This window comes from Stenella coeruleoalba (genome assembly GCF_951394435.1).
Source record: "Stenella coeruleoalba genome assembly, chromosome: 2".
NCBI lineage: Eukaryota > Metazoa > Chordata > Mammalia > Artiodactyla > Delphinidae > Stenella > Stenella coeruleoalba.
Genome location: NC_137147.1, coordinates 117,172,060 through 117,244,148, shown reverse-complemented (window position 1 = coordinate 117,244,148; position 72,089 = coordinate 117,172,060). Strand labels below are relative to the sequence as shown.

The window sequence follows — 72,089 nt, the reverse complement described above, 5'->3', positions numbered from 1 at the left end:
ATTTGAATAAACTCTAAATAAATAAAGAAGGCAGCAGTTTGAGGTAGAAACCCTTGATGAGCCAGGAGAACAGGTTACGGTTCTGAATCTGTTACTAACACTGCGTAGACTTGGGCAAGTTCCCTAACTTCTCTAGACTTTAGTTTTCTCATCTGTAAAATGGGAAAGGGGTGGGGATACGCTATATGACTTTTCTAACGTTTCTAGTTCTAGAGCAAAACCCTCGGTTTTAAAACCAAAGCGTTTTCAATTATGCAAGCCTGCTGCATCAGGGGAAAAAAAAATCTCCTGAAACAGTTTCCTTATAAATTTTCTATAGGTTTCTGATTTTGACGACTCACCAAGAATTCCCTCCTTTGGTTTTACTGCAATTCCCAGCTGTAGTCAGCAAAGATGCTTTGATTCTGCCCATTCCAAGCTTGAGGAGAATTTCTATCTCTCATGTGTCTCCACTATTCCTGTCTCTGGGAGACACCCTGAGCTGAGCCCATGGTAGGGAGCCCCAAGCAAGGAACTACTGCACATGCAGAAGGCAGAAGCCAGGACGTGGCCATCAGACGACGAAGTCCATGACCAAAGGACTCAAGAAAATGCAGAGAAGCAAGCCTAGCCCATGGACAAGAAAGGCCTTCATGAGTCTGCAGGCACTGGGCATGCAGTCAGATGCCCCTGCTTCCTTAACAGCACACAACTCTAAAACTCACTACTGGCCAAAGCCAGCGTAACAAAGAAGACATGCTAGCGGAGAGATCTTGCGTTTTTTAATGCCTTACCAGGAAGGGTCATATGGGCTTATATTTAGGATATTTTCAGTAAGAAGGACCAGACAATACCACCCAAATTGGCCTTTTATTTATTTATTTTTTTTTTTTGTGGTACATGGGCCTCTCACTGTTGTGGCCTCTCCCGTTGCGGAGCACAGGCTCCGGACGCGCAGGCTCAGCAGCCATGGCTCACGGGCCCAGCCACTCCACGGCATGTGGGATCTTCCTGGACCAGGGCACGACCCCGCATCCCCTGCATCGGCAGGTGGACTCTCAACCACTGCGCCACCAGGGAAGCCCCAAATTGGCCTTTTTTTAAAAAAGGAAATTTAATAACACAATGAACTAGAAGTCTAGAGGTAGGGCAAGTCCCTCTGTTGGTTACTTTAGATCTGAATTGTCCATATTGGACCATTGAGCACTTAAAATATGGCCAGTGAGAACTGAGATAAGTTTTAAGCATACAATACCCACTGGATTTCAGAGACTTTGTCTAAAAAAAAAGAATGTAAAATATGTTATAATAACTTTATATTGATTATATATTGAAATTCTATTTTGAATAAGCTAGGTTAAATAAAAGATATTCTTTAAATTAATTTTACCTCTTTCTTTTTCTGTTTTTAACGTGGTTCCAAGAAAATTTTACAGACATATGTGATTCACGTTATATTTCTACTAGACAGTCCTGCTTTAGAGCAGTTTTGCCCCCCAAGGAGATACTTGGCCATGTCTGGACACAGTTTTGAATGTCATGACTGGAGCTGGGGATATTACTGGCATCTACTGGATTGAGGCCAGAGATGATACAATGCTCAGGACTGTGCAAAAAAGAATGATCTGACCTAAAATGTCAACAGTGTCCAGGTTGAGAAACTCTGCTGCCCAGGATTCTCCTCTCTGCTGTCGATAGGACTGGCTTCCTTTTAAGACCAATTTCCCTTGTGGTGAAAAAATGGCTACCAAGAGTCATCTTCCTTGTTGGTGTCTATGGAGAAAAAGGCTGGCTCCCCTTTGCTCTCTCTTAAGATCAAGGAACTTTCTCCCTGACAGAAGAATCAAAATTTCAGGGATTTATTTCTGAGATCAATGAATAAAGTACTATTTTCATTAACAAATTAACTACATAGTAGAAAATAGACTTCTATTATATAAGTGGTCCGGTCTTATTCTCTGAAATAAACATGACATGAACTTAATTGTTGCAAGGAGAAATGGCTGTAGATCTCATGCAGTTACTTCAACAGACTGCTTTAAGCGATCCTCAGTATCTTCCATTATTGAATAAAGATGTATTCATTCCCACCACTGCAATGGCAAAACAGTGTTCTCATTAAGTGATGTTTAAACAATTAGTTTTATTTCTCTCCCAAACTGAATATCCAACTATATATTTGTTAGGATATAGGACCAAATAATTTTTCTTATCATTTATTCTTTAGAGGAAATTCAATAAACCATACGTGGCATGTTTAATTCCATTGATTTTCAGAAAATATAATAGAAGTTACGTGGAGACCTGGAGGGAGGATGAACTGCACTATTTAAGCAGAGAGACATTCTCCATTCTTAACAGAATCAATATTCAGTCACCTCAGTGCCAGAAAAGCACATCCTTACAAGGAAGGGGAGAGATTTGAGGTTTATGTTATGGAGGGGGAAAAAAATGTGCTCCTAATCCTTTTCTTTACAGAGGAGAACCCAAGGCTTTTGAAAACAGAAAGACAAATATACCTTGTCCAGGAAGTGTGACCAGACATCAAGTTAAACCCTTTCAAAAAGTCATGCATTCAGGGTACCCCTGCTCCCTCATTTTAGAGACATCGACTTGAGTTTGCTTTTCTCTTGATCTGAAGTTATCTCCTATTTGTCTCCTTGGAGTCTCATATAATTGAAAATGTGCTGAAGGGGCCACAGAGAAAAGAGGAAAATCTGGACCTCACTGCCCCTAGACTCAGGCCTCCCCTCAACCCCCACGGACCCTTTCTGCATCACCTCTCCTCCCAGGCTCATAGTCAAAATAAGTCTGGCCATTAACACAGCTCTTCTTAACTAGAAAACTGGAAAATCCTTTGGGGAAGTGAAGATGCACATCACCCCTCTTCCCAGCTGTTCTGACAACTTCACTGCAGTTAACACTGTACCCTTAACTCCTGAAAGAAACTCAGAGAGAAGTATATTTCTTGTTAGGGTATGTTAGTTAACTGCTGTAGCAAAGAACACCCCAAATAGTGATGGCTTGACAATGGAAAGGTAGTCCTCACTCACTGAACACTTCAATATCTCTGACACTGGTTGGGGTGGACCAGAGAGGCCTGTGCAGGGACCGAGTAGGTGGCTCCTACATGTTCTTTCCAAGCCTGCCTGGGGACACCTTCCAACGGGTAGGTAGGAGGCATAAATACTGCTTAAACACATCACTGCCACCTTGGTGCCACTAACATCTTTCCCACTCATAGGGGAACTAAGCAACATCCCTGCCTGGGAAGTCACTCCCCAGGGAGAATTTTGTACTGTTGACAGGCCTATGAATTTGTGGGGGACAATTGCTCTCTTTGCCACAAACACTATACCTCACACAGGACAGAGGACAGTTCTCAAACTTCCAGTTATTCTAGAAGTCTGGTGTCTCTTCCTTAAGCGGCACATTTGTCCCTTGCAGCATGATACAGATTTTCCAAAGATTGTTCACTGTAATTTGGGGAAGTGACAGGAGCTAATGGACTTTGGACTCCTACAAGCCAGTTATAAATCCAAGCTCTGCTACTACTGTCTCAATGAAGTTGGGCAAGTTACTTAACCTCTCAGGCTGACTCCCTATGTCTAAAAAGAGGATATTCATATCTACTTATTCAGCTTATTGGGACTATGAAATGAAACCATGCATTTGAAGTGCTTAGCCAGTGTCTAGCCCATAGTAATGCCAAGTAAATGCTAGCAGTTGCTAGCAAATGTTTCAGCTTTTGTGATGGAAATTGTTATTTTAATCAGCAGAATACTTTTTCAACCCTGTTTCAAATAAATAATAAATCCAGTCTCTTTAAAGATCCATGGAACTATTAAGATTATAACAAGGCTTAAATTAAAACTTTTAGAAAAGACTTGTCTTTGAAAACATTTTAAACATCCTCTCTTCCTTTTAATTCTACAAATCTCAAGTTGAAAGAACTTCAAGTTTTGAAATAAAACACATTTGTTTGGCTTGGTTTACTTTGTTGATATTATTTTTTATGTATGTCTTTGGGGAGAGGGTATTTATGTAAATTACCATCTTCTTATGTGGAGTTATACAGATATATTTGCAATGGATCCAGAGAAATCAATCATTTATGAGATTTTTTATAATCTTTGAATCTGAAGAAATGATAATAGATGATGTTAGTATAAATGAGGTCAGATTCACATCCTTCAATGTTCCAGAGGGGTTCCATCAGCTCCTGGACATTCTCAGCCTGATTGGATGCAAAACCATTGCCTCCTTTAGAGACAAATACCAAAGTGGGGCGTTCCAACCCATAACACAGAACAACTCTATAGCCATTTATTAGTTTTAACCTTGGGATAGTCTTCCATGTTGATATTATGTTAGGTCACCATTCAAATAAAGCAACTTAATAAGATTAAGGGGTTTTTTGTCATGACAAAGAAGGAAAAAAATTAATATAATAAAGAGAAATAAAACAGAGCTGAGTCCAGAGCACACAGCAGCCCTTGCCTTCTCTTGTGTCTGCATCCCTCCTCTTCCCTTGGTTAAGCCACTTAACACGGTGACCTGTGGACTTTGCCCCTACACAATCCCTCGCCAAGTCCCAGAGGTCAGGGCACAGGGAGGGATGGGGAATTGGATGAGGTGAGGGGCAGAGGATGGAGCTCGTGTCCTGCTGCAGGAGGCCCCAAATGAGCTGGGGCCAGATGGCAAGTCACTGGTGAGGGCCATGACCTAAACAAGAATTAGCAACCCAGGCTAGGAGTTTCAAAAAAACTTAAAGCAAGAGCTGGTGGAAACTGAGGCAAAATGGAAGTTGGGTGAGGTTCAGAGGGAGGGTCCTGATTGACTGCCATACCTAGCTCCACAGCTTAACTTGGTGGACCATCCATCAGCTGCATAGCAAGCTGGCACATTGGGAAGGCTTCAGGGTCAAGGCTATGTCAGTCACCACAAGTCTTCTGTGATGTGAACAAATGACTGTGCCTCATGACCCCTTTCTCCATTTGTCCAGTTGAGCACCAACTTTCTGCTCTAGACCCTGGGAATATTAAGCTGAAAGGGAGGCAGTCCTTGCCTTTGAGGTGTTCAGACCAAGGAGAGAAATGGACAAGCAAACGAATGCAATATAGTGAGTGATGGGCACAGAGCATTCTGGGAGCACAGAGAGGAGCATATGAATCATCACAAACAAAGAGGGAGCTGACAAGGGAGAGGGTGGCAGAGGCCTGGGCTGATCACCTCTAACATCAATTTCTTTATTAAAAAAACCACCCAAAACAGTCATTTTTGCTCCCAATATTGTGGGTTGGCAACTTGAGTTGAGCTCAGCAGAGCCATTCTTTTGTGATCTTTCCTGGGGTTGTTCATGTCTGCAGACATTTAGTGGCCCAGCTGGGTTGGGATGGTCTAGTACAGCCAGACTGTGGATGCTGATTCCTGGGATTCTCTTTCTGTATCATCTCAGAGTACCAAAAGGGCAAGTCCCAAACACAAGGACTTATCAAACTTCTGCTTATGTCATGTTTACTAGTGTCCAATTGACCATGGCAAGTCATTTGGCCAAGCCCAAAGCAACATGGGAAGACATGGATACACATGGGTTGGTACCTACACAGGGCATGGATATCATAGATACGTGTTCATAGGGGTTATTATTGTAGCAATCTGCATAGCTCTCTTCTCTGCTTTATCCCAGATCTGACTGGGATAAAGAATTTAGATTCTGTTGAGTTCCTCCCCCTCCACCTGTCTCCATCTTTCACTGAGGAACCACATTTAGTTAGGGGCCTGGGGCAGGAGTTATCTCTGCTAACAGCCAAAGCCTCCAAAGCTACCCCAGCTCCTGGAACAAGGATCTGTCAGGTCAAGATAGAGCCTGAGCCCATCTCACAGGCTGCCTTTGTAGAGTGTCAGGAAGCAGGTACTTGGGTCAGGTCACCTAGTCATTCACAGCCCAGATACCAGGAGAACAAAGGAAAAGAGAAGGTGCTGAGGAAGACAGATCCATGGGGACTTGGTGGATATTTGGGAGAGCAAAAGGGGACTTGACTGCTTTGTGGTACTTACAAATTCCAGAGATCTAACTCCTAGGGGTCACAAGCACCCAGCATGTTCATGTCTGAAAAAGACCCTATATAGTGACCCCCACCCAAAATATGTCTCCTCTTCCAACGCAACTAGACATACACACTTAAGAACTCTTCACAAGAGCATAAAATCTCAGTGTCATGAGGAACTAGGGAGGTTGCTTGTCTGACCCCTAATCTTTCCGACGGGCAAACTGAGGCCTAACATGGTTAAATGATCAATAAAGTCATAAGTGCAGAACTCTCAGGGGTGTAGCAAGAGGATTAAGAATACAGACTCTTAATTTGACCTAGATACTCAAGATTTGCAATCTCCTGGACAGTATGATAACTGTGGGTTTTATTCCCATACCTGATTAAATCAAAATGAGATTTTTTTTTCCAGTTAATCCAATGATTAGAAAAGATGTGAAGAAACTGAATAATCTTATTTGAAATAAGTCTTATTCCTGGAACTCATTTGGCCATAACTTTTCACTTAGGAAAGAGTCAGACAAATCATAAGTCTCCATTGAGCACCATCACTTTTCTATTAGACTTTTTTTTCACATTAGATATTTTTTTCAATAGACTTTATTTTTAGAGCAGTTTTAGGTTAAAATACATTTAACACACTCTACCTCTGCTTTCTTCACCTTCTATTACAAGTTGCAGAAATAATTAGAGCTACATTTGCTGATGACTTCTACATGCCAGGTAAGTGTTTGCCGTTACACAATTTAATCCTCATGACAGTTCTCTAACTTAGGTTTATTATTACTAAGATCTTTGATGGGGATTCAAGACTGGATGAGAGAAGGAAGGACTATTATAGACCTATGGAAATTTGAATAAAGTGAGATGAAAGTCTATCAGACTCCTGAGTGGAACAATGCAAATGTTATATATCAGATCTTGATATTTAATTCAAGGTTGGTCTTTTGCTTTAAAATCTAGATCACAGATTTTCTTCACACATTTCTTCCTCAATATAAGTCCTTCATTTATTTTACAAAGACTCGGGCCCAACAACAGTGATAACAGCTCGATTTCAAGCAAATAAGGATATAATCCAAACTCATTTATTTATGTAAAATGTGCCAAGTCCCTAAACTACTGGTTTCAATGAGTTTTCTATCCCAAAATTAAACAGACTCTCGCTGGTGGTAGTGGTGGGGTGCTTTATGCGTTTAGCAAGCTTGTTCTTTCAAAGAAAATAGAGGAACTCAAATTGCTTAGGACTTCAGACATAGCAGATACCATACTAGAAACAGCGTTCATCATCTTCACCTAGTCCTTTCGACACCACTGTGACGGGGGTATTATTATTATTTTCAGTTTTCTGATGTGACAGCTGAGGCTCTGAGAGCTTTAGCCTCATAGCTCTGTGGTGGCAGAGCTCACATTTGAACTTAGGTCTGTGCAATAACAACACAGATGCTGTTGAGATTTTAGCGCTTTTCCTAGAATTCTGGCTACACCAACCCGTGAGGAGTACTGACTAAGGGGGAAAATGCATGCCACTTAAATGAGAGGGAAATTTTAAATTAAATATAGTTGAGAACATTTGATCTTCCAAATGGCACTGGAGGTAGACACGTATGTCTGGAAATATCTTGTGTTTGAGATTTTGAGTAGAAGTGAAGTGGGTTGAGGGATTTAAATGTAAAGACCATAACTCAGTCAGCAAGAGGAATATGTCTCCATGAAGAAGCAGGAATTATAGATGAAGTGAGAGGGAAGAATTGAGTTTGGAAAGTAGCTTGGGCAAATCTGAGTCTCTTTCTCTGAAGAAGGTCTGAACTGGAAAAAAAAGAGCTTCCATTGAGCTTTCTTGCTCAAGATTTCCTGGCAAGGTGCCTTTCTCCCTGTGGTTTCCCGGTGACCCCAGTAAGTCAACTGGGTGTCCAAGAGTCCACGAGGGCCCTGCTTTCCTACTCTTCACGTCGTTGCATGGAAGGAAACCTCAGGGGGGGAGGCAATACCAATTGCGTTTTCGTCCCAGCTCTCTGGATTGTCAGAGATTTAGGGAGTGCACACGTGGGCAAGCTACTCTTCCCAAGTCCACGAACATCCTCCATTTGTTGTTAAGAGACTTAGCAGTCATCACCAGACATGTAGGTTTCCTTGACAAGCCTACAACAGGAGCATGCTATATCTGACCTTAGATGCTCGGTGGTATTGGCTGGGTGGCAGGGGGGCGCCCTCCAGCTTCAATATCTTTGCTCCAAGTCTCTGAGTGAAGTAAGAAGGGCAAAGCAAACCTACAGCCGGGTAGACTGAGTCCCCTACTAGGAAGCCAGGTGGTCACACAACCACCCCCTGTGTCTGAGGAAGGAGGGTCTACAGCACCTAGGGAGTTGGGGCAGGGCAGGAGCCTCACAAAACTGTCCTCTGGAAACTGGACATCGGGACAGAAGCATCTGAGGCAGCCGTCATGCTAAATGGTTGCCAAAGGGTTCTTGAGCCCCTTCTGTGAGGCGGCTCAGGTCTGATGATAATTCAAATGCTTTCTTTTCATCCCTACATCTGCTGCTTGTCAGCTCTACCTGTCTATTTCCAGGTCTTTGGGGACATACGCACCATCTGCACAGAAGCATCCATTTTAATCAAAAATCTGGTAGAAAAGCTCATTTGTAGTCCTAAAACCAAAATAGATATATTAAGAAATAAAATACCAGACTCACAAGGATTTCTTTTTAATAACAATAAATATTTAATAAATATTTATTAAATTTATTAAATTATTATTTATTTTTATTTATTTATTAAATTTATTAAATATCTATTTAATAAAAATAAAAAACAATTTTAATTGAACCACGTCAAAGAGAGCCCCCTCCTCAGATCCGGAGGTGGAGTGGAGATGAAATGGTTGCTTGTTTGGGGTGTCCAGAGTACTTCTGGGGAAACTGGAAGAACCCCACACATGAATCTGGACCTCTGAGTCCACACTGGACTGGCCATGGGGCCTGAGAGGGGGAGGCTTCGAAAATAGTCTTACTGTTTTCAGGGGTGTTGGAGTTCAGCTGCTAGTTACCGATCCAACCGGGAAGATCGTTCCCAAACTCCTCTTATTCCCTTGAAGGCAGGCCCCCTTCGTGGGATCAAAATCCAAAGCCCGCAAATCAAAGACGCAGGAAGCAAAGGAGGAATCAAGACTGAAAAAGCAGAACAGCAAATCACAACTTAAGACCCCTTTATTTCTTCCCAGAAGCTCGACTTCTGGTAACAATGGATTACAAACACAGCCCTCCACTTCTTCCACGCTGATCCCGTGCATAAGGTCAGCAGGAGGCAACCATTTCCAGTTGGACATTCTCACTTGGGTTTTATTTCAACCCTGTAAGGGTGTGTGTGTGTGTGTGTGTGTGTGTGTGTGTGTGTGTGTGTGTGTGTGTGTGTGTGTGTGTGTGTGTGTTTGATTTGGGGTTTTTTGTGTGTGTTTTTGTTTTTTGTCTGGGGAGGCAGATGGAGAATCTTAAAGAAGACCATTCAAAGGTTTGGGAGTTTCTGGGGTTTGGGTTTTTTTTTTTTTTTTGAACTTTTGTTTTGACAAGCGATTACAGGTGTTCCCATTTGGAACATAAACTATATTTTTAAAAAAATAATAAATTCCTGAAAGTCCCTTTGGCCCAAAAAAGGAAAAAAAGCAGACAGACAACCTTTGGGGAGATGATCCCTTTTTGGCAGGCATTGAATTGTCCAGAATAACACTGTCCAGATTCCAGCCTGGAAAGATGCACGAGGGGCCTGTGGGAGATCTGGGATGTATTAACTTCGAGAGCAACCCTCCACACTTTTCAGTTCTGGTCGCAGCTGCAAGAGAGGATTCTGAAGGCAGGATGCAAGGTGCCATCGTTAGCAGAAGTCCTTTTTTCTGCTGTGAATTTTGTGCAGCCGGTGACTCCCCTCCAGCCCCCACCAGCCAAGTACAGGTGTTTTTTTTAAGGGAATGCAAGCAACAGCTCCTAAAGCAGGAAAGGGAAACACCCTTCTAATCAGAAGGTGTTTCTAATTACAGCGGTGAATTACCAAACCTCCACTACAGTTAATTGCCACAAAGGAAATCACAAAAGAACAATTAACAAGCAAAAGCAGGTGTTATCAATTGAGTCTAGAAAGAAAGGAAAGAAGTAGAGGGAGGGAGGGAGAGAGGAAGGAAGGAAGGGAGGAAGGAAGGAAGGAAGGGAAGAAGGGAAGGGAAGGAGGAAGGAAGAAAAGGAAGCAGGGAAGGAGGGAGGCAGGAGACTAAGTCCTCTATAATTTGTCAGGAGCATGTATGCAGTTATTTTAAATCATGTTTATGCTTCTCAGTCATCCTGTGAATGTTCACTTGTGAAATCTCAGGGCCTTAAGTCTGCCAAAAGCATCAGGAGTGAATTAGACAGTGAAAGTAGACAGCAAGTAAAAAAACAACCCAGAGCCATTATTTATGTATTGTTCACCTGCATTTCCCAAGCTTCCCCTTGGCTCACATGGATCTCCAGTTGGCTAGAGACAACAGTTTTTCCAGTTTTGTCAACATCTCCAGAGTTCCTTTGCGTAAGTTATGATTTTGCCCAAAACTTAGAAACTGGTGTGTTGATTTCACAGCAAAAAAATTGGTTTATCTCTAAAGTGGAGAAACAAAACTTCCTGAAATCCAAGTCCTTGTGCACGACACAGTTCACACAAGAATTTTTATATTACAGTTATAGGTTAAATTGGGCCTCCCACTACCCAAAAAATCCACATGTTGAAATCCTAATCTCCAGTGTCTGAGAATATGATCTTATTTGGAAATAGGGTTGTAGCAGATGTAGTTAGTTAAGATGAAGTTATGCTGGAGTAGGATGGGCCCCCAATCCAATATGATTCATGTCCTTATAAAATGGGTAAATATGGACCCAGACACACACCTGGAGAGAACACCATGTGAATATGAAGGCAGAGATTGACAGAGCAATGATCTACAAGCCAAGGAACACCAAGGATGGCCAGAGATCCACCAGAAGCTAGAAGAAAAGCATGGAACAAATTCTTCCTCACACCTCAGAAGGAACCAACCTTGCCTACACCTTGATCTTGGACTTGTAGTCCCCAGAACCATGAGACAATACATTTCTGTTGTTTATTTACAGTTACTCAGCAAAGTAACACACCTCCTATTCTACCTTATGATGTCCTTCCCAACGGGCCCCTTCCCTGTGTCTGCATTTGCCACCACACTTATTTAGTCATTCGTCACCTCCTACCTGGACCATCGCAGCAGCCTAGCTACCCTGCCTGCCTCCCAACTTTCCCTGCCTCAAATGTCCACTGCACCAGAGTGAGATTTCCTCACCACAGCCCTGACCATAGACCCTCAGGATCAGAAGAAGAATAAAAACAATGAACATAATAATAAACTCTCAAGTACGTTTTATATGCCAGGCATTGTGGGAGACACATGGAAGACAAAGAAAATTACTGTAAAGCAATTTCTACTCTCTAGGAGCTCCCAGCTTAATGATGTGGGTGAGGACAGACACATCATAGATCATTAGACAGAGAGATAGTGCAGGCTTGCACAGGGCATTGTGGGAATTCTGAGGAGGGGCTCCTGACCCATCCTTGGGGGAGGGGATGTATTATGAAGGGCTTCCAGGAGGGAGAGACACCTGGGCTGAGCCCTAAAGCACTGGCTCTCAATTCTGACTGCACACTGCAGTCACTTGAGAAGTTTCACAGATGTGAAGGCCTATGTCCCATGGACCCCCAGACCCTGGGGCTTAACTGGTCTGGGGGTGGCTTGGTTTAGGAAGTTGCACAAAATATCCAGGTGAGTGCAACATGTAGCCAATTTTGAGAACCTCTGTCCTAAGGCACTGATTCTCTGCACATTGAAATCACCTGTAGCATTTTAATAAACTCCAATATCTGGTTCTACCCACTAAAGATTTGATTTAATTGGTCTGGGTGTGGCCAGAATTTTTTTAATGCCCCCCAAGTGATTGTTATATGCAGACAAGTTCAAGAACCACTAGCTTGTAAGAATGCATCTCAAAATTGAATGTGCAGACGAGATCAGGTGCATTCAGGGTGGTATGGCCGTAGAATTTTTTCTGGGGGCGGGGGGGTGGGCAGTGAAGTAGAAAAGTATAGCTTTATTACTTTGCCAGGCAAAGGGGTACACACTGGGTTTCTGCCTCAAAAAACGATGTGAAGTGAAAGAGTAGCATTGACATATATACACTACCAAATGCAAAATGGATGGCTAGTGGGAAGCTGCTGCATAGCACAGGGAGATCAGCTCGGTGCTTTGTGACCACCTAGAGGGGTGGGATAGGGAGGGTGGGAGGGAGACGCAAGAGGGAGGGGACATGGGGTTATATGTATGCATACAGCTGATTCACTTTGTTGTACAGCAGAAACTAACACAACATTGTCAAGCAATTATACTCCAATAAAGATATAAAAAAAAAAAACATTGAATGTGCATAGAAATCTTCTCGAGATCTTGTTCATCTGCAGATTCCTAATTGGTGGGTCTAGGGTGGGGCCTGAGATCTTACCTGTCTAAGAAAGACTCCAGATGCTAATGTTGCCAGTCTGGAAGCCACACTTTGAGAAGCAAGGCCTTAAAGAATGAGACAAGTTCTCCGGGTGGAGAGAATGTGGTCCTGAATCAGGATGGTGTAGAGGGGAGAAGAACAGGGCATGGACTAGAGGGGTTCTTGGGGATGATTCAGTGGATTTGGTGTTTGGTATGGATGCGGGACATGAGACAGGCAAGGGCACCAGTCAGGTTTCTAGCATGGAAGCCTTAGCCTCCGAACTGACCATAGGAACATCCCAAGCAACGTCAAAGTCTTGCTAACTTCATGGTCCCTTTCATTTTTCCCAAGTACCATTTTCCAAGCTCATTAAACATCTTCTCATTGCTCATCTTCCCAGACACTTCACAGAATTAACCATGCCTTCCTTGCTTTTCTTTATTCTTTCTCCAACACCAAGGGTACAAAGTCTCATGCTTCCAGTGGCCAATTTGGTATGGACTCCAGTGAAGCAGCCTGGATGGGTGTGAAGAGAAAAGTAAAAGTTCCCTTCTGCTACCAGTCCACCAACATATATTATTAATATTAATTAATTATATCTTAATAATATATCATGATGTTTAATATTCCTAACTTCATAGTAATTAATACAAGAAAAAGGGGACATTCAAGGGGAATAATGATTTAAAGCCTGCCGATTTTGCACCAGAAAAATGAATAAAAGCTAGAAGACAATAAAATATTTTTAAAACACTGAAATGTTTAAACATTTTAATATCAAAATACCGTTTAAAAATGATGTTAACATAAATTTTTGATAAATTAACATTTTAAAATGCTGAAAGAAAAAAATCTGCTAATCCAGATTGTAAATCTAGAAACACTATCTTTTAAAAATGAGGACAGGGGGCTTCCCTGGTGGCACAGTGGTTGGGAGTCCGCCTGCCGATGCAGGGGACACGGGTTTGTGCCCCGGTCCGGGAAGATCCCACATGCCGCGGAGCGGCTGGGCCCGTGAGCCATGGCCGCTGAGCCTGCGCGTCCAGAGCCTGTGCTCCGCAACGGTAGAGGCCACAACAGTGAGAGGCCCGCGTACTGCAAAAAAAAAAAAAAAAAAAAACTGAGGACAGAATAAAGGCTTTTTAGGTTTTAAAAAAAAAAAAAAAAAACTGAAAGAACCCATTGCCAGTTAACCTACACCTTAGGAAACTCTTCAAATTGCAGGGAAATGATTCTAAATGGGCACTCAGATCTACAGGAAGGAGTGAAGAGCCCCAGAAACTGTAAACACATGGGTTAATATAACATAGTGTTTTTAACTTTCTTTAAGAGACAACTGACCACTTTAAGCAACATAATAATAGTGTATTGTGGAATTTTTTAAATATGTAGAATTAAAATATAAGATAGCAATAACACAAAGAATGGGGAGAAGTTACCTTATCCCACTGTAAAGTTCTTACATTTTATCTGAAGTGGTACAGTATAAATTCCAAGGTGACTGTGATAAATGAAAGACGTGTAATATAATCCCCAGAGTAAGTAATACAAAACATGATACAAAGAGAGGATAACTAAAAAGCTAATAGAGGAAATAAGATGAAATAGTATTTCATATGAATATTTATTGATGTATAAAAAAGGAGCAAAACTCAATGATAGTGTTTTAGAATGAATGTCTAGTAGGTAAAACTATTTTTAAATGCAAGGAAGCAATTACCACAAAAGTCAGAGTAATGGTTACCTTCGGCCTAAGGAAGGGGGTGATGAAAGGGAAGGGGCATGAGAAGGATTTTGGAAATGCTGGAATGTTCTATTTCTTGACCCCATGGATGTTTGCTTTCACATCTTTGTTTTGTGCCCTTTTCTGTATGTAGGTTATAGTTCAGAATTATTCTTTTTAAGTTTTAAAAAATCAGTGAAAGACAAAATTAAATGTATTGGCTCCCAACTACCACTAGGACTTAGGAAACGTTATCTCCCCAACTCTCAGTTTTCCAAACCCTCATGAAGGGATTCTTGCTAATGATTGGGTCCCTTTAGCTGCCTCTGCTGAACCAAGCCCACAGTTGTCCCAAATGTGGGTTCCATAGAAGCAGAGGCAATGATCAAGAGTCCCAGACTTAGAGACGCTGACTCTAGCTGCATCAGAATATGGCAGAAAAGCTCACATATCACCAGGAGACCAATCCCTCCCAGGGTGAGGCTTGGGACCTTTTTTAAGTAAGCCAGGTTTCTGCAAAGCAAGATGCATTTTCAAGTACAGCCGAAGAACTGCCTTGTATCTCTCTTCATGCAGGGAAAACCTCTAACCCACGTTCCTCACTCACACGCTCATTCAATCCCCCCTCTTCCCTCCTTTTTCTCTACCCCGATCCCTGCTGAGCCCAGATGCTATGATCAAGAACTAGATGTAAATGTGATGCTATCACTTCCTGAGTAAACTTTGTCAAATCACTCGACCTCTCTAAACCTCAAATTCCTATTCTTGCAATGGTAGTTTTATCCCCACCTTCACAGGCTTGAGAGAACAGACAGGACTGTGCTGGGCTGGGCTGTGAGCCTGAGCTGTGGGTGTCCAGAGCCTGCTGACCCAACGCTCTACTGCAGCAGCATCATGCCCTGCAGTGCCTATGGATCAGGGTAAGCCACTCTCTGACACTGGTTGGAGAGGCTCACCCGTCAAGTGTGTACACTGCCCAGTCTGGTCAGCTACCATTCAGCTCCTCTTGTCTTGTCCCAGCCCCTCTCCACCCAGCAGTGATGGGTGACCCAAGAACTGTTGCTGTGTCCACTGGACACCCAACCATTAAAACAGCCATCCCCAACATTTTTGGCACCAAGGACCAGTTTCAAGGAAGACAGTTTTTCCACAGACCAGCAGGGGAATGGTTTTGGGATTTCAAGCACATTACGTTTATTGTGCACTTTATTTCTATTATTATTACATTGTAATATATAATGAAATAATTATACAACTCACCATAATGCAGAATCAGTGGGAGCCCTGAGCTTGTTTTCCTGCAACTAGATGGTCCCACCTGGGGGTGATGGGAGACAGTGACACCTGAAGTGTGTTGCTTATGTCCAGTCTATTATGTAAGATGCAGCTTAATTGTCACTTGCCACTCACTGATAGGGTTTTGATATGAGTCAGCAAGCAATTGATTTATTATGGTCTCTGTGCAGTCAAACCTCTCTGCTAATGATAATCCGTATTTGCAGCCACTCCCCGGCACTAGCATCACCGCCTCAGCTCCACTCAGATCATCAGGCATTAGATTCTCATAAGGAGCGCGCAAGCTAGATCCCTCGCATGCACAGTTCACAGGAGGGTCGTGCTCCTATGAGAATCTAATGCCGCCGCGGATCTGACAGGAGGCAGAGCTCAGGTAGTAATGTGAGCGATGGGGAGTGGCTATAAATACAGACGAAGCTTCGCTCTCTCTCTCTCACCTGCCTGCTGTGTGGCCAGGGTCCTGACAGGCCATGGCCTGGGGGTTGGGGACCCCTGCATTAAAAGAACAGAATGTATCAGAAAGGTGAAGATAAACAGCGACGCAGCTCATCATATAAAGCAGAGGGAGAGATGGCTCCACCCCGAGCTCCAGATGACTTATTTTAACCTCACTAGCAGCAGCCCCCATCGTGAATGCCTGTGAGCCCAGCCCCGCCCCCAGCCCCGAGTTCCTGCTGGCATACCTGTGGCCAAGGTCGGGTAGACTCTGGGCAAGGTATTTGCTCACTGGAGTCCTGTGTATTTTGTGGGCAGTGAGCATGTCACAGTTAGACTTACACTTCAGTATGAAGATGTTCATGCTTCACCAGGGTGCAGCCAGAGGGTGGTCAGGATAGGAGGGGCAATGGGGGGGAGGGCGCCTCTTCACTCAGCTCTAAGAATGAGCAATGGTGCCCACCTCCAGCTTCAGAACACACATCTTGGGATTTTAAGTTAAACACTCGCAAGATCACTTCTCACATATCTAATTGTAGTTTCCCATGGTCTAGATAATCTTTTTCAAGGAAAATACATTTTCTGTGGTTTACTCAGTTGAAGATCAAAGAAATAAGAAAAATGTTGGTAAACTGGGGAGACAGGGCTGACAGTTCATGTAATGGTGCTTGATTTCAGGTCCTCATTTATCCAGACTCTCTTGCATGCAAGTACCAGGCAACATTATTCTATGGGCCAGCAGCTTGGGCCCCTCAGTTCTCAGGGGCCATTCAGGACTCTTTGATTCTTTCACTCCACTGAGTTTTACATAATGATTTAGACCCAATTTTTCTCCTCTGTAACCTGCCTGCCTTTTAGCTACTTGGGCAAAGAGTGCGGTCTTTCAGTGCCTGGAGTCCGGCTGCCTGAATTCAGTCTTGCCTCCATGTGGCTCAGTTTCCTCATCTGTAAAATGGGCGACAGCACCTTCCTTATAAGGCTGTCCTGAGGATAAGTGGACAATCCCCAGATAAAGTGCTGAGGCCAGCACCTGGCACACAGGGAGCCCTCAGCAGCGCCATCTCTTATTATGACTCAGGGAACCTCAACTCCTCCAGTTTCACATTCTCTGCTGCGTTTTCCTAGAAACATAAGCCAAGGGAATTTCTGCCTCAGACAAATTAAGATTTTTTTCAGTCTTGTACCAAAGGAGCCCTGCCCCCTGGTTAAATAGTTCTAGTTATGAGTGGTCATAATATTGCCTCACTGGCTATACATTTTCATAACTTACTAGATCCACTTAAAGTGATTTTAATTACAAATGCTCTAGTTTCACTATGTACAAAATGGAATGCAGGCAAGTAATTGTATTTTCTCCATCTATTATGTTCAGAAGGAAATTAGAGTAGCCTAGTGCACCCTTACTGTCAAAAGGTTTCTCATGATTCTGTAAGAAAGGAGCTTCCCATGATTTGCTGAAGATGTCAGCCACTAGTGAGACCAGGAGGACTGGGTAGGGAGTGGATCTGATGCCATCAATCTAGCTGGGATGACAGACAGCAAACATTTGTCTCCCCAGTTTGTGATTCGACCTTAAGGAACACTAGTCTCTCCTCTGACTCAGCTCTTGAATTTTCTTAGGACTTTCCTGTCAAGCCGCCTCCACGCCTATCCCACATCACTTAACTGCTTCCCTTAGCAGCTCAGCTGGAGAAACAGGAGAAATACAAAGGATGGTTCTGGTATCCGCTGGGTTTAAGGGACCCTGGGTATGAGTTTGTCTATAGTAGATGCCATGGCGGGGGAAGACAAACTTATTAGGGCATAGGAGATCATTTAAGGGAAAGAATTTTGATATCGGGTAAGTGTCACACAAATGGAATATTGTAAAATGAGCCCAGTCAGTCTGTAAGCTTTCCAAAGTCAGAGAACATTTCTTGCATGAGCACTTTCTTAACTTAGTAATAGAATGTTGAATAAAACCACAGGCTGGTGGAATGATTTGACTTATTCTCACTCTTCATTATTTTCCAATAAATTTGGGGTCTGAAAGCAGAAGTTCTGGAAAGAGAACCATGTACATGTACATATGGTGTTTTTAGCCCCTTTGACAAATTAGGGTTACAGAAATTTGTAGCCATGGGCACGTGGCTACAAAGTGACAAAGCCAACACCAGACCAGGTCTGTCTGCTACCCAAGGCTCACAGTCAGAGGGAGGCCTGTGTATCCCTTTATGTGGCCAAATGTAAGGATTAGGTCAGATCCTAAGCTTCACCTCAGCCAGGATACTTCCCTCTCATATGGACAAACATGGCATTTTGCTATAACGGCTGATGGCTCTCCTGTCGGGATTTCCCGTGTCATCTCAGAAAGTCTCCGTCTTCCCTGCCCCCCACCTCTGCCTCCTGGCTGGGGCACCCAGGGAGGGCAGAGGTAGAGGTCCCGGTCAGGTGGGCTCCAGCATCTGGTGCATCTGGTCAGGCCCTACTAACTGCAGGTTTATGCCCTGTGCTGCTCCGGGGGAGCTCTGGGAAGTTCACCATGTGCGTCCTTTGGAAGAGCTAGGCTGTGCTTGAAGCAAGCCTGTGTGATCTGCCCCAAGGAGAGTTCTAGAACGCAGTCTGTGCGCACACACACTGCCCAGGCTCTAAAGTTAATATCTCGCTTCCCCAAGTGTGTCATGCATGAGATGATTTGGGATGGTACAAATGGAAACATTTTCTCTGGCAGTTATGTATTTATTGTAATATGTATTAGCTCAGCATGTCCTGGCTCACCTGTCATTTCACCAATATTGTTTAGGACAAGACTAGTTCTATAGCAATCTCTAACACATCACCTGATCTGATGTATCCACCACCTCTGCATCCCCAATTAGATGCACACTTCCCAAGAATATAAATAGATGACCCTCCCATGTATGAGAGAGTGGGGGAAGAAATAACAGTTTGGAGTAATCATAGCGTGTTGGATGGAAACATAGCAGAGAAGTGAAGAACAGGTGTTCTGGAGTCAAGCTGCCTGCACTGTAAATGTTAGCATTTTAATTTCCTAGCTGTGAGACCTTGAGAAGTTACTAAACTTCTCTGTCTTACTTTAAGTGTTAAGCCACTAAAATCTATGGTGTCCTTTGTTATTGCAGCTCACACACCCTCATACAGCCCATATGCCAAGCTGCAGCAAAGCATTTTCTTCTCAACTCATTTGAAAAGATACCAAGTTATCAAAACTAAAAGCATGAATTTACAACATTTAATAACTTACTATCATCAAAAATAATAAAGTAAGGTAACATGTTCAAGCCCGGACAGTTTTGAAAGAATTATCTTCCTAATCGAAATCAACAGAGTTATCAAAGATGCCACTGGTGGGCTGGGAAGTTAGCTCTCTCAGCAGGCCCAGGACTGCTGCCCTCAGGGCTGAGCTGCTCTCCCAGACATTGATTGGATCTGCACCAGGAAGCAAAGATTTCACCTGCAGGCAGACAAAGTGTAACTTCAGGCAATGAGAATATCATCTTAAAATTAACAAAGCCTCAGGCTTCCCTGGTGGCACAGTGGTTGAGAGTCTGCCTGCGGATATAGGGGACACAGGTTCGTGCCCCGGTCCGGGAAGATCCCACATGCCGCGGAGCAGCTGGGCCCGTGAGCCTATGGCCACCGAGCCTGCGCGTCCAGAGCCTGTGCTCCGCAACGGGAGAGGCCACAGCAGTGAGAGGCCTGTGTACCACAGAAAAAAAAAAAAAATTAACAAGGCCTCTACTAGTCTACCTTAAGCAAAGGACATTTTATGTCAACAAATATTTTGTTTTGTTCCTTTAAGCTAGGAAATGTTTAACAATAATTTTTCAAGTTAATAACCTACAAGTCTCCTTTTAAGAAAATGAGTGAAAATGAAAGGACTCTGCCCAACCTGCACTTTCCTCACTCCATCCATTTGCCATGTTTCTCTGGCTCATCCTTCAGACCACAGTTCAAACATCATTGGCTGTTATAGAAATCTTCCCCCATCCCTGGATGAGGTCCGGTGCCACAGAGCCACCCTCTCTTCCTATCCCATCATTTTCCATCATGGCACTGGCCATGATTTCTGATTCATGTTTATTGCTGAATTATCTGACTACATCTTCAAGCTTCCTTAGGGCAGGGACCACGTCTGTTTTGCTCCCTGTTGATCTCCAGCAGTCAGCACCGGGCCGGTATACAGCTATAGGAAGAATGAATGAAAAATGAACAGTTTGTTGATCAGTATAAAAAAGCCATAATGTATTTGACCAATCTTACGTCTGGTCATTTCGACTTTTTCCATTGTTTCAGAAATATACCAACACTATGATGGATCACAGAGGTATCTTTGAGCAAATATCCAATGATTTCCCTAGGACAAATTATGGAAAGAAACTGATTGCTCCAAGACTTTAAAGCTCTAGCTAATTGTTTAGAATTTCTTCAAGTGGGAAGGGTATTAACCAGAAACATATTAAAAAAGAGAGAGGGAAGGAAGGAGGGAGAGAAAAAGAGAAAGAGAAAAAGAGAGGAAGGAAGGAAGGAAGGGAAGGGGGGAGGGAGGGGGGAAGGAAAGGAGGGAGGGAGGGAGAGAGGGAGGACAGAGAGAAAGAAAAAGAGAAAGGAAAAAAAGAGAGAACGATGGAAAAAAGAGAAAGACCAACACCTAAATTAAAGAGTCCTTGTCTCCGTGAGAAGTCCCCTCTTCGGAGACTGCCATCCAACCAGTTTCCTGGACACACTCTCTCTGTATCCCTGCCAGACCATCCCTGGGAAAGGCAAAGTCAGACACTCTCAAATCCCAAGGTTTAAGATGATAAAGACCCTCAGACCCTCCTTCTCGGGGGCGAAGCAGTTCAGGGCTTTTTGTTCTCCCGCTTCTTTGTTCCAGTGACCTTTCCCATCTCAAAGGATTTTCAACAACACCAAGAGCCTGACACTTTGCCCATCCTGGTTCTCACAGACTTCTCCAACGAAAGACAAAGCCAGGCTGGCACGGAGGAGGGCCTGAAATAAAGGGAGACTGAGAAAGAAGAAAAGCACCAGGGAATCTGGCCGCTCGCATATTCAGTTGCTGCAGCAACTAGAAGTTAAACAATGAAGCGGGGAAGGGACCACCATCTTCCTCCCTCGGTCCAGTTGTCATGGATACTGGGATTTTAGAAGTGAGGGGGTGAAGGGTTTTCTTTACACTTTACAAGTGGTGCTTTTTTCACTCACTTGGCCTGTGTCCTTGTTCCACCCGGGTTGGGGACGTTCCGTTCTGAGTCTTCCTGCAAGGAGGCTGGGGAAGGGGAGTCAGGGAAGGATGCTTTCTGTAAAGGACCCATCGGCCAGTAGCTCTAAAGTCCGTTCCCATCCCACACCAGGCAGAAAGGCCTGAGCATTCGTGGAAATTTCCATGCACTGAAATCTTCCCATCCACATTGCTGAAGGCTAGCTCTCTCCTTGAACTCTTCCTCCCATCCTTCTGATTCTCCCAGGAGCGCTCACACACAGGCTGTCTCCTAAGGTCCCAGCTTCGTGCCCTCCCCGACCCCCCAGAGACCCCTCGTAGCTTGCTGCCCCTGCTTCCTCCTCCAGGATTTAGCAGGAGGAATACAGCTCAGTCCTCCTCTGAGGTTGTCTCCCAGCTTCTTTTCCCTGAAGCCACATCAGGCCCTGCACAGTCTTGCTGAGCTGTCCAGCAACGTATGGTGAGAGGTTACCAGCTTTAGTGACCGCAGGTCAAGACTCAGCTCTGCCACTCTCCAGCATGACCTTGGGCAGGGTACTTACTCTCTCTGAATCTTGCTTCCACATCTGGTCAATGCAGATTGTAGTATCCACCACGTAGCCTTGTAGAGGTTGTGCAGTGAGAAAAAGTAGACCATGTTTGAGTTACACCAGGCACCCCAGCAGCAAGAGCGCCCTTGGCCGCCTCTCCATCACCCACCCCCTCCCCGGCCACACACTCACACTCTTTTACACACTCTCACACAGAGACATTCACACTCTCTCATACTCATTCACTCTCACACACATACACACACACACGTCACGGGCATTCACACAGACACACACACTCACTCTTGTATACTCTCGTGCACATCCTCACACTCAGCATTCACACACTCACACTCACGCACTCACACACAAAGACACTCAAAGCCACACTCACATATATGTACACACAATCACACGTACTTAGGCAGGCACACACATTCACACGTATGCACACACACTCTCTCACATATATACTCATACTCTCTCCCACTGTCACATATTCCACACACTTATTTGCACACACTCAGCTTTCCTTTTTCTTAAAATTTTTATTGGAGTATAATTGACTTACAGTGTTGTGTTAGTTTCAGGTGTACAGCAAAGTGGATCGATTATACATATACATATATCCACTCTCAGTTTTCCATCTTTGACTTAAAATGATAGACTGCGAATGTCTTATTTTAGTCTTTATCAAGCAGGAGGGAGTCCAGCTGCTTGCTATAAGCAACACCGTCTCTCCATCCATCCATCCAACCAACAACATTGGCTGAGGATCTAATATGGGCCAAACACTGACATCGTGAAGAGCCACCAGGCAAGGCCACCAGCCATGGGCTCGTGTCTGCCAGGCTGCTCAGCTGCTTGAACTCGGAGGGGCCCCGAGACCCTCCCCTGGCCTCCACGTGCCTTCATTGCCCAACACTTGGCCATGCAGCCTGAACGCCAGGACACGGCGCAAAGACTGTTTGCATTTGGACAACCAGGGCAAGGTTGGGCTCACGGCGCCATGCTCGCTCTGCGCTGCCTATGGGTTGGAGCTCCCCGGCTCGCTGGTCTTACAGACATTTGGAACAAATGCCATAAACCCTTCCAGGTGATGATCTGACCTCCAAGGATGGTCCAGTTTTCCCTCAGCCTGTCCTGCACTTAGTAGGGGCAGCAAGTGCCCAGGGGCCGCTGGGGTGGTAAGAGAGGGTTGGGTGTGAGCCATCAGTCACGTCGATGCAGCTTCCCAGCCTGGCCAGCCCTGTCTAATACAGTGGAGAGGAAAGGCTCAAATACAGGCTCACAGGGTGTGTGACTTGGAGTGAGTCAACCTCCTTCATACTTAGTTTCCTCATCTATAAAATGGGCATAATCATACATCCATCTGCCAGGATTGGCGTGAGGATTCAAAAATACATGTGAACCATTTTGCCTGGCAAATATTAAGTACTCATAAACAATGGCTTTACTGTCTAATTAGATGACTACTCTTGGCTCTGTTAGGGCTCTAACTATGCAAAAATCACAGATGTGTATGTTAAAAGAAACTGGAATGAATCACAGAAAGTTAAAAAATGTTGATTTGTTTAGAGTAATGGGACTAGATGTTTTTTACCTTAATTTCCATTTTAACATTGTTCCAATATTTCTGCAAGACATAAAAATTAAAACGATAAACACAGGTATTTAGAGGGTGATTTATAGTAGCCACATAAACAAAATATTTAACTTAAAATTCTCTTGTTTGTTTGCACTACACACAGGATTAATTTCTCCTAAAAGAACAGAAGGAAGTATCTGGAAGCATCCATTGAATACACAACTAGATCTCAGACAAGAACATCAAAATTTCATGATACTTTTTCTTGATTCATATTGCTGTTGTCATTTCCTCACCTTCTTAAATATATTTATCATGCTTATTTTTTTAAAAAAATTGAACATCAGAAACTTACCCAGACTCCTGAATCCAAATCGTTAATTCCATGTAATGGAAAGTTCATCCACACACGTAGCAATAATTTCACCTATATGCCTCACTATGTCCTGAATGGAGGCCACCTGATAGTAGACAGTAAACATCATATTGGATACAAGGATAGGTGATTGCCAGGACTGTTCAAGAGACAAAAGACATTTGACCTTCAGGGAGCTGGAAGTGTAGCAGGAAAAGAGAAACTACCATGAAACAGGTAGGCTCTGAATTGGGTAGTTCTAACTCTGAGCTGTATGAGCAAGGCAGATAGTTGGAGAGAGCTATTGGGGAAGAAGCAAACTTTTGTTCAGTCTTGAAGGTTGAACACAAGCCATTATTCTCGTCCTGGAGGCGGAGGACGAGAATTCGAGCATTCATGTTTAACCTCCAGCCAGCGTAATCATTCACACAATGCACTGAGAACTGAAGAAGACACAAAATAAATACTGATGAAAATAAACTGAATTGTCAGATTCTTTCCCCAGGATTCCAGAATGAAATAGATCTGCACGGCCTTTGCCTACCTGCGTCCGTTTAGAAAAAATATACCTGCATCTATTGACCAATAAAGACAGAGGTAGATCTTCTTTTTAAAAAAAGTTTCAGGGATTTCCATGATGCTCCAGTGATAAAGAATCTGCCTTCCAATGCAGGGGACATGGGTTCGATCCGTGGTCGGGGAACTAAGATCCCACATGCCGGGGGGCAACAAAGCTTACGCGCCACAATTACTGAGGGCACACACCTCGAGAGAGCTGGCGTGTCGCAACTAGAGAAGGAAAACTCGCATGCCACAACTAGAGAGAAGCCCACACACCACAACTAGAGAGAATCCCGCATGCCACAACGAAGAACCCACATGCCCCAACGATGAGACCCAAAGCAGCCAAAGAAAGAAAGAAAATAAATAATTTTTTTAAAAAAAGAAAAGCTTTAAAAATAAATAAATAAATTTTAAAAGTTTCAGAGATATTGGGAGTCACTTTTAACGCATACAGGTGTTTACTGTGAGCCAGACACATCCTGAGTGTTTTTCATGGATTACCAGACTGAATCACCATTATAAATATGATACGTAGATGAGGGACAGAGACACAAAGAAGTAAAAAAGGAAATATTAGGCATTATTATGAGGACAACAGTTAGAATTAGTTTCGCCTGACAGGGTGATTGTATTGAAGAGAAATAAGAAATGGAGCTGGGAGAGTAGTTTGGGCCAAAGTCAGGAGGCTGTGGATATTGGCATTTGATATTCTTTAGGGAGTAATAGGGGTCTCAGAGCAGGTGGTCAGAGGAATATGTTAAGACTTCTTTCAGGTTTTAAGAAATAAAGTAGAACTAGAAATGAAGAATGTAGAACCCCTTTAAGGGGACTCTAAGGAAAGAGCCCCATCAGTATCACCATCTTCACTCTACCAGATCCGCTGCCCTTTGACCCCTCACAACATCCCACACAGTAGGAATTATTGTCTCCGTTTGATGCCTTACTATCTTTCATGGGGATATTTTTGAACTAGCACCCCAAAGGATCTTAAATTATTACCCCAGGTAATCCTGACTCAGAGGGCTCCTGGTATTGAGAAACGCCAACTGTCAAAGAGATGATGGCTACCATATCCCCCAGCTGGACCTCCCTGTTCTTTCTGTCTCCTTGTTCAGTCGCCCCTGCCCTCAGAGCCTCAGAAGAGCTCTTCTATTTCAATCCAGGCAGTAGTTCCCATGGCAATCACCACGATCCCTTCCATACCTCCAGGTGGGTGACACTCTGGGATATACATGATTGACCCAAGTTTATAGACAGAAAAACTGAGACTTAGGTGAAATGTTTTAACCAAAATCCCAACTTTCTTAAGGAAATTTCCCGGCTCAGCGCCACTCCTGCTTTTGCACAGCAGCGCGTCACATCTACCTGGCTGACGGCTTGACAAAATCCCACCCCTCAGAGCATCTGATTGTGGTCTCAGGGTCCCAGCAACTGGCCTCCAGTTAAAGCGGAACAATAGGCAGGGCATGTGGGGCTCAGTCCTCAGGGCTGATCCTCAGCACCAACTCCAAAGACCCCCCCCCCCCATTAGTCACAGAACGCCCGCTGCTGCGCACAGTAATCCAAATTGGGTTCAAGGCCCCAGCCTCCGTGTCCCATTGTCATGCTGTATTTTTTATTCAACACAAGATCAGAGATCTGCTAAGACCTCGTGTTGCCAACATAAAAGAAGAAGAAAGATTTCGTTAATCCCAATGAAAATGAATCCTTCTTATTTTTTCCTGAAAAAAAAAAAGGAAAACATGAAGGTATTACATCAGCCTCTCAAAAAGGCAGAAAAATCCCTGCCATGCTGAGACGGTTAAAACATGTGGCTTTAAGAGTCGACACAAAGAAAAACAATTACACACCCCTGCACCTTTTACTGGTTTGTTTTATTATCCTGGATATTCCAACTGTTTTTTCCTGGGATGCTTTTGGGTATGACAATCCCACCAGTCTTGAAATAGAGTATTAGAGAGGAAGCAGGGTCAAAGCGGGGAGGATGTTCACAGGATTGGAGAGAAGAGGGCAAGGGGGAAAGAGAGTGGGCAGGGAAAAACCTGCTGCAAAAATCTGAAATGTCTTTATGAAATCTGAGCATTTCATAGCCAGAGGGGATCTTGAAGATAACTAGTCAGACCTTCTCATTACACACACACACACACACACACACACACACACACACAGAGCAAGTGAGGGCAAAAGGGGGATGATTTGTCCAAGGAAATGGATGCTTCATTCAGGCCTATAGGTTAAAAGGAGTGGAAAACAACAAGACACTAACCTGTCAGAAAAGAGCCTTGTGTGAATTTCAGCAAAAGTCTCCTCAGAAAAAAAAGACCATAATGACCCCTCTTTATCTTGTCAATACTTGTCACTCATCTGTCCTCGTTAAAGCTCTCTTGTTGACTCATTTGTTCACTTACAAAAGTCTGATTAACTGAATGGTGTAGTGGAGGGGTCCACACAGTACAGTCTGTGGGCCAGATACAACCCGCTGCCTGGTTTTGTATGGCCCACAAGCTAAGAATGGATTTTACATTTTTTAAGAGTTGAAAAAATTTTTCCAGTTAAAACAAGTTTTCAAGAATAATACTTTGTAACATGTGAAAATTATATAAAACTCAAACGTTGGTGTCCACAAGTAAAGTCTGGCTGGAACACGGCCACGCCATGCGTCTACAAATTGTCTGAGGCTGCTTTTGCCCTACAGCAGCAGAGCTAAGCAGGTACAACAGACATGGTATCATCTGCAAAGCCTAAAACATTTACTATCTGGCCCTTTACAAAAGAAAGCCTTCCATTTTACTGACATGAAAATTGGAGCACCCCAGCCCAGGACCACCACTTAGGGGCTGTGTGACCTGGGCCAATTCATGAGTGTGTCCATGCTTTGGCTCCCTCATCCGTAAAATGGAGATCATGTGTATTGAAACGGTATAATTGAAACTCAACTTGATGTCCACTGAGGTCACCCTACCCTCTGAGACTTAAACAGCATTGCTTTAAGTTCAATGTCATGTCCTGGCAAAGTCCCATGTCCTCTTCAACATTCCCAGAGCCTTGCATCCTCTTGGTCCTTTTGGTTTCAAATTCCAGCTCTTTCCCAACTGTGATCTCACTCATCTCCCCAATCCTCGGCTGGTCTTTCTGCTCGGTACCAACAAGGACTTTGTAACTCAGCTATCTCTCCCTCTAAACAAAGTCACAGGAGGCATTGTGTGGGAAGCAGGTTTTGCTGGTGGTTTGGGGCCTTGAGCAGGGGATGATGTGGCTAAAATTCGAACAATTTAAAAATGGGCAGCCAGCTTCTCTCATTCCAGCACTCTCATGGCTGTCCAGCCACCAGCAATTTCCCACTGGCCACACTTCCCTGAAGGTTCCAGCCGTCTGCCATGCCTCTCAGCCTTCTGCCATGTCAACCCACTTCTCCATTTGTAGCCATCCTTTCTTGGAATTCCCCTCACATCTTCCATCTTCTCTGTTTCCTGGAGCCCTCTATCCTCAAGACACCCCCAGAAGCTCAATTTTCACTTCCATCTGATACAGGACACCCTAGTTCATCACCCTGATGCCTACATTTCCATGGTTATAGACTTCAAGGTTTTGTTAAACAAAAGGCCCCTCACTCCATATCTCACTCTTAGAAGCCCAGAACAACTGTCAGAGCTTCAGACACACTTTCTCCTTGTCCCAGAAAATTATATATTCAGTGTCCAACTGATAGAAATTATGTCACCACCTCCCCCTTAGAAGACAGAAACACTTTCAGTAGCTTTGGGGTTGACTTGCTTTTTCTCTCCACTAAAATATATAAAGCATCAATCATACTGCTTGACATTAAAAAATAACCAATACACGCTTTCCTTTCCATGACTTTTCCCCAAAAGAAACACAGACAAAATATCAACATGTATAACAATATATATTGCACATGTGGTTCCTGAACACACACCTGCCCACAGTGAAGTTCTCCACCTGGAGCATGTATGGGAGAAGAGGGGACAGAATTGGGTTGGGGAACACCACCTAGGACAAGGTGATAAAAATAACAGATTGCTTTTTCTCCACCATCTAAATGTACCAGGAGCTGAATAAAAGTCACCAGATGCAACTCCTTTGGGGATTTCCATATTGTTTTGTTTGCCAGACAAGAAGGGTTCCAAGACTTTTTATCTATGGTGTCTATTGCTGCATAACGAAATATCCCCAAAACTCAGCAGTTAAAGCAACAAACATGTGGTACCTCACACAGTTTTCTGAGTATCGGGAATTCAGAAAGGCTTAGCTAGGTAGTTTTGGCCTAGCGTCTCTCATGAGGTTACAGTCAAGAAGTTGGCCTGAGCAGCAGTCACATGAAGGCTTGACGGGGACTGAAGAGTTTGCTTCCAAGATGGCGCACTCATATGGCTGTTGGCAGGAGGCCTCAGCTCCTCACACAGGCTTCTCCAGAGGGCTGCTGGTGGCATGGCTTACCCCAGAGTGAGTGATTCAAGAGAGAGAGAGAGATTTTATAACCTAATCTTGGAATGACATGCCACCGCTTCTACCCTATTCCACAGATCTCACAGACCCACCCTGTATGGGAGGGTACTACACAAGGATGTAAGAGATAGACTGACCACCTGCCTTTGGCACTCTTGAGATTCTTTGTGTCATTCCAATACATTCCCCTTTCTTACTTAAGCTAGTTTGCATGTTTTACTATGACTTGCAACCAAAAGAGCCTGGAATAAGATGGATTTCTGAGACTAATGCTCTATATTTCTACCTCTGAGGAAAAGAAGAAATCCATTCCACATAACAGTACAAATCAAAAGCAAGACAAAACAAAACAATGAACAACTTGGTATTGTTATAATATCAAATTATCGTAAAACTTAGTAGCTTAAAACAGCCATTATATTTTGCTCACAATTTGTGGAATTCAGGAAAAACTCAGGCAGTTCTCATGTGGGAGTCTCTCGTGCTATTGCATCTAGATGTGCACTGGGGCCACAGTCACCTGACTTCAGTCCAGCTTCACTGGGCTGGACATGCAAGATGGCTCACCCACCTGGCTGGCAATTGAGGCAGGCTGTGTGCTCGGAGCTCAGCTAGAGCCATCAAACAAAACACCTGTGCATGATTTGTCCGGCATGGTCACCTCAGGTAACTGGCCTTCTTATATGACAGCTGCTTCCCTCAATGCAAGCATCCCAAGAAACAGTGGAAGCTGCATAACATTTTCTGCCTAACCTCAGAAGTTATAAAGCATCACTTCCACTGCATTCAGTTGATGAAAACCAAGCCATTAAACTCAACCCAGGTTCAAAGAGAGGGAACAGAGCCTCCATCTCTCAATGGAAGGCTTGAAAATGGCCAGAGGCAACTGGTTTTCCCAAACAATGAACCTATCCATGCCAAGCTCTGGTGGGAGAAACAGTGCCTCCCACTTAAAAGTGATAGAGAGGGATCCTCTCAGTTAGAATGTAAATAACTTTGACTACAAGAAATGGTCCATCTGGCCCAAGATATCTCTCCTTCTGGGAACTTAAAGGTATCTGCCAAACCACATTTATCAGGAAACATTTTCATGTAACAAAAAACTCAAGTCAAACTGCCATAAACAATAAAGAAATTTGACTCATATACCTGGAAGATCCTCAGTCTTTAGAGTTGGCTTAATTCAGAGGCTCTGCATACATTTCACAACCATCTTCTGGCCTATCCCCCTTTCATCGCAGCTGGATAGCAAGAAAGTTGCAGCTGGTCTGGCCCTTCAATTGGTGCATGACCATTTCCAGACGAAAGCAGAGCGAGTTGCTTCTAGACACTGTCCTAGAAGAATGCAGATAAATTTTTCAATTGCCCATAGCTAGTCTTTCTTCATATTTTATTAGATCAAATTGAGTTATATGGCCAACCCAGCCAATCACTGGGGAGAGGAATAGAATGACTCTTAAACCAACTAGGCTCACTCCTGAACCCTATGAATGGGATTAGCTCCCATGCATGAAGGAAGAGAGGATACCCGAACAAAATCAGGATTTTGTTAGAAGTAAGGAAATGAGAAATGGATGCTAAGGAAACAATCAACAATGTCTTCGATGCTGCACTACAGAAAAAGAATTCCTAACACACCTAAATCAAGTATAATCTGTCTTTTGCTGCCTTTTCCCCAACATGCAAATACAGAATTAGTTCTCTGAAACTCTGTCTCCAGATAATTCTGAGAATGTCCAGGAAGCAACTCACGAGTTTATAGGCAAGTCCAGTGAGTTACCAGTGGCATCTGCAGCTCTTTCCTGCTAGGTTCCAGGGGTCTGCTGTCCACTGCTGCCAGTCCTGCCAGGTAATTCTGTACCTGACAGCCATGTCCACTTTCCTCCAGAGCCCATGTTCAGTGGCCAGTTGCAACATGGGGAGAATGTTGCCTGTTCTCTTTGGAAGACAACAAAGCAGTACAGCTTGACCCACAGTGTAACATCAGGATTTGTTAAGAGACATAACTTTCATATTTTATTTATCACATCCCCTGCCCCCTGGCTTAACCCAGGTGCTACATGTCCATAGAACACAGATATTATTCCTTGCAGGTCTAGCCAGGAGATCATCTGAGTGACAAACTCTACACTGTGCTCATAATCACTTCCTCCTGAATTCAATAACCAGTTCTTTTCCTAATCACATTTGTCATTTCCGACTCCCTCTTCCCTTAAGGTAAACTCTCCCGTAGGAGGCGCCTTAATCCTCTTGCAAATATACTTCTAAGGCATCTCCTCACCAGCTTGTCAGGCATCCCAGGCATCTGTGGGCCCCAGTGATCCAGCTTCATTTTGTGCAGAGGCTCCCAAATTGAAACCTAGCCAAGAGCATCAACTAAGGGTAATTCCTTCTCTCCTCACCCCTCCTCTTGCAACCCAGTCATACTGGATCGCACCATCCACGAGGACAGGGAATGCCATCTCCACATGTACCACCTACCCTCATACCATATATCGCCAAATTCTGAACTTCTCATATGCTGCTTTCTTTACTAGAACTCTCCTTTGCTGCCCAATTGTCTCACCTTGCAAATTCCTGCACATCAATCCAGATTCAGCTCTGTACCTCCCATAATTGACATGAGAAATAGACCTGCAGTGTTTGCCAACTTTAATTCAGTGGCTCTCAAGGCATTCAGTCTGGAAGATATCAGGCTACTAAGAGTCAAGGGGAACAAAAAAAGCAATGCCCTAAGGTCTACTCTACAACAGGCTTCCTGGGCACTTCCCAGCACAGACCACATCTCCAGGGTACTGACACTGGCCAGCATCTGCCAACTATAGTCAAAAGGCTACCCTTCCACATCTCTTAGCATCCTCAGGGTCCTACTGTCTGAGTTATCCAGCTCACCCTCCATTCCCAGAGCTGCCAAGCAGTCTCTCCACTGGCTCAGTGCATGGAATCAGATTGGGAGTATCTCTTAAATGAATTGGGCTTTTGTTCCTTCCAACCTGTGTTGAAATTTACAAGACTAAAACAAAGGCCCTCACTGTGCCCTGGTCCTGGCTCTGCTGGGACGCTAATTACCCAGCAACAGCACATGTGGGAGAAAGTGGCCAACTCTGATTAAGGAGCCCCATGGGAGGGCACTGAAAACAATCTTTTCTTTTTCTTTCTAAAGTTGCCTTTGTTCCTATCACCAGCGGCCACTCTGCCTCCATGCTGCTGGGCATTTGTAGATACAAATGAGTTACCAGATGGACACCATGCTGGAGCAGGAGACCCTGGTGCACTGGGTGCCTGCCACGTGCTGAGACCGTGCAAGATGCTCTTTGTACATGAGCACTGTTCCTGCAACATCTCTGCAAAATAAGCATCCTTATCCCCACATGAAAGACGAAGGATCTAGAGCCCAGAGCTGCAAAATCCCAGCGAGCCTCAGCTGGATTAAAACCCAGTTCTGGCTCAAAAGTCATGGCCTATGACTTCCAGAATAAACTAGAAAGGGTGGCTCTCCCCAATTCCTAGATCACAGCATTTTACTGCTGGGAAGGACCTTTCTAGAGATCAATATGTTTGGTCAAGGCCCGAAACAGTGAGAGGGCTTGACCGAGAACACCCACCCATCGGACAGGTTGACTGGCACAGACATAGTCTTGAAATTTGAAGCTTCGCTTGCACTTTCCCATCTACTGTGCTCACCCATCATTGTCCTAAACTTCTTAAGAGCCTCTCGTCACTGACAGCTGACCAGACTGATGATGAACAGGCAGGTTTAATTAATTCTGGGGTAGCTCACATCTCAGTGAATGCAGCCAAAAAACAAATATCAATTCTCCAGCTGCAGAAGAAAGAATCTATGAATGAGTTTCAACTAGGGACATATGTAAGATCATACGTATGGGGGGACAATAGCCATCATTTTTTTCCAGCGGGAGTCACTTCAGAGTAAGCCCTGGAGATCCTAACATACTCCCACTGAATATAAGGGACTGAACAATGCACAGCTGGAGTTAAGAAGGTTTGGTGTCCGAGGTCTCGTGGTCACAGCAAGGGCCTGCTTAGGTTCTCACCATCAGCCCAGCAGTGTGGTGAGTTGGGGTCTGACACAGAGAGTTCAGGTATATAGAAACACAATTAAGACCCTTGCAGTCCAAAGGGGAAAGCCTGGAGGGAAGACCTGAACCACAATAAAGTAAACAAGGACTAGCCCTTTTCCCCAAGACTAAGGAAATCAGGTTGAATGGATGGAAATCTGGCAGTAAGCCAAATTAACTGTGCCTTGAGTGTGGAATCTCTCCCTGTTACATTTTCACGGAAAGGGTACCCAAGGTACCAAGCAAGCAGATTCCATAGGGGCAGCTCTTTCTTCTCCCCCAGTGATGAACATTGGGGAGGTAGGCAAGGTGGCTCTGAGTGGGGGAGGGTGACCCTTCCCAAGACTCGTGGCAGAGAATTAAACCATCTGTACTAGAGGTTAGAAATGCTGAGGTCAAATTTTAGTAAACTCTCCACGGGAATAAAATATGGCATAGGTGGGTTTTTTTTTTAATCCATTAAGGGCAAGATAAATGGACTTTTCTTTTATGCATTAAGGGCAAGATAAGTGATAAAGGTCTTAAGTTGTCTTAAACAACGCTGAGCTTAAATATCGATCAGAATGGAAAGAGTGACAACATTTAAATCTGTTCAATTCAGTTAAGCTTTGGGACTTAAAGTTCACGCAGTGTCAAACTGTTCGGGCTTAAATTTTGATTCAAAGCACTTACAAGAGTCCCGCCTTTAGGTCGGGGCCTAAGACCTCAGAGTCTCAGGCTTCAGCCACCACATAAGTCACAGCATATCATTGGAGTGAGGTACCAGGACCGGCAGTGTTTAGGGCACTGCGGTTGCTACTCTAAACATTCTCCACGTTCATCTCATTTAAGCTTCATGACAACTCTATGAGTTAGTGACTCCTGTCTCACACACACACACACACACACACACACACACACACACACACACACACTGCACAGGAAAGGAGACAGAGACATGCCATGCCCACCATCACCCAATGGCAAACAGTAGAGCCAGGATTTGAACCCAGGCATATTAACCACAAATCCTGTGTCTCACCACCATCCCATTTTGTCATTCATGTAAATGTTTACCCCAGTGCCTGGCACCTACCAAGCCCTCCGGAGCCTTCAGCTCCTGTGCTGTTCTGATAGTCCCAGAGATGTTAGAAATCATTGTCAAGCAAGGCCTCTCTACAAATTTTACTGGGACACTAAGAGCAGGGCTGTCCAGAGACCATCGGACTCACTGGATGGCAGCTGGGGGCCCCATCCAGCCATCAGATTTGGGGTCGTTGCTCTTCAAGCCAAGCCTCTGCAGCATGGAAGACACGACACATAGAATGTGGAGGCCAACCAGAGCTACCAAGGTGATTCTTTGAAGGCTTGGCTTGAGCTTGCAATCTTCATCTTAAAAATCAAGTTAGATTCCACCCAAAGAGTTGTCTTCCCGTGTTCCTAGGAAAGTGACATGTCTTCCGGCTGGGCCCCAGCTGGGCCCTCCCATAGACTCTCCCTTCTTTAAAATTCATAGGATCTCAGCTGGTGGCAATGACTTAGACGGGCATGTGCCATGACCTGTGACTTTTGTACCCCTGGGTAGCCTCAGATGGTTTCAAGCGCTGACTCAGGCCTGGCAAGGAAGGGCAGACCGTGCGTGCATACCACAGCCGTGACTTCTTACACAGTGCCCACCACCAACACGCGCTTACACAATAAGCATGTTTCACCAGGAGGCCCAGGTGCCTGCCAGCATTGTTACAAAAACCCATGGGAACCTGGCTTCCCTGCCAGCCAACCAGGCCTGGACCCTGCTCTTCTAGACCTTCCAACTGAATGTCACATCAGGGCTTTCCAAGCAGAATTTCTAAACCCACGAGACTGCGGAGAGAGACAAGGGGGAAATGCTCACATTCTCAGACTCATCCCTTTTCAGCAGCACTTCTGCCTCACAGGTACCAAGACACTGAGTAAGTATTCATTATAGGAATCTAAAATACAACACAAATGAACCTATCTGTGAAAGCGAAACAGACTCATAGACATAGAAAACAGACTTGCCGTTGCCAAGGAGGTGGGGGGTTGGGGGAGGAAAGACTGGGAGTTTGGGATTAGCAGATGCAAACTAGTATGTATAGGATGGATTAAAAACAAGGTCCTCCTGTATAGCACAGGGAACTATATTCAATATCCTGTGATAAACCATAATGGAAAAGAATATGAAAAAGAATATATATATGTAGGGACTTCCCTGGCAGTCTAGTGGTTAAGACTTCACCTTCCAATGCAGGGGGTAAGGGTTCAATCCTTGGTCAGGGAGCTAAGATCCCACATGCCTCACAGCCAAAAAACCAAAATATAAAACAGAAGCAATATTGTAACAAATTCAATAAAGACTTTAAAAATGGTCCCCATCAAAAAACAAATTAAAAAAAAAAAGAATATATATGTATAACTGAGTCACTTTGCTGTACGGCAGAAATTAACACAACATTGTAAATCAACTATACTTCAATAAAAAAATTTTTTAAGTATTTATTATAATTTCTACTAGACTCACCTACCCTGTCCCCTGGAGTCACCCTCCTTTGCTCAGAGCTATCTGTGTAGGATGAGAGGAAACTCTTACCTGTGACTATCTGAAAGGCAACCCGGGGCCCAGGACTGAGGCCACGTGTCGCGAGACAAGACCTCCCACATTCACGATAGAGAGAATCAACTCAGTCTCAAAGAACCCATGACTCCTCCCTCCCCAAAAATGACTAGAACGAGCATGTTGCCTTATTCTCCGTGTGATGTCTAAGTAACCAGGAGAAACCTTATGGCTGACATGCACTGGGCTTTCTCTAGTACCACTCTCTTATCATTTGACAGTGATTATTCATCTTCACAACAACCCTATGAGAGAGACTGGAAGTTTGGAGTCGATCAGTAACCCATTATAACTTTTTCCATTTAAAATAATGAGAAATATATTTCTGATTAGCATGTTTGTGCAGAACTTTAGATTTTAACTAAGAGATAACTGAAGTTTAGTGTGAGATGTCTGTATGTATTGTCAAATTGTGGGGAAAAAGAGTTTAAAAAGAAGTGTGTTCACCATTACCTTATGTTGTTTTTTGAAAAGCACACGTGGAATTGCACAGAGTACAAACATGAAAAGTGGTAACATGACTTATAGATAGGTGGCTGGATTCCAAGTGGTTTTTATTTTCTTCCTTTTGTTTATCTGTGTTTTCTACAGGATAAAGGTTATAATATGGAAAAGGAAAGGGATAAAGTTTATTTTGTGGGTTTTCAGAGGGCAGGACTGTTGTATGGAGATAGCAGGGAGTAGTTCAGCTCATGTGAGAAAGAATTTTTACCATTAGGGCTGTAGGATAACGGGATGGGAAGAAGTGAGTCCACTTTCAAAAGACATGGCCGAGTAGAGGGTGGATGTCCACATATTGGAGATATTTTTGATTCTTACCAAGGAGAAACCCAGTGGGGTTTTTAACTCCAGTTTCCATCTTTAAAAACTCAGGAACCCAGTTTTTAAAAAGATGTTAAAAGATATTTATCTTGGGCTTCCCTGGTGACGCAGTGGTTGAGAGTCAGCCTGCCGATGCAGGGGACACGGGTTCGTGCCCTGGTCCGGGAAGATCCCACATGCCGCGGAGCGGCTGGGCCCGTAAGCCGTGACCGCTGGTCCTGTGCTTCCAGAGCCTGTGCTCTGCAACGGAAGAGGCCACAACGGTGAGAGGCCCGCATACCAAAAAAAAAAAAAAAAAAAGATATTTATCTTTTAAAGATGCAGTAGTTGAAGCCTAGTGATGATGATGATGTGGGAAAGAAGGGGAGAGGTGGAGGAAGGGGAGGTGAGGAAGTGGGAAGATGCAGGAGGGAGAGGGGCTGGGGCTTCTTCTGCATCCTTGTTCCCCCGGTGTAAAACCCACTGAACCGCTAAGGTTTCAGAAAGCCCTTTTGGAAAGCACTGGTCCATTCACTTTGCAATACATTTGTTTTCATAAAATTGAGCATAAAATGTGTTCAGCTTTTCGTTATCACCTAATATTATGTTGTAAACGGTTGTCGTATCAGTAAATATTTTTTGAAGATATAGTACTTCCATGTAGTTTAATATGTACTTTTTGATTTCTGATAACATCTTTTTCTTATGTTCATTAAATATTTTTATTTTTTCTACCATTATCTGTTAATATAATCTGACCATTTTCTATTTAAAGATGAGTTGTTTTTTTTCTTTTATTTACTGTGGTCTTGTCAATTTTATTGCAAATACTTTTTCAGCTTAGTGATAGCTTTTAAATTTGGTTTTGATTTTCAGACAATTATCAAAAGCTAATTTATGAGCATTAAATCTATGAACAATTGTATTCATGATTTTTCCACTTCTTTCATGCCTTCAAATTTCTTCCACATGCCTGAAAAGTTACATATTTATTTCTCCTTCTTCCACTTTTTTTACTTCATTTTTTTACCTTTAACTTTTTTTATTGTTTTATTTGATTTTTTAACTCTTTTTCTATTCACAAAATTATTGCATTTTCAACTTACGAAATTTGAAAAATATAATCACTAAAACTCTATAATCTCACACATAGGGATAGCCACTGCCAACATTTTCCTTTATTTATTTGCAATTTCTATACTTTTATATATTTTTAATAAAATTGAGTTTATTTTATATGTGCATATTTATGTACATATAGTTTGTATCATCCTTTTTGTTTAACATTACATAGTAAGTATGTTGTTATGTTATTAAATAGTCTTCAAAATGTTTATGCATTGACTGTATAATATTTCATCCTAGGGACTACATGATATTCAACAAATTCCCAATTATTGAACTTTACTACAGATATGACTGAAATAAAAATACTTGTAGGTAAATCTTTGTCTCCTTATCCATCTGTCTACCTGTCTTATCTTTTCCCTGGAGAGATGTCAAGACATGGAATCTACAGGTCATAGAATTGAAATTTTTAGAGGTTTCCAATAAATATCACTCTTCAGAAGAGCTGAATTCTTTTAAATTCAGATCGGAAGTATGAAGGGACTTCCTCACCACACTCTCCCAAAATCAAGTGATTTTTAAAACTATCTTTGCCAATATAACAAAAAAAGAAAGTAACATTTCATTTTAATTTGCATTGCTTGATTACTAATGCAGCAGAATATTTTTGCATCTAAATTTTGACTCCATCTGGAATTTATTCTGGTGTTTGTAATAAGGAGCAGCTCTGACTTGATTTTCTCACAAAGAACCAATACTATTTGTTGAAAGATTCCACCCATTTCCCAGTGTATGATGTGCCCGTGTTTATACGCTAAGCTCTCATGTAGGTTTGAGCTTAAGGACTAGTCATTCAGTCTATCACTAATAGGTCTACTGGTTTGATTATTGTAGCTTTATGCATTTTGCATATCTAGTCATGATTCTTTTATTCCTATCTCCTTCATATTCCTATCTCCTTCATAGCCCGTGTACTTTAGAGTTATTTTATGAAATTCCTCCAAAAAATAGTACATTGGGAATTGTTACTGAGATTTCTGAAGCTTGTAAATTAACTTGAATCAAATTAACATCTTTACATCATTAAGTCATAGAGAATGATGCATCTCCCATCCTTTGAATCTTATTTAATATCTCTTAATAAAATTTGGGAGTTTGTCTCATAAAGGTTCCACACATTTCTTTGTAGCATTATTCCTAGGTATTATGTGATTTTTCTTGCTAGTTTAATATAAGCGCTTTCTCTATTATGGTTCCCAACTGTTGTTTGACTGCTTATATACGGCAAAGCTATTGATTTTAGTAAATTTTATGAGAATAGTCTTTTAAAATCATAAGTTAGTGTGTTGAGTTTTATCAATTATATTTCAGTTTTAATGGATACTATCAAGTTGTTTTGGCTTTAATGGCATGACCAATCAGAAAATTTTCCTCACACAAAAGTGTCTTTGAATTCTTTACGTAAACCCTAGTTTTTTATATAACCTTCATGATTTCAAATTTTGCATCCACATCATGGAGCATGTGCCTTTATCCTATTTGTGCTATCAATGAAGTTTTAAGATCAGGATTAAGCCAGCTTTGTAAAATTGGAATTTTTTTCCATGATTTTTTTTCAGCGTGGAAGTGACCTCTTTCTTAAAAGTTAAAAATAACAACAGAAATCTGTCTGGTTGTAGGATAAATTTTAGAATAAATTCTTTAACTATTTTTACATTTCTTTCATGTGCATTGATTTGTTTGAGGTTTTTATTCTTAGGTCAATTTTGAATTTTCCCAGCGAAACACTCACTTCATTGAAAGGTTCTATTTTTTCCGTAACATTTATTCTCTTATATTTTAAAATCTACTTCAAATCTATGATTATAGCTGCTTATTTTTTCTAAATTTGTTTTCTCTTTTTTTTGCTATTTAAAATATACGTTTAATCAAAATGCACAAACCAGTAAAAATAAAGGTGTATGTGATGCAAATGTAATTAAAGAGTTCTAATCTTATAGCATTACTGAGAGAGGAGAGAAAATTTGTTTAAATTTTAATAAATTTAGGAGTCATAATCTTTATTTTTATTGAAGTATAGTTGATTTACAATGTTGTGTTAGTTTCAGGTGTACAGCAAAGTGATTCAGTTATACATATACATACATATATATTCTTTTTCACATTCTTTCCCATTATAGTCTATTACAAGGGATTGAATATAGCTCCCTGTGCCACACAGTAGGTTCTTGTTTTCTCTTTGTTCTTAAGTTTTCTAGAAATTCAGCCAGAAAACCTCTTTTTATGTCTGTTAGTCAGTTACACGAGGAGGGGGTCTCTCCATTCTAAATCAGAATTTCTGATTCAATTAAAATTTCTTTTCTGCTCTTTGACTTGCATTCTTGTTGTTCTTTTACCTGTTTTCTTGAGATGACTTCATCATCCATTTATTTCTATTCTTTCTTTTTAAAAAATGAAATCATTTGCTATTATCACATCGCCTTTAAGGACAACTTTAGCCACATTTCATGTTTTTGATATAAGTATTCTCTTTTTATTAATTTCCAAACAAACTATTAAGAAAATGGGTTTGACTCCAGTTATAAAATAAAGAAGTCATGGGAATATAATATACAGCATAAGGAATATGGTCAATAATACTGTAGTAACTTTGTATGGAGACAGTTACTAGACTTATTGTCATGATCATTTCATAATGTATGCAAATGTCAAATCACTATGGAGTACACCTAAAACTAACATAATATTGCACATTAACTATATTTCAATTTTTAAAAAAAATGTGTTTGAGTTTTGGAGAGGTTTTTGGAATTTTATTGTGTTATTTCTTAAGTGATTGGATAGATATTTTCTAATTAATTTTAATTGGAAATTAAATTCATTTTTATTATTGGTTTTAATTTTTATAGCATCAGAGATGGAGAACATGGCCCGTACAATTTCCACAATAAATTGGGAACCTGTTGATGTTTTCTTTGTGCAATATATCTTTAATCTGACAAAGGCTGATAAAGATTGTTAAAAACATACACTACTTTACCATTAACCTCTTCTAGTGTAAACAACATTAGATTGAACATCTGATTGGAAGTAACACTGCCAGCCCTGATTCTGTTGCGCTGTTGGGTGCATGAAGCAGGGTGTGTGGGGGAAAAGCATCAACCTCTGAGTTCAGATTCTTCCTCGACCCCTGATTACTTGAGGTTCTCTAAACCTCAACCTCCCTTCCTCTGAAATGGGAACGAAAATAACAACACATACCCCTAAGGACTGCTGAGAAATAATGCATGACAAGTGCCTAGAATACTAACCGAGACATTGTCCACACTCAAAAAGAACATGGGGCTACCCTGGTGGCGCAGTGGTTGAGAGTCCGCCTGCCGATGCAGGGGACGCGGGTTCGTGCCCCGGTCCGGGAAGATCCCACATGCCAGGGAGCGGCTGGGCCCGTGAGCCATGGCCGCTGAGCCTGTGCGTCCGGAGCCTGTGCTCCGCAACGGGAGAGGCCACAGCAGTGAGGGGCCCGCGTACTGCACAAGAAAAAAGAAAGAAAGAAAGAAAGAAAAAGAACATGGCTTTCCTCCAGATCCCGTGCAGCCGCTGGAGCCGGCTGCTGCTGCGCCTGGGGAGTAGGAGGGTGCAGGGCCGCCGCCACCTGCTGTACCGCGCGGATTGCAGGATCTTAGTTCCTCGACCAGGGGACCAGGGATTGAACCCGGGTCCGGAAAAACCCTGTTGGAGGCTATGCGTCTGTGAACAAAGGAGAAGGGACAGCGGTGAGCATGTCTGCCCTGAACTGGAAGCCCTTCGTGTACGGAGGCCTGGCCTCCATCACAGCGGAGTGCGGTACTTTTCCAATTGATTTAACCAAGACACGGCTCCAGATTCAAGGCCAGAAGAATGATGCAAACGTTAAAGAAATCAGGTATCGAGGAATGTTGCATGCGTTAGTGAGGATAGGCAGAGAGGAAGGCCTGAAAGCACTGTGTTCAGGGATTGCTCCTGCGATGTCGCGCCAGGCTTCCTACGGCACCATCAAGATAGGCGTCTACCAGAGCTTGAAGCGGTTATTTGTCGAGCGCCCGGAAGATGAAACCCTTCTGATAAATATCGTCTGTGGAATTCTCTCTGGAGTGATATCCTCAACCATTGCTAATCCAACTGATGTTTTGAAAATTCGGATGCAAGCACAAAATAGCACCCTTCAAGGAGGAATGATAGGCAACTTCATTCACATTTACCAGCAAGAGGGAACGAGAGGACTTTGGAAGGGCGTGTCCCTTACTGCTCAGAGGGCCGCTATTGTTGTTGGTGTGGAGCTGCCCGCCTGCGACCTCACCAAGAAGCATCTCATTCTCTCGGGCTTGATGGGAGACACTGTGTATACCCATTTCCTCTCAGGCTTCACCTGTGGGCTGGCGGGGGCCCTGGCCTCAAACCCTGTCGATGTGGTGAGAACAAGTATGATGAATCAGAGTCCTTTGAGATGGCAGATCCCTGGCTACACAGGTTTCCTGGATTGTTTGTTACAGACATGGAAGAATGAAGGGTTTTTTGCTCTATATAAAGGGTTTTGGCCAAATTGGTTGAGACTTGGTCCTTGGAATATTATTTTCTTTGTGACATATGAGCAGTTGAAGGAATTGGACAAGTCAAGACTGCATGAGACATCCCGCTGAAACTGCTCACGTCTGAAATAGCGAAGCTTCCTGTCTTTCCCACTGCTTCTCACTGCTTGGCCCGCCACAGATTCTGAGGTGTGAGCAACAGGTGAAGCCTGGGTTAGCTCGGATTGCTGTGTCCTGGCATCGGACGCTCTGCACCAGATGTTTAATGGCATAGACTGTAACATCCAAACACTAGTCCTTGCCATTCAAGTGCCCTTCGACATCAAAGATAACATGAAATGCATGTTTCTTGCTAAAGAAAACTTGCATGAAGATCAGAAACTGTGGACTGATTCCCTCAGGGGAGAATAACTCCTGATGCATCTCAGCTCGTAGCTGAGACTCCCAGACTCTTCGAAAGAAGCTCTTCGGAACCATGGAATGAATAGAGCCTCCAAGAGGGTGTTATTGTTCCTGAACTTCTCGGGGGGCTTTGGCTTCATGTCTGCTGAAGAAATTCACACATGGAGACCTGGTATACCCCAGGTATAAACAGTGCAGGATATAGATCCCTGGAATATTGCACTGCTTTCTAATTTCCAATTTTGACAGGATCTTTCACTTATAATAAGTGATTTTTAAGCCTTGACCACTCGACCTTTGTGAGGAATTGTTACAAAGCATTAATATCTAAACTCATGATGGTGTGATAGGTTGGCCCGGAAGGTGGCAAAGTCTGTGCTGGTAGGAGGTGTTTTTAAGCTACTTGGGTTCTGTCTTAAGTAATGTTTGTAATTTGCTCTGTGATTTTAGCAAAGTTTCTATTTCCCAATCTGTAAAATGGGGATAATAACATCTATTGATACTGAGGGTCAGGTGAAGAAGATAGTAGCTGCTACTACTTGACTTGTAGGATTAGTGTGTTTACATCATGCTGTCATACAGCCATCATCCCAGAATAAATGGTCCGTGTATATGGAAGAGAGTCATTTTATCATGGGCTTCCTCTGAGTGAGATCCTTTGTTAAAAGGCTTGTGAAAGAAAGAGGTTAGGGTTTTATTACATTTTCTGTAGCAAAATGTTGCAAGTGAATCAAAGAGTTGATTTTTCCAGATTTCCCGGGTTTTACTTTAGTTCTGGTCACATTTGTCAAAATATTTCCTGTCTTGGACTTCCTAATCAGTTTGGAATGAAAATACTTGCTTGAAATTCGAAAGGTGATTTTTGTGTGTGTGTACCTATTTATGAAGTCTGATAAGAGGTATACAATGTCTTCCTTCTTTTCTTCTAAAGACAGGATATCATTCTTCTTTTTCATCTTATTATTTTCAACATAAAAAGTGATTCTGAGACCCCCTCCCCAAAAAAAAGAACATGTATTGTAGAACATACAACTTATCCATATAAAATGACTCCCTGTTTTCCATTTAATGCTTTTTGCTTTGAAGATCACTTTTTTGGAAGTAACACTGCCAGCCCTGCCTTCTTTGAATCTGTGTTGCCTATTCAATCTTAGTTCGTTATTTTATTTTCGATCTCACCACATTTTTTTAGATGTACACCATGTTGACGGGATATAACCCACTGGTTTTTAAATACAATTTTAAAGCCTTTGTAAAAGAGTTTAAATTATTTCTATTTATTGGCTTATAGTTGTCTCATGCCTACCTTATCATTTTGTGCATTTCGGCTGTAAGGTTTTCATGCTGTATCTGTTTTCTTTCATTTGCTTTTATGGTCTATATTTTGTTTCTTAATCTACTCTAAAGTTGTAAGCTTTATATTCATCATTAAAAAGATTCTACCAGTGGCTGCTTTAAACTTTTTGAGTTTTTTTGGTTTGTTTTTGTTGAGGCAAAATTAACCATTTTAAAGTGAACAATTCAATGTCATTTAGTGTATTCAAAATGTTGGGCAACCACCACCTCTATTAAGTTTTATAAAGAGGATATTTACTTTATTAATCTATTTATCAAAGTTTGCATTTTCCTGAGTAAGATGAGAACTTTATCTGACTCTTACTCTCTCCAGTGTTTCTCTAGCAGAGTTGGGGTTATAACCCATTCATAATAATTAGTCGTGAGAAGGATTAAATTTCTTTAAACTCTATAACCTCTCTCATAAATTATGTTTGTTATTAACACACAATTTTGAATCTTGGAAATTTACATTCAATTTCCTTATAAAGTGTTACGGGTTTAATTGTACACCCCCCCCAAAAATTCATATGCCTCAAGTAGCTCAGAATGTCACCATATTTGGAGGTAAGGTCTTTTCAAAGGTAATTAAGTTAAAAGTAGGTCATGAGGATGGTCCTAATCCAACAGGACTAGTGTTCTTATAAAGAGAGATTAGGACATAGAGAAGCACAGAGGAAAGACCAGGTGTGACCCACGGAGCAGGCGGCCGTCTGCAGGCCAAAGAGAGAGGTCTGAGAAGAAACCAAGACTGCCAACATCTTGATCTCAGATTTTTAATCTCCAGAACTGTGAGAAAGTAAATATCTGTTGTTTAAGCCACCCAGTCTCTGGTACTTTGGTATAGAAGCCTTAACCAACTGTTATATGTAATAATCGCCTTTCCATCTCAGGCTCTCAATACACTGTTTCCACTTCATCACCACCATCACTACCGGCGTGCATGCACGCCCACACTTCATCCTCAGTAGGAGATAATTTCTCCTACTCATCAAGGGACCCGTTTTCCAACCACCTCTGCCCCTCTGTATTAGGTCTCCTGTACTTCAGCTTCCCAGCCATTCCTCCAATTATACTTACCCAGCTCTTTCTGAGACAATTTACTCTATATCCCCATAGTCTGGCCCATGTTAGGGGCCACCAACAATTTACCAAATGAATGAATGAAGCTCGGAACAAATGAAAGACATTCTGGCGTTGCTACCCGTATTGTTTTCACTGTAACACAACACTTGCTTATTTAGCCCAAATGGTTTTCATTTCCGAAGAACAGATTAATCTTCTTCTATTGCTCTGTTTTGGCCCTCAGCCTATATTTTGAAATGTCTTGCTAATGCCGATTAATACTACAATGCCCACAAAAACCTGGCTTGCAGCTAGCAAGTGCAGTTTGAGAAAGGCTGAAACAATTTTTTTTTTTTTTTATCACTCAGACAAGTAAGGATGAAATCCACTTATCATGAAGGTAAATGTTCCTTGTTGGAGCCCCCAAGCCCCAAATCAATATCCGGTCACCGTGACTTGTTTAAAATAAACGAACCCAGCTGGAAAGGATTCATAGGTATTTTTACACATATACAAACCTAGATATTTCATAAATACCTGTCCCATGTAGCCCCCATCCTCAGAGCCTGTGGATAATTAAAAGCATACTGGTGCACTGCACTGAATTTGCTGCCGGTAATTTACAGGGGAGAAAATAATTATTCCAACGGTTAGACCCAGAGCAGCATGTTCCTTGTCAAAGAAGGCCAAAGATACCTGTGCATATTTCTGCACCACCTTTTAACAGCTTAATTAATTTGCCCACTGATGAAAACTCAAAATCAGTCTAGGAACCCACCTGTTAATAAAATGATGAGTGAGATTCACGTGATGTTTTTTATCCTGGGGGCTTCATACCCAGCCTCATTTGCATATTAGAAACCCTTTGCGTCTCTTCCCCAGAAGCTGCTGGCTTCCGAAAGCCATTCACAGTACACAGCCGTTGCTCTAAATTCAGTTACTCTTATTAGCGTTAAGCCCGTGTATTCCACTGGGCAGTTGGATTGTCATTTTTATACAGACCATTCTCTGCCCTGGAGCGACTGTCCTTCACTACAGCCTTAGATATTTTTCATTCCCATATTAAAGAAGCGTATTTCGATTCCATGTTAAAGAAGCACTCCTTTCCAATACGGGAATGAAATCTATCCGAAACCAATAGTGCCACTCAAGACGGACACGTGGGGACCTGCCTCCCGCTTCCGGGTCCCGTCACATCACGCCAGCCTCCCAGCTCCCTGCTTAGAAGCTGCCCTGTTGTCAAACAGGATTTCTCACAGCTGTCAGAAAGCCAGATAAAACTGGTCACTTTGGCAAGGGTCCTTTAACCCCACGCCCCACAGCTCAGCCGAGCAAAACAACAGACCAGCAGGGCGGAGGGGTTCCATCAGAGGCTGGCTTCAGGCAAGGAAACACAGTCACCAGCCACAGCTGTGCATCTTCTTTCCAATAACACATGCAGGGTTAAAGAAGTTTTTTCTTTTTTTTTTTGAGGGGGCGGGCGGGTGGTAAATGGAGGAGGAGGTGGAATATGAAATTACTTTTTCCTTCCTGTTTCCTTCCCTCATTCCCCTGCTTCAGCTATCATTTCAAAAATGATATTTAAATGATATAGATATGGATTCTACCCTCCAAGGAAAGCAGGAAAGGGAAAGTGCAGGCAGGGAGGAATATTTAAGGAGCACCAACTCAGTGCCCAGCAGGTTACAATAGCCCACTCAAATGTCACAACCCCACGAGATAGGTCTGATCCTTCCCTGTTGGCTTGCCAAGAACCAACAGATCAGAGATTTGCAAAAAGCCAAAAGAAAGCCATCCGTGGTGCAACAGAGAGAGCGGGACCCCAGCAAGGACTCCTTTCTCTGCTCCTCCAGACACTTTTTCCTTTTCCTCCTCCCCAACCTCCAGGATCAGCAGACCCAGGCCAGCAAAGACTACACTGGGGCGGCCCCCAAACTCTGACCAAGGCGCCAGCAGGAACAAAAGATACAAAGGGAGCCGGTGGCCTTTGTAATCACGATTCCTGCTAGGAAACCACTTCTCGCCTCCCTAGTGTTTCTCTGAGGCTGATTGATACTCTTGGAGCGGGAAACCCATGAGAAAGTCCCTTTCCCTCTCAAAATTGAGAGCTTCCAGTGAGCTCAGCAAATGTGCCAAGACACACCCCGCAACTTTCCATGGTGAATGAGGGCATTGGGGCAGGAAGCGAGCCTGCCAAGCGCTGTTCTCAGCTTAAGGCTCCCCAGCCAGGCACCAGGCTCCCATGTCACTGCCGGGCTGCTCAGGATTTTCTAAAGGCCGGGGGCTGTGATGAGTATGTGAGAAAAACAAATATTTGTCCCAGGGTTTGGGAAAGAAAGGAAAGGAAGACTGGAAAAAACTCCCCCAGACAAGCCTGGGAAACCCCATGGGTCTAATCGGAAGGGTTTAAAATAGTAAATACAAAATCTAAACTCAGATGGTGCTTTTTCAAAGGAAGCAAACCACTCATTGAGCTGATTCCTTTGTATAGATCACCTTAAAAACAACAAGAAGCAAACCTTCCCCCACAGCTATCTCACTGCCAAATCCCATTTTGGTCACACAGCTGAGCAGACAAGAGCCATGAGCGAGTGGGATCGTTGGCAAGAGGGGGCAGATTTCTTCCTGATTCGCTGTGATAATACTGATAATTCTGTGGCAGGCAGTAGTATTAAGGTTATTGTTGACTCCTTCTGGACCTGGGGTTCCGTCTCAAAATCCTTCCCTGAAAAGGGGACCCAAAGGAAAAGAAAAATGAAAGTAGTGGCCAGATGGTCCAGAGACATCCAACAAGGCAAGTCTGGAGATGAGAAGGAACCAACAAAGGAGGTAAGCGATGCCCCACCACACCAGCCCCACCCAGTTCAAGCTGCCGTGCCCCAGTAGGAAACCTAAGTGGGGCCTGAAGAAGGGAGACCGTCAAGTACCTCCCAAATCATGGAAACCCCTCCAGAGAGAGGGGTGAACCCACAGCCTTGTTTATCCAACTTTCACTTGACTTACTCCTGCACTAGCAGGGGCCACTGGCTAGATGGCCACAGCTTAGACAGGCCTGAGATTCCCCAAATTCCAGTACTCTTCCAGAGTCCTTATGCTGGACAGCACTGCATCCCAGGAACCCTTACATATACTGTATTTCACCCAGTCTATGACACCATCTATGGTGAGATGCACCTTGTTTTAGAGACCACTAGAAGGAAAAACTGCCACCCCTGAGACCATGACACACCATCACTTTTAAGAAGCAGACTGATTTCAGAGATGTTACTACGCCGAAAACAAAAGGAATGAGCATCTTAGGATCAGTGAAATACATTCGTAGCTGACACTTCCTGGGAACGTAGCCGGCGCCAGGACCCATGCCAGATGCTTCCCATAGATTATCTCCTCACAACTATAGTTATCCCCATTTTTCAAATGAGGAAAGCAAGTCTTCAAGAGCAGACTGAATTTGCCCAATATCACACAGTGTGGCCAGGATGCTCATTCAGGACCAGCTGAGTCCAGAGCCCAAGCACTTATACTTGTGGGATTCTCCAAACCCCCTAGGATGGAGCTTAAAAATAGACATTTTCAGCCCTTATCCGCCCCCCCCGCCAAGTTTCTGATTCATTAAGTCTCAAGTGCTATTGATAAAACTGCATTTTATTCAAGCACCCAGGTCACTCTGATGAAAGTGGTCCAGGCACCATGCTTGGGAGACCTGAAGGAAGCCTGTACGTACATGTTCATCAGTGTCAGTCCTGGGGTATCAGCAGGGCATAGTGAGTGCCGGCAAACATTGCAGGATTTCTTTGGGGGATAGCTTATAACTGATGAGGTGTAGTAAATTCAGTGGCCTGTGGCATTTTAAGATCTTGAGAGAATTTCTCTGTCCTGGTAAACTAGCCCGTGAGCAACTAGAAAAGCACACTGCCCTTCCGAAATCAAGGTCCTACTCAACATCTAAGGATTGGCAGAAGTCAAGGGCTGGGGCCATAACATGTGTCTCTTTGAGGTTTCTGCACACAGACAAATTTGGGTCCACTGAGCACAGGGGACAAAAAAACAAGGTGTTTCTTTTCAATGCCGTTTTCTTCGGAACCATCCCCCGGTCCTCAGCACAGCTCAGCAGCCCCACAGTAAATGATACAGGCTCCAAAAGGTGGGAACAATGAAAATTCTTCGTTAGAAGTGTGAGCGTTTGTTAGAAACGTTGTTTGGTTCACCGGCTGGGACAGCATGGGCCTTGGCTAGGAGGGATGTGGGTTTGAATCCCAGCTCCACACTAGCGTTCTAACTCCAGGAATCAGTCCAAACCTAAGTGCTCATCTGTAAAATGGGGATTACTGATACCTCCCTTATGTGGCTGTTGAGATAAAACGGGATCTCGGGCTTCAAGCATTTGACACGATACCTGACACCTGTTAAGAATTCAATAGATATGAGTTCCTTTCCTTTCCTAAAACTTAAACATACACAGTGTTTTTACATGGACAAAAAATATGTACCCAGGGCAATCAAACAGTAGCAGAATAGCAACTCCAAAAGAGAGCTGATCTCTATTTTCATCGGTAGTTCTTAAAGTTTTCATCCACAGAACAGTTGTTGAGGACACTGGCACTGTATTGCTGGGATCTGCAGCTTGGCTACGTGACCTTACGCAAATCTTTACCTTTTCTAACCACACGAAAACCTGGGCAAGACTTTTAGAAATGGGCAAAAACACACCTGGGTGTTCCGACTAGTACATCCTCAGGGTTACCTCCACCTTGCACTGACAAAGCTATTTTACAATCCTGTATGTTATAGAAAACATACAGTAATTCAAGTTATTCCTGCCCATAGAAATACAGATATGTCCTGTGGAAAGACAATTGATTATCGTCTGGTGGATATATTGACCACTTCGCATCTGTTTCATCATTCTTTACTGGTGGGTGTTTGCTCTGGTCTTTGGATTTTCCTTTGAACTGATTATAGCATCTTACTGGTTCTCTCATTATTGAATGGGTTAACTAAAAATTTTGACACGCGTTCATTTTATATTTGTATGAGAGTCATGATTTTACTTTGTGAAAACGTATCCTTGAACGCTAAGCCTCTGTTTTCTCATCGGTATGATGAAAATAATGTAAATGTCCACTTCATCGCGTGGGAGTGAAGATATATGGGGTAATCCATGTAAAGCCCTTAGCACAGTGTTTGGCCCCCCGTAAGTGCTCGATTAGCATTACTAAGCAAGACCATTAAACTGTCAAAATCAAGTCATGACTAATCCATTGAATGTTCTCATTTTTAAGTTGTTCTCCAACAATTTTTTTCTTAAATATGTATCACCTATTGCTGTGTCTACACTAGTGAGCACTCACAGATCAAATCGATGAATAAATAAACAAGTGGCAAATAAATATTAATTTAAAAGTTGGAGGAATATGATTATGATTTCTTCAAGGGCTTGGATTTGGGGAGGATTTCGGGTTTTTGTTTACTTTTTATGGGCACGTATACATGCTCTTGGTTGAAATCTTATTTTGCTTACATTTACCACCTATTCCACTAATAACTTATTTCTAGTGCATATGATGAAAATGATGGTATTAATATTTCATGGTGTCCCCCAAAGAATACAGTAACTTCCAAATTTCTGCAATATTCTGGACAACGTTGACAACCACTGATCTAGGGGCTTCATTAGAAGTAGGAGACAGGGAGTCAGAACATCTACTCCCGATAGAATTATTTATCAAGTCATTTCAGTTCATCTGGGATTAAGGACCCTTTAGAATAGGGACGACTTGGAGAAAAGCAGAAAAATAAAAAGAACAGCGGCTACCATTTACACAGCACTTAAGTCATCTGTTTATTCATCCAGCAGCAAATATTCCACATCCTCAAGAATCTCCCAGTCTAGTGGGAAATAGGGACAATTTTTAAGAAAGCTTTCCAAACAACAGAGAATATGATGAGCTCCAGAAGGAATGAATAGAGGGACCACGTTCTGTGACGACTCTTGAAGGACGAACTGAGTTTGAGAGCTTAACAAGCGGGAGATTGATATTTCAGGCAGAGGAAGGCAAGTACAAAAACCAGAAGGTGTGGAAGGGCCCACCCACAGGGAAGAGCAAGGGCATCTATGTGGCTTGAAATGCTGGGAAACATGACATAGGGCACGAAAGGTAGCCCAGGACCACATCAGTGACGACAAGACATTGGAGCCCCGTGACCCCCTGAAGAAGGTATCCCAGTCCCTATTTTAAAAGTGAAGAAAATTTAAGACCAGTGAGGTTCGAGGATCTAAGACCATGTGTTTTATAATCACTAGAGCTGGGTTTTTTGAAAGGTATATTTTCCCTCAATATACGGTAAAGACCAAGAACCCTAGAGAGTGAGAAAAGACAACTGAAACCCTAACTTAAGACAAATTTCGAGAATACATCTCAGTCCCAGAGAAAGGTCCAGTATTTATGGTGAAAAACAAAGAATTGTTCTCTGGCCAGACCCGGATGCCCAAGGCTCCTTCTAACTGTTGCTTAGCATGGCCTGTGTTAACGAATGAAAGCCTTCATGGAAGCGACTTGCTGTTTCCTACCCAGCTGTCTTTTGTTTCCCCAAAACTGTTCTTTGCCAGGGAAGCAGCAGCCGCTGGCTCTTTCCCTCCAGCTCTGTCCTCCCCACACCGAACTGTATCTGCATTACCAGGCAGACATCCGGGCTGATACAAAAGAGACATTCCAGAGGCTGGTTGACCTTGGGTCATCCTGAACACTGAGTGGGTCACAGACTCAGGCATCCTTGCGAGAGTTTAAGAGGGTTTCCTTGGTTAATCTTTCCATTCCGTGGCCATCAGGGAACATCTCCCCAGCAAGAACAAGATGGCCAAGAGACATCCACAAGTGCACACACTGTTCTCTGCAAGTGATGGCCAGCACCTGGGCAGAGCTGCGCGCCAACAGCAGCTGAAGCCATGTGATCTGCGTTACAGGCCTCAGATATGTTCACCCCAGCTGCAGAATAAGCACAAATAAAATCTGCCTTTTCTCTGCTTTCATCCTCTCCCCCATCACCATCTGTGAGAGGTCAGTCTGCAGACTGCCAGACTGGAAACGTTGGTCTCTCCTTGACCAAACTCCAGGCAGGCTCCTCTCAATTTTCCTCCCAACTAGACCTTGACCTTTGGACTTTGACTTTGCATTGCCCAGTTTTAGCAAGAATCATATTAAATTGGTTTAGTCAGAATCCCCCACCCTCAGTATCTGATCACTCCAGATACCTGATCAAATCCCACATCCCTCACCATCCCCCAGGTGATATCTTCAGCAAGAATCCTGTTAGGTCCCTTTAGCAAGAATCTCCCCTTATCCCTGATGTTTCCTCTTAGTAATCCACTGATCCCCACTCCCCCATCCTGCTCACTGACTATCAAATCTCACCTGTCCATGTTATATTCATAACTGAGCTCGGTTCTCTACTGAAGTTTCTTTTCCCCTATAGCCACAGTTCCTGAATAGAAGCTGTTTTTACCATTTAAACTACTGTCCAGCTCTGGGGTGCGGGGGGGGGGGGGGTTTGACAAGGTTGGTAGGAACATGAGTTCCAAGAGTTAACCCCACTCATTCAAGCCATGCCTCCAACTTCCCAATATGGTGGCTGATATCCCATATGCTAACGTTGAGTCTCTTCCTTATTTCCCTCAGCCACTCCCCCTTGAGCACAAGTTGGAAATTCAGGTCAATCCTGTGGCATATTTCCTAGAAATACAATCTTTTATTTGGAAGAGAAGAGTCAGGACTTTGACCTTCGTGATATGGGGTATCCAAAGCCAAGACCTCACCTGACCATGGACATATAAGGAAAGGGACCGAGTTTTGACTCTAAAGGGAAGAATCACATAGAATTCAAATAATAACTTTAGAGCGTTTGGGAAGTGATGTTGGGGAGGGGAAGCTGAGAGGCTTACAAAAATCTCCTATTAAGGAAAGTATGTTTTATAGTGATGTCCACATATCCCAGGTTGTCCAGGACAGTTCTCCTTTTAAATAGGTTGATTGATGTATCCTGATGTGGGGTTTAGAAGTGGTTTTGCAAAGCATATCAGCAGGAAGGCTGACTGTAGGCTGGGAGAAGTTTAGTAAATGGGAGTCACCCAGCTTGGAGCACAGGAGAGGACAATCATTCTTTACTAAAAGAGCCATCACGTTGAAACACTGTGTAACCAAAGAAAAAGTTAGGGAACATTGCGTAACCAAAGAAAAATTATGAAACTTCACTGTGTGTTTTACAACCTATTCGTTATTAGTTGCTTTGCTTCTGACATACCAAAAACAATGAATTTCTGCCTGTGTGTGTTTTTTGTTTTTGTTTTTGTTTTTGTTTTGCAGTACGCGGGCCTCTCACTGTTGTGGCCTCTCCCGTTGCGGAGCACAGGCTCTGGACGCGCAGGCTCAGCGGCCATGGCTCACGGGCCCAGCCGCTCCGCGGCATGTGGGATCTTCCTGGACCGGGGCATGAACCCACGTCCCCTGCATCGGCAGGCAGACTCTCAACCACTGTGCCACCAGGGAAGCCCTGCCTGTGTGTTTTAATGTGAGCATTTTAATTACTAGGAAATTTTTATTTGTACAGTAGAAAGAAAACATAGGATTACTGTACCTAAGGGGCAAAAGTTAGCTTACACTCTTTTTAAAGAATAAATTTGTTGTTGTTGTATTTATCATAGCAGGAATACTTGTAAATGTCAAAAAACCAGAAACCACTGGAAATCCTAAAGAAGATGGTAAGTATCCATAATTCTACCACCCAGATATGAACATGTGGGTGCCTATCCTTCTAGATTTTTCTACTCACATATATCATTTGATGTAAAGAAATGAGAAAGAACTGTTTGTTGCATTGTATAACCTTTTATTTTCTTTAGCTCTTTTTGTGGGTATATTTCCCCATCAGCAAATATAAAACTATATGATCATTTTTAATGACCTTATGCTATTCCACTAGATGGTGTGCCAGCGTTTTTTCTTCAACCTCTACTGAGAGAAAATTAGGACGTTTCCAATCATGCTGTTTTATTAACATTCCTGGGGTAAACACCCACGTGCAGAACTCTTTGCTCAGTTGCCTAATTATATTCTTAGGAAGAAAATGCCTGGAAGTGGAATTGCTGAACGGAGCTTTTGCCCTTTCTCTAAGGTTGTTGATCCTCTGAAAAATCTCCCCACTTTGCCCTCCCCCAGCAATTTAAGAAAACACCCATTTCCCACACCCTCACTCACTCTGGGTTTCATAAAATGTTTCAGCCCTAGCGTACAAATTTTCAGAAAAGCACATCACAGTTCAGGTTTGTCTTGACCTCCGGCATGACTGGCTAGAAGCCCTGGGATGGGGACGACATGACCAGATAGAGCCAGGCACGCTGGGCACATGAAGCACCATCTCCCTAGCCTTTCTCTTCCAGGGCAGAAAATGAAAAGGCCCAGGGGGATCATCTATTTTTGTGCCAACTGGAGGTTGGAGGAACTGGGGGAAAGAAGGGGCCAAGGGTGTCACAGGGTTCCTCCTTCACACTCCCAGGTGGGAAGCGTTGTGCTTCCCGCCCCCTCCCCGGCCTCCTCCATCCCAAACAACCTCTGCTAGTGAGAGACCCGGAAGAAAGGGAAAAACAAATACAAGGGCAGAAGGGAAGAGCTTGGACCTGCAGGTTAGAAGGGCAGTCCGTTCCCACCAGGGACCCCCCTTTCAGCTGCAAACTGCTGCCTTTGACATTTCAATGCAACCCAGGGGAGGGGAGTAGAGGGGGTAGAGAGAGCGGAGGGGCTGCCCAGAGACCTGAATAGGGGCAGGGAGACAAAAAAAATCTGCATCTCTAATTCTGCCACTTGTTCTTTCTGCCTTTTTCCCTCTCACCAGAATGTGACAGTCAGAGCAAAGGGGTTTCTCTCCCTCTCACTCTTCCTTTTTCTTTTTTCCTTTGACATTTAAAAACAATATACACTTGGGTGCATTGAAAGTTGGAGAGGGGTGGGAGGAGGAGAGAAGAGGAAGATTGTTTCTAGAAGAATTGAACCTCAGGAAAGCTGCTTTCATCTTCCTTGGGACTTGTCCAGGCAGCTGGATTCCTTTTCATGGCTTTGGAGGGGAAAAGTGAAAAGACTTGGATTTTGCAAACAAAAAAGTAAATTCTAACCCTATCTAGTAAATGTGCTCTCTGGTGGGGGAGGGAATCGCTTATTCCTTGGAAAGGATCTTAGAGGGCTAAGGAAGGGTGTTCTCACAAAGCTAACTTCAGAGATCAATAGCATCAATACCTCGGAGTGGGGTTTAGGGTTAGTGGGGTCAGAGCCAGGCTTCCCTCTCCCCACCTGTCCCTGAGGCTGAATCGCCCCAAACCCACCATCAGGCCAGAAATACTGCCTGGGAATCTGGAACCTGGGCTCCAGCCTCGGCCTCTGGGAACACCCCTGGATGGAGCAGAAGACACTTAACAATCGAGTTTGTCTCTTCCAATTCTATCCCTCCTCTCCCCAGTTTGCAGATGAGAAAAGTGAGGTCCAGGAAGATGAAGGATGATAAACTCACAGAGCGGGGGGAACCAGGCCCAGAACTCAAGTCCTTTCTCTTCCAGTGCAAGGAGCATCCCCACCTCACTGCCACCTCCCACTAATGTTAAAAGAGATGGAGTCACATCTCTAAGTCACAGTCACCAGCAGCAGTGGCTTTCTGCACCCACGACAGAACAAAAATAGCAGGGAAATCAAGTGAAGTGGTCCCCTGGCAGAGGAGTATCCCTCCCACTGGAGTAGGATATGGGCAGGCTTGAAATTGAGGGAGAAGGACCATGTTTTCACTCTAAAGTCCTCAAGGACTTTGGGTGGCTGGGGCTGACGAGGTCTCCGAACCACCAGATACCCTGAAGACATCTGAGGGGAAACGGCCTCGAGAGTTGGGTACAAGGAGCCAGGACCATCAAGGACCCAGGCCTGAAGCAAAGCTGCACAGGTAGATGGAGAAGGTGGCTTCTGCCCAGCTCTCCCAGACCTGCACAGGCAGTGCCCACCTCAGCCACATGGCGCCTCCCCAGTGAGGACAGGACCAGGCTGCCCTGGCCAAGGGCATGGCGGGAGAAGTTTCTCCAGTTAACCGAAGGGGAATGCGAGCCCATCACCATGCATATTAAAAAAGATGTGACCTTATTCTGTACCCCAGGCTGGTGAAGCGAGACGTATGGACTATATAAGTTAACGTCTAGACCCTCATCACAGCCTTTTAAATCCCTTTAGCCTCTACGTATGACCAGAAAGGACTAGACTGAATTAAAAATAACCTTTCCTACAGTAGAAAATATTATGTAATGGAATAGACCTTTTTTTAAAATAAACTTTTAATTTTAGAATGGTTTTGGATTGTTTTTTAATTGTCAGCGGTAGGGCAGAGTGTTCCCATGTACCCCTCACCCAGTTTCCTCTGTTATTAACATCTTACATTAGACGTTAATACATTTGTTACAATTGAACGAACCAATGTCAATGCATATTGTTAACTAAAGTCCTTAACTTTATTCAGATGTCCTTAATTTTTTACCTAATGTCCTCTTTCTGTTCCAGGATCCCATCCAGAGCCCCACATCCCACTTAGATATCCCATCTCCTCAGGCTTCTCTTGGCACTGACAGTTTCTCAGATTTTCCTTGTTTTTCATGACCTTGACAGACTTGAGCGGTACTGATCAGGAATTTTGTGGAACGTCCCTCAATTGGGATTTCTTTATGTTTCTCTCATAATTTACCTAGGATTATGTGTCTTGGGAAGAAGATCTCAGAGGTAAGGTGCCATTCTCACCCAATCATAGTCAGGGTATCCACTGTCAACATGACTTGTCACTGTTGATGTTGACCTTGGTCACTGGGCTGAGGGAGTGCTTGTCAGATTTCACCCCTGTGAAGTTACTCTTTCTTCCTCTCCTTCCACATTATCTTCTTTGGAAAGAAATCACTCTGCACAGCCTACTCTTAAGGAGTAGGATGATATGTTCCACCTTGTTAAGAACAGAGTATCCACATGCATTATTTGGAATTCTTCCTCGTGGAAGATCTGGAACAGATCACTTGTTAAATGTAGACTGAAATTACTAGGTTAGCATCTGCATTTTAAAGAAATAGGTGATAGGGTATATCAGGGGGCCTCAAATTGTGTTCTGCAAAGCTGTAGGGTCCCAGGAAGGAATTGGAAGGGCTTCGGGAGAAATGAGGCAGTGAGTAGGGTTCCAGTGTCTGATTTCATCCCACGAGGCAGCCCCACTATTATCAGATCTTATTCTGAGTATCCATATAACATAGATTTGGGGGAAAATCATTTTACTTATTTAAAAAGAAAAAACTTGAAACACTCTGAAAGAGAAGGCGTTTTGGCCTTGGTTGACTGTGACCAACCCTTAACTTCTGACAACCTTACTCCGAGGTTACAAATGACTCAATTAGATCCCAGTTTTAAAAAGGGGGAAAAAATATTCTGTAGGAAAACTTCCCTCCCACCCCCACCCCCTGCCGCTTTTCCCTAGGGAAAATACTGGGTCAAAGAGAAGATCATTTTCCGGTATGAAACCTGCAAGTCCAGATGAGCCACTAAACAGAAGTGAACTTGAAGAGCTGGTTCTCTAACTTGTCCTCAGATGTGTCACCCCATTTCCTTATTGAATCAGGTGACACGAATGGCCTAAAGTCCTGCGTGCACAAGAGGTAAAAACTCCACCTCTCCCCCTTATTCAGAAGTTTCACATCTGTGTTGGACGTGCCCATAGTCACCAGGCAACAGTAATCCCTCCCAATTACCAGCCAACACAATTGTCTGAAGTGTGGATTTAAGATGATGCAGCCCCAGAAGCCAGCTGAGTGTTTTCCTGAGAATTACCTCTCCCTTCTCTTTCTTAAAACAAGACTTGATATTGCCCCCAGTTAAGAGTGATCGGGTCCCAGTTTTCCTGTCTACAGAGCAATAACCCTTCCACATTCATGTTTTTTAATTGATGACCTGGGGAGTGATCAGCCGAATACACTAGAACCCAGCCACCCTTGGGGAGGGAGTCAACGTGGTTTACTGGAAAGACCTGTGCTTGGCAGCCAGATTGAAGTTTTAATGCCAGCGCTGTTCCTTACTAATTGTGTGAACTTGAGCAAGTGGCTTGACTCCTGAGCCCTGGTTTCTGTGTGTCGAATGGCAGTGGTTACACCCACTTCCCAGGGCAGTTGAGGAGTGACATGCCCACCGTGTCTGGCCGTACAGGAGTGCTAAGCACATGACAGCTACTGATATGTTTAAAGTTTGGAGGAGTTCTTTCTAAATGTATCATTCTACAGAAACTGCTGCTTCTTCATAAAAATTCCAAAGGACCATTCAAGGAGAGACAGCTGGTACTATCACCCTATGGTGGAAAATAGGTCATAGACGACAGGCAGACCTCAGAGATACTGTGGGTTCAGTTCCAGACCACAGCAATAAAGCAAATATCACAATAAAGCAAGCCACAAGGATTTTTTGCATATAAAGTTATTTTAACACTATACTGTAATCTATTAAGTGTGCAATAGCATTACATAATCTATTAAGTGTGCAAAAGAACAATGTACATCTTAATTTTAAAAATACTTTATTGCTAAAAAAAATGCCAAATCAATTACAATAGTAACATCAAAAAATCATTGATCACAGATCACCATAAGAAATACAATAATAATAAAAAAGTTTGAAATATTTCAAGAATTACCAAAATGTGACACAGAGACAGGAAGTGAACAAATGCTGTTGGAAAATTGGTGCCCATAGACTTGCTCCATGCAAGGTTGCTGCAAACCTTCAATTTGTAAAAAAAAAAAAAAAAAAATGCAGTATCTGCGAAGCACAATACGATGAAGTATGCCTGTAATGTCTTCCATTAGGGGCTATTTTCTTGGGAAACTAATGAGGAATTGGGAGAACTTACCAGGAAGAGGTTGCATCTTTAAAGAGAGCCTTTGCACAGCATTTACAGTGTATCCAGACAATGATTCTAAGCCCCTTACACTCATGAACTCACTTAATCCTCCCAACAACTCTACTCAGTAGAGACTATTATTACTATTACGTGTTTTCACGTAATAATTTGGGAAGTAATTAGTAATAATAGTTTGGGAAGCTGACCCTCACAGTGGTTAGGTAATTTGCCCTAACCCAGCTAGTGATGGGGCTCAATTCCCATAGCCCATTCTCGGAATCACTACTCTTTTCTGAGCATGTGGGAAAGTCATCTTCCCGTGCACGTGGATGTGCTCCTTCAGGAAAGAGAGCTGTGTGGACCAGACCAGATTTGTAACAGGAAGAGACTGGGGCTGGTCTGAGCAGAAAAGGAACTTCTAAAAAGAATCTGAAACAAAGTATTTTTCAAATGCATCACATACAGAAAATGGCTGGAAAAGGGAGTGACTCTTGTAATATTAAAGAAACGGAAAGACATAAAGTATTTTTAGGCATTGTAGAATCTTCAATAAGGGGCAGCTATTAGATGATATTAAAGAATTGTTGTTAATTTTCTTAAGAGTGACAAGGGAATTATGGACTTAGAGAATGTGCTTCCTCTTAGGGGACACGTGCTGAAGTATTTAGATGGGAAGGGTCATGATGTGGGCAACTTAGGTTCAGATGGTTCAGCAAATCTGTTTATGTGGGTGGAGAGAGAGTTTGTGCGCACAAAGATGGAAAATGTTGAAACGTTGTTGACTCTGAAGAAAGATACATGGTTTTCAATGTATTCTTTCAATTTTCTTGTAACTGGAAATGTTTCAAAATTAGAATTTGGAGGAAAAACTTACACTGTGTGAATGGATCAACACTCCCAGTCTGAATGCAGAAGCCCACGGGGGCAGTGGGGTAGGTGGTGATAGGAATTCTGTCACAGCCAGTGCAGCTTGGCTTCTGCCACCAACCCCACCAGCCCTGGTCACCTGTCATGGCCACTAGCACCCCCGTCATTTCAGGCCCGAGAACCCACATGTATCACAGCCACATCCCAGAGAGCATTCCTCCTGGACCAGTCACAGTCCCAGTTCAGACTCCGGGGCAAGCGTGTCTGATGGTTTTCTGCTCCCCGGATACAGGGGAAGCCAAGAAAGGAGTATGAGCCATTTTCGCTTCTGTGATGGGAGACAGAGCCTGCCCTGCTTCCCGGTCCCATGGGGTGGAGAATTCCCCAAACAGAAAAAGCTTCAGCGGTTGGGTGGCCAAAAATTACCACAGATATCCCCATCACAGGTAATCTAGTGTGCTTCCCTTTTGTCTTGGTTCCTGAGAGTTCAGAGTTTAATGTTTTTGCTAAGGCCTTAGTTGAGGATTTTGATAGCCATCCTTTCTACCATTTGGTTCTTGTTCTCATATCTTTGGGGGGTTTTGTTTTTTGTTTTTTTTTATCATCTTTTTATTGTGTTTCTACCTGTAATGGTTAGCCACCCCCAATTTCCCACCTTTTTTTCTTTTCGTAATTAGGTCAGTTATCAGAGTGAATGCATGATCAAATTAGTAAGGGATAGACGAGGACAGCAGGAGGAAGCTGAGTCACCAAGCCTGGGGGTCCACCGCTGCCAACCAACAATGGCTCTGAACACAGGGACCTAAGCTCCCTTCTCCTGATCTCAACTCAACTACTTTCCTCCATTATTTAATCCAGAACTGGAGCTGAGTCCTCAGCCCCTCTGAGCCCCACTTTCCTCTTATGTGACTCTATTAAGAGTTTACATACATTAAGCACTTACTATGGACTAGAGGCTTTCTGAGACATATTTAATTTCTTTCTCATACCACCACCTATGAGATGGGTACTAATTTGATCTCCATTCTCTGGATGAAGAACAATCTCAGAGAGGCTGGGGTGGAAATGGGAGTGGCACCGCTCATACTTACCTCTCATGACCCGCTAGCAAACTTTTTGCTCCTGTTCACACAACTTTATGCTCCGCTGGCCTAGAGGTCTTAGTTCCAGAGGAAGGAATGCTTTCACCAGGAGACACAACAATGATTCCACTGAACTGGAAGTTAAGACACCAAACCGCTTTGTTTTCTTCATATGCCTCTGAATCAACAGGCGAAGCAGGAAGTTATGGTGTTGGCTTATTTAATCCCAACTACTCCACAATGGAGGTAAGGAAGAGTATGGAGGATAGGAGATCCCTTAGGGCCCTTCTTACAATTACCATGCGCTGTGATTAAGGTCAACCAAATCCAGAAACAGACCCTTCAGGAATGAAGGTTTGGGTCACCCTACCAGGTAAAGAATCATGACCAAGTGCAGTGCTTGTTGAGGGCAAAGGGAATACAGAATGGGTAGTAGAAGATAGTTATAAATATCAGCTACAACCACATGACCTGATATGGCAGCTAGAACAGTAATTGTCATGAATATTTCCACCTTATTTTGTCATAAATACATTTGTGTGTCTATACTAATATCTTAAGATATTAAGCAAATATCTTTGTTTTCTTTCCTCTCTTATTCCCTTCATGTAACATAAGGTGTATTGGCATTGTATCAGTACTTAAGGATTGTCAGTCTTACTTCATAGTATTCAAGGTGAGTAAATAGGGTATCAGGAGAGTAAACATCACCCAAGGACTTTACCTCCTCTTTTGGGGAAGGGATTAGTGCATTTTCAGTTGCACCAGTATAGTTGTATCACGTTAGGTGGAAGTATGACCTCTTTACTGCCTTTATTTGGAGATTACGTATGGTTTAGGAGATGTGTATAGCTGTCAAGTTGACAAGGGGTGGACTTGTGATGGTTTATTTTATGTGCCAACTTGACTGGGCTAAGGGATACCCAGATAGCTAGTAAAATATTATTTCTGGGTGTAGTCTGTAAAGGTGTTTCAGGAGGACATTAGCTTTTGAATTAGTAGCTGAGTAAAGAAGACCCACTCTCACAAATGTGGGTAGGCCCATCCAATCCTCTGAGGTTAGAGCAAAATGGCGGAGGAAGGGGGATCTCTCTCTCTCTCTCTCTCTCTCTCTCTCTCTCTCTCTCATAGAGCTACAATGTCCATCTTCTCCTGTCCTGGGATATTGAAGCTCCTGGTTCTTAGGCCTTCAGACTCTGAAGTCTGCCACTGGCTTTCTTGGGTCTCCAGCCTGCAGGTGGCAGATCATGGGCCTTCTCAGCCTCCATAACCAAGAGAGTCAATCCCTATGACAAATCTCCTCTTACATAGACATATAGAGATCTATCTGATTGGTTCAGTTTTCCTGGAGAACCCTGACTAATACAATGGGTCAGAAGCTTTATGACCATTATTTAATTTTTTTTTTCTCATATCACCACCTACGAGGTAAGAACTAATTTTATCCCCATTTTATAAATGAGAAAACCTCAGAGAAGTTGAAGGCCTTGTCCATGCTATACGATTAGTAAGCAGGAGTGCTGGGACTCAAGCTGGTCTGACTCCAAAGCCCAGGCTTACTTCCAATCCAGGTCCCCGTTACCAGAGCAAGGCCTTAATGAAATATGGCAGTGCAAGTGTCAGTGCCAGCCACCTGGAGAGTCTTGGTGGCCCTTGGGCTCTACCTCCCTGCTCTCTGTTCAAGACCTTCTCCTGCAAATTCCTCCGACTTGATAAACTCCTGACTCTAAACCCATATGACAGAGTGAGGTATCAGAAACCTTTCAGCTGTTTGGGAAGTCCCAATTACACAGAGATTATCTCAGGGTTTTTTTTGTTTTTTGTTTTTTTGTTTTGTGGTACACAGGCCTCTCACTGTTGTGGCCTCTCCAGTTGCAGAGCACAGGCTCCGGAAGCGCAGGCTCAGCAGCCATGGCTCACGGGCCCAGCCGCTCTGCGGCATGTGGGATCCTCCCGGACTGGGGCACGAACCTGTGTCCCCTGCATCGGCAGGCGGACTCTCAACCACTGCACCACCAGGGAAGCCCTATCTCAGGGTTTTTTATGAGCTCAATGGACACCCTAAAACTAATCACCCCTCTACCAAAGGGTGAGATCTTAATGGCATTTCTATTCCTTCCTTTCTTTTCTTTTTTTTTTTTTTTGTCTGTTGACATTTGTATTCCAAAGTTGAACTATCACTACTTCTGGTGTCCTAGAATTTTCTTTCTGGCTTTTCATAGGAAATTCCTTCTACCTAGGAATGCTCAACATCACTAATTATTAGAGAAATGCAAATCAAAACTACAATGAGGTATCACCTCACATCAGTTAGAATGGGCATCATCAGAAAATCTACAAACAACCAATGCTGGAGAGGGTGTGGAGAAAAGGGAACCCTCTTGCACTGTTGGTGGGAATGTAAATTGATACAGCCACTGTGGAGAACAGTATGGAGGTTCCTTAAAAAACTAAAAATAGAACTACCATATGACCCAGCAATCCCACTACTAGGCATATAGCCTGAGAAAACCATAATTCAAAAAGAGTCATGTACCACCATGTTCATTGCAGCTCTATTTACAATAGCCAGGAGATGGAAACAACCTAAGTGTCCATCAACAGATAAATGGATAAAGAAGATGTGGCACATCTATACAATGGAATATTACTCAGCCATAAAAAGGAATGAAACTGAGTTATTTGTAGTGAGGTGGATGGACCTAGAGTCTGTCATACAGAGTGAAGTAAGGCAGAAAGAGAAAGACAAACTAACACATACATATGGAATCTGAAAAAAAAAATGGTCATGAAGAACCTAGGGTCAGGACAGGGATAAAGACACAGACCTACTAGAGAATGGACTTGAGGGTATGGGGAGAGGGAAGGGTAAGCTGGGACAAAGTGAGAGAGTGGCATGGACATATATACACTACCAAACATAAAATAGGTAGCTAGTGGGAAGCAGCCGCATAGCACAGGGAGATCAGCTAGGTGCTTTGTGACCACCTAGAGGGGTGGAATAGGGAGGGTGGGAGGGAGGGCGATGCAAGAGGGAAGAGATATAGGAGCATATGTATATGTATATGTATAACTGATTCACTTTGTTATAAAGCGGAAACTAACACACCATTGTAAAGCAATTATACTCCAATAAAGATGTTTAAAAAAAAAAATTCCTTCTACCTTTAAAACTCTAGCGAAGAGGACCCTTGTACAAAATGGTCTTTTTTTCCAGCAAGAGAAGAAAGAAAATTGGGTTGTGCTACCTTTCCAGCCCCTCCCATCCTCGTCATCCTGACAGATGACCTTCCCAAACCCCAGATCTGCACATGCCTTTCTCTGCTTTATGCCCTTCAAGGATCCTGCCCTCATGGAGCTGGAAATGGGTCAAGAGGCTGGACATCGTTCATTTGGTGCGTAAGGATCATTCAGCATTTACTCTGCAGCAGGCACTGTGCTTCCTGAGTGGGCTGTGTCGCCTTCTGCCTTTTTTCTTTAATTGCGTATGTGGTTCCCTCTTCTCTCCTTTGCCTTCCTTGCTCGTGCTCATCCTCCAGACTTATGCCAGGTGTCACTCTTCACCTTGAACCAGAGTCTGGCTGAGATGCCCCACCCAGCCCACACCCACCACCCTGGCCCTGAGCCAAAGCCTCATCCTGCTTTACGTCATCTTTTACCCGCTTGTCTTGTTCTGCCACTGAAGTCCTGGGTCTGGTTCTACTCAGGTCTTGATCCTGAAGCTCATGCCGTGACTGGGCCGGAGCAGATGTTCCATACGTGGTCCTCTGAGTGAGTCCCTGTTCCCCAGCTGATTAGCTGGGAGACCTTGGGCAAGGTATTTATTTATCCTCTTGAAGTCTCAATGGTCACACTTTAAACTGGATACGATAACGGTTCCTCACCAGATGGTCTAAATGAGGACAAAACAAGGCAGTGCCGTGAGGTACTCCCGGGACTGGCCACAACCTGGCTCAATACAGGTTAGCGATTCTCATTAGCTATTTTCATATTTCGCTGAGGAGCTTAGAAAAGGACCATGTGAGCTATGCAAGAAGGAGTAAAAAGGCTCCAGTGCCTGACACTGAAAGGTGGGAGTTTGCAGCAGCCCTGTCTAGGAGGCAACGGGTCAGAATACCCAGCCAAGCATCCAGCACAGCAGGAAAGCGCTGTCAGCCAGCCCAGAGGGACAGCAAGGCTGCTCCCAGGGCACCCCGCACTTTGACTGAAGGTTACAAGTTGATGATGCTGCTTTAGTCACTCTCCTCCCCAAAGGCATCAGGGGACAAGCAGGGCCCGTGACACCCTCCCCCCAGCCCCATTGGCTCTGGCCCTGCACTGCACCTCCAGAGCTATCAGGCCCTGACACGAGGTCAGAAGCTGCAGATGGCAGGATGGTTAAAGAAAGAAGGGGGCAAGGGGGTGAGGAAGGGGAAGCAGTTGGGCGAAGAGAGCGGTGAAGGCTGGCTCAGGTATGTGCCAGGCTGAAGGCATGCTTACGGCTTCCAGAAGATTTTTTCATTGGAGCTTTGAGAAGGAAAGAAAATGTTTGTACCTGGTGGCCCCAGAAGTGAGAGAAAGAGCATATTTTTACAAATTTGAGGCTGCTCTGCTCAACCCGCACTCTTTATATCACTTTTAGATCAAAACATTGCCCCCAGAAAACCCTCCTAATAAGTTAATGTGTCCCCTTAAAGGTGACACAATAACCAATAACTGCTCATCAAAACAGATTTTTTATTAGTTTTGAATTAAGAAAAGGAGATTTCTTTTTGGAGAGAGTAGCTATAGGCAGAAAGGACTAGCTGTGGGATTCAAAGACTGGAAAACACCCAGGCCCGGGTGCCTTAAAGTCTCCAAATTGATCCTGAGTTAATAGCTGAGCCAGGAAATGTTGAAAAAGTGTGTCTTCAGGGAAGCCCTAGATGTTCAAAACCAAGGACTGGAATAAAACCCAAAATGAAACCCATCTAGCAAATTCCCTCCCCAGTTGGCCTACACACATATCTGGACATGCCCAGCCACCATCCTCCCTGTGAAACTGACACGGTCAGATGTCATGCTTGCAGAAGACTTTAATTGAAGCTGAGTTACATTAATTACATCATTTCAATGTCCAAGGTTAATTCCCCCGAAGTTACATCATGAAACCAGGGCATTACAAAGGATTAAGGACCAAAGGAAGGTAGATGTGAATAAGGTTTCCATATGGCCATGACTCACGTCTAGTGGTTGTGTCCCAAATGTGGGTGCTCATGACTCACCCCGATATCAGCGCCAGCTCCGTGTGGCCTCCACACGTGTGGATCTCTGACCTTGCCTCCTGCTGCTGAGAACACCGGAGGCCCCTGGTTTAGTCAGGAGTGAGGGAAGCCACAGATGGAACTCACATCCCAAATGGGGCCTCTCGAGGTCTGTGCTTATTCTGCAAGACTTCGAGACCACCTGAGTTCAGTGTTGCCCCCCAAAATGGTGCTGCCTGGGATGCTAATGGGTGCTATGTGGAAAACAAAGGGTTTAGTGGCCAAATATATTTGGGAAGGGGATTGATCAATGGGGTCCCTCACTGCAAGCCTGCTTGGGGCCCTCAACCTGCTAGTGATCACTGTGAATGCCCACGAAGGCAATAGACTATGCAGCATTTCTTAAAGTTGGCTCACCAGGGAACCCTTTTTGAAGGAGAATCCGTGGGGTTAGTGCCCTGAAGAACACGCTTCGTAAAACCCTTTTTAGTTACAGCGTCTCCTTTCGCCATTCCCCCTTGTCACAAAGACAGAGCAGCCTCTGGACATTTGTGTTTCTAACATGGTACACTGACCTTCATCCCAACCACTGGCACATTCTGCAGTAGTTTTCCCCTCATTCCCACACATAGGTCAACATGCTTTGGCTTCCACTGGAGAACTGATAAGCCACTTCATGGCGATGCTGAGAGGGACCCTGGGATTGTTGATTCTGATATAACCATTGAGGAAAGTATGGCCCATGGAGCAGAAGCGACCAGCTGACGGTGAGACAGCTAGAGAGAGGCAGAGCCAAGACTGGGCCTCCGTTGTCCCGAGTCTCAGTCCACAATAACGGGAATCGCTTCTCGGGTACAAATAAATGTACTTCCTAGTTAATTAGCCAATGAGTTACTACAGTTACTAATTACTAGGTTACTCAATCGGAGAGTCATTCTTTGATCAATGGACTACTAGATAGGTCTAGCAACAGAGGAAGCAGCAACACTCAAGTGGTGGGGCAGTGCCAGGAGTTAGCAGATGACAGGTTATTCTTTTCAAAGCCTCCATAAAAATCCTGGGCAACCTAGAACTTACTATATTATTATTTGATCTATTAGAGGATCTTTTCTCTGAATCAGAATTCTTAGTTGCAGACAACAGAATCCACTCTAGCCAGTTTAAGCCAGAAGATGATTAGTAAAAGATATTAGATAGTTTATGTTATCCCCAGAAGGAGCAGAAAATGATTGGATGTGACACAAACAGGGATAACAGAACCAGGAGAAACACCCAACCTCTCCATGGGTCGTTGTAGGCAAACTCCACTGCCTCTACCACCTACCACTTGACACTTGCAATGCTAGGCTGGATGCTAAAAACTCACAGCGACCCTAGAAGAACAGATACCTTGACCACATGTTTGTCAGAATACCTGCATAAGCTCACCACCTCCCCTTGCTCACTTCAGCATTTGGATCTCAAGCAGATGCACCTGTTAGGCCAAGCTAGGTCACATGCATCGCTCTGTTTTATAGACTAAGTTGTGCCCCACCCCCAAATCCATGTGTAGAAGTCTTAACCCCACAATGTGACTGCATTTGAAGATAGTGCATTAAAAGAGGTCATTGAGATTAAATGAGGTCATAATTGTGGGGCCCTATTACAACATGACTGGTGTCCTTAAAAGATGAAGAAGGGACACCAGGGCCATGCGAGGACATGGCTGGAAGGCTGCCATCTGCAAGCCAAGGAGAGAGACCTCAGAAGAAACCAAACATGCTGACCCCTTGGTCTCGTTCCTCCAGCCTCCACAACTATAAATAAATAAATTTCTGTCATTTCAGCGACCCAGTCTGTGGGACTTTGTTATGGCAGCCCTTATAAATTAATACACCTGCAATCAAGGGAGCCTGGGAAACAGAATTTGTAGCTTTTCAGGCCCAAGAATACAGAGAGGAAAATGAGAAGAGCCAATCACAGAATCCACCACTTTAGCTAAACAACAGACTCTCAACTAAGATCATAAATGTATGAATGAAACACATCTAGCAAACTCCCTTCCCAACTGGTGGACACACATGCCTGGACAAGCCCAGCCAGCATCCCCTCTGTGAAATCGACATGGTCAGGTATCATGCTATGGGCTTCTCCCAGATTCACCCAAACTTCCCTCCCACCATGATCCTGCTGCCTCCCACCTGGACCATGACCATTGCTGGGTCCCCACCAGGCCAAGACTCCTTAGCACCATCAGCTAGACTATGGCACACATGCATCTCCTCTCACCTACTGAACAGAACTCTGTTTCCTGCCATGTTTCACAGATAGAAACACATCCAAAGAAGCAATTAACATACCAGTAGACCACACACACACACACACACACACACACACACACACAGAGTGAAATAAAGCCTCTCACCCCACAAAAATAAAATAAAATAATAAAATAAAATGCCAGTAGAAATAGAACATGAGAACCAAAGAACAGAGAAACACAAGTAGTCCAGCCATGTGCTTCAATGTTTCTTGGAAAACATGATATAAAGGAAGTCAGATATGTTGTGTAAATTTCATTAATGGAGAAGATAACTACGAACTTCTCAAGGGAAATTGGTTTTTCTCCAGTTCTACCTTAAGAAATGACTCCTGTAGGAGTTCATGTAGGGGCAATGAGAGACACAAGGGACCAAGGGCTCAGCAGTATCACTCACTAAAGATGCAACAGCAGGTTTTATATGGGTTTCTTCCCTCTAAGATGCAATTTAGAGAAGCACCATTCCCAACAGACTCACTTTCCTTAAATCTGCATTATGTTACTTCACTGCCCAGAACAAATGCCGTCTCTCTTTTCCCTACCACTTCTGAGTGAGTATCTCTAGCCTGGCTCCCAGACTTTCTCCATCCATGGAAACTCTCTCTCTGGCACTCCCTGGCATGCCCTCCGTCTCCTCCCCACCTCTCGCTAGAAAGTCGTCACCTTTCCTCCTTCTGACCTATCCACATCCTGAGGATCCTGCAAGGAGAGAGACAGTAGGAGAAGGAAGAAGAGAGAGTCAAGTGGAGAAGGGGGCAGGAAGGAAGAGAAAGAAGGAAGGAGGAAAGGGGGCAGCGAGAGAAGGGATGGAGGGAGGGAGACGACCAGGAGACTCCAGCACCATGGTCTCCACCAGACAGGGTCACACGTAAGGCTCAGTCCAAGTTCCACCACTTCCCTGAAGTTTCTCTTCCCACTTCAGGCAGGAGGATTTCACGGTGCCCTCCCTTGTCCTGAACTGCTGCTGCCTGGCAAGTTAGCACCGTGTTCCTCCCCCGACATGCCCTCTGGCACCTTAGGCTCTGGCAATACCGAGAACCAAGAACTTGACGTTCCTCCAAGCATACCATGGCAACCTACCTAGTATTCATTCTCCCCTCTTCCTTAATAACAGACCTTGGGATTTATTCAGAGCTGCAATGTGCTCAGCTTAAAGACTATATTTTACTGCCTCCTTGGAATCCAGGCAGAGACTAAGAAATCTCTTTCAAGGCGGCTTATTGAGATGGAAGGAATAACTTTTGCCCCTTTCCCCTTTTCCTTCTCTCTGCTTGGAACACAGACATCCTGGCTGGAGCTCCAGCAGCCATCTTGTGACCTTGAGGATAGAAGTCACATGCCAAGGATGGCCAAAGCAGAGAGTGAGAATTCACCTCCATACCAGCCCTGAATTGCCTGCTTTTGGATTTCTTCATGGAAGAGAAGTAAGCCTTCATTTATTTTAAGCCACTTTGGTTTTCTCTTTTAGACAGCTAAACCAAAATCTGATACAACAGCCATGCGGTTTCATGCCACTGAGACTTTGCATGACTGTTCTCTCTGTCAAGAACTCTTTCCCTCCAGTTCTCCACGTGGTGAACCAGTAGTCATGTTTGAAGCCTCCAATGAAGCATCCCTTTCTGTGTGGAGCCCCTTCTAATTGACCCCTCAGGCAGCTACATAATATTTGTTTAATAAATATTCAAACAATTGTTGAATAATTGATGAATGAAAACTTCTGAGAATGAATGAAAAATGAATTGCTTGCATAAAAATGACAATATTCTCTGTTCCAGAGCATTGTCTCCTCCTCAACCTCAACTCTTAGGGGGTCTTCTTTGGTCCCAGAGTCCCAGGGGATAACGTGGCATAAACAGGCAGTTATATCAGGGATTCTAGTCAATGCTGGGCAAGCTGTATGACACAGTTCCCACGAAGGACAAAAAAAAAACAATAGCAAGAGAGAAAAAAGAAGTAAAAACATATTTGTGAGAGTTGAAAGAAACATCTAACATTTTTTAGATTTTTTTTCCCCTACATTAGAATTGGTTTCACCCCAAAATGGCTTTCATGCTGGGCTGAGCAGCCCAGAATACCAAATGGGGAGGACATGCATAAATGCCATGTGAGAACTGGGTGATGAGAAGTCCCCAAACTACCAAATTTGCAAATATGCAGGATAGGAATTGCTGCTCCCTCCAGAAGTACTTTGTAGCCAGCACTGGCAAAAAAAGGAATGTCTATCTCAGCAAATGAACAAATATTCAGCTAAGCAAGGACCACAACAAACTTTTCTGAGGACCTAATAGTGCTGGGCAGAGACTGGGTGCTGGGGGTTCCAGAATAGCCACAAGGCAACTCTATCCTCAAGCCCTGTTATCAGACCCCAGAAGTGGGAGCCCACATCCTCTTTATCATCTTTGCTATTGCCATCAGCATCCTCCTCTGGGCCAAGGCCGTCATTCCTTGAGAATTCACAGCCCAAGAGATAAGACTAACCTGTTGATATAAGCAGATGTTTGTAAGGCAATGTGATCAATGCAATGATAGAAGTTTGTATGTGATGAAGTAGTGAGAAGGAGAGAGTGATTATCTGGGAAGATCAGGAAAGGTGTAACCAAGAGGGAGATATTGAGTAAGGTTTTGAAGGATAAATAGGATTTTGCCAACCTTAAGCTAAGACACTGGGAAATTCTTTTGTCTCCAGAAGTCTTTAAATATGATTCTGTATGATGGACCCCAATATTTGAACTACTTCCTCAGGAAGATGCCTTAGAGCAGGAATTTTCAAACATGAATGTGCTATGAGTCACTTGGAAATCTTGTTAACAAAAGTCTGGGCTGAGTCTTAAGAATTTGCAATCTGACAGTGTGAAGATGCTCTAGAAGGTCCTGAACACTCCTGATCTGGACTTCTCTCGCCAACCAATAACAAAGAGCTCTCAGGCAGTGCAGGTCCATGGACCACACATAGAGGAGAATTGACGTAAAGTGTCTCGGATGCTCCAAGAATGGTGGGGATTTTTGCCATTTTTTCTACCAGAGCTGCTTCAGGACCATGGTTCTCAATTGCATTTAGAAATCCCTGTGGAGCCTCAACCATCCCCATGCGCAGAACATAACTTGAACAGTTACATCAGAATGTCTGAGGAGGGGGAACCCTGGCCTTGGTAGTTTCTAAAGCTCCCCAGATGGTCCCAATGTGCAACCAGGGTTGAGAACCCAAGCTTTAGGACAAGAGAGCACCACTGGTCATTTATGATGACTTTGACGTGATGCCCCCTGTAGATACTACTATCATCCACTTTTGACAAGCAAGGCAACAAAGGCCCAAAGAGGTAAACGACTTTTCCTAGCTCTGGCCTGACCCCTCCTTCTCAAAGTGGTCCCCAGACCAGCTGTCTCTGGAAGCTTGTTCAAAATGGATCACAGAATTCTTTAATAACATTATTTGATCCTTCCCATCATCCCTAAAAATGTCGATACACAGGGAACTACCCTCTCCTGCTTAGGCTGCTCTATGACGTCAGAGAATGTCTCTCAGTAGAAGCAGTAGTCTGGAGCCTGAGGCCTGGGGTGAGAATCCTGGGCTATGTGATAGTCACTTCAGTGTTCTAACCTGGGTTCCCCAGTCTGTCCTGGCATTGACAAGACCAACACCTATGCCTCTCCAGGTGGCCGTGATGCCCAGGTGATGATGTGAAGGACAGAGCCCCATGCAGAGCAGACTTCAGTAAACAGCAGCAGCTACTGACCCAATGGTCATGGAAAGCAGCCCTGAAGTAGCAAAGCAGCCTGTGATGGAGTATTTCCCCCCATCTCTCCTGGCAAAGAGTCGTTCCCACGTTTCTTATGACAGATGTGGCGCTCACTTTTATCCTTCCCTCCCAAAAGTACCACAGACCTTCCACAAGCCCTTTGTTCCCAGAACAGCTTAGCAAAGAATCCGTGGAGCCTCTGTGGGAAGCTATCCGGGCATAATCCCTGGTGGAGGAAGCAGCTGGTCCTCCAGCTGGGCCCAGGTGGCGAGGA

The 72,089-nt window shown here is 43.7% G+C and overlaps 1 protein-coding gene across 2 annotated transcripts; it reads left to right on the top strand.

Annotated features, from left to right (window-relative positions):
* Window positions 1-41,079: 41,079 nt before the first annotated feature.
* On the top strand, window positions 41,080-42,001 carry LOC307183042 (kidney mitochondrial carrier protein 1-like; the record flags this gene model as incomplete). 2 transcript variants are annotated; one of them, XM_079914947.1, is made up of 2 exons in its annotated part: window positions 41,080-41,568; window positions 41,830-42,001. In XM_079914947.1, the coding sequence occupies 2 exons, from the start codon at window positions 41,080-41,082 to the stop codon at window positions 41,974-41,976; spliced, it is 636 nt and encodes a 211-aa protein (XP_079771073.1). In that variant the 3' UTR covers window positions 41,977-42,001. The 2 variants fall into 2 exon arrangements, with proteins under 2 accessions (XP_079771073.1, XP_079771072.1); XM_079914946.1 differs by having other exon boundaries at window positions 41,080-42,001.
* Between the last annotated feature and the right edge of the window lie 30,088 nt (window positions 42,002-72,089).